At 39.6% G+C, this 72,089-nt stretch overlaps 4 protein-coding genes across 4 annotated transcripts; 3 read left to right on the top strand and 1 right to left on the bottom strand.

The window, feature by feature from the left end:
* Nucleotides 1-21,451: 21,451 nt before the first annotated feature.
* Nucleotides 21,452-35,655, bottom strand: LOC124128343 (DNA ligase 1-like). Its single transcript, XM_048382752.1, has 8 exons — nucleotides 35,509-35,655; nucleotides 32,278-32,502; nucleotides 31,839-32,123; nucleotides 24,899-24,964; nucleotides 22,567-22,770; nucleotides 21,992-22,114; nucleotides 21,721-21,868; nucleotides 21,452-21,593 (listed from the first exon to the last, which is right to left on the bottom strand). Exons 1-7 carry the CDS (start codon nucleotides 35,653-35,655, stop codon nucleotides 21,830-21,832), a joined length of 1,089 nt encoding a protein of 362 aa, XP_048238709.1. The 3' UTR covers nucleotides 21,452-21,593; nucleotides 21,721-21,829.
* LOC125372505 lies at nucleotides 35,191-42,190 on the top strand. The gene is made up of 5 exons (XM_048382751.1): nucleotides 35,191-35,724; nucleotides 36,872-37,069; nucleotides 37,453-37,655; nucleotides 37,785-41,376; nucleotides 42,156-42,190. The coding sequence occupies exons 2-5, from the start codon at nucleotides 36,874-36,876 to the stop codon at nucleotides 42,188-42,190; spliced, it is 4,026 nt and encodes a 1,341-aa protein (XP_048238708.1). The 5' UTR covers nucleotides 35,191-35,724; nucleotides 36,872-36,873.
* LOC125372504 lies at nucleotides 41,373-49,001 on the top strand. Its single transcript, XM_048382750.1, has 5 exons — nucleotides 41,373-42,871; nucleotides 44,019-44,216; nucleotides 44,600-44,802; nucleotides 44,932-48,202; nucleotides 48,967-49,001. The coding sequence occupies exons 2-5, from the start codon at nucleotides 44,021-44,023 to the stop codon at nucleotides 48,999-49,001; spliced, it is 3,705 nt and encodes a 1,234-aa protein (XP_048238707.1). The 5' UTR covers nucleotides 41,373-42,871; nucleotides 44,019-44,020.
* A 543-nt stretch (nucleotides 49,002-49,544) lies between these two features.
* Nucleotides 49,545-59,071, top strand: LOC124125303. The gene is made up of 8 exons (XM_048382802.1): nucleotides 49,545-49,682; nucleotides 50,830-51,027; nucleotides 51,411-51,613; nucleotides 51,743-55,250; nucleotides 55,487-55,629; nucleotides 57,212-57,275; nucleotides 57,481-57,578; nucleotides 57,918-59,071. Exons 2-8 carry the CDS (start codon nucleotides 50,832-50,834, stop codon nucleotides 58,008-58,010), a joined length of 4,305 nt encoding a protein of 1,434 aa, XP_048238759.1. The 5' UTR covers nucleotides 49,545-49,682; nucleotides 50,830-50,831; the 3' UTR covers nucleotides 58,011-59,071.
* The last annotated feature ends 13,018 nt before the right edge of the window (nucleotides 59,072-72,089 follow it).

The raw sequence follows: 72,089 nt of genomic DNA, 5'->3' as shown, positions 1-72,089 counted from the left end.
ATATTTCATTAATGCTTGATTTTATGTTAATTCTGACCTATTAATCTCTCAAAAGAAAAATATATACATATTCTCACCTTTTTCATTCAGAAATTCTGTAAAAACGTACACTGTTTTGTCCTGTCTTGAAATCACCTGTTTTGACTGGAAACATGTGGTAAACAAGGGGAACAACTGCTTAACTCAACTCTAAAAAATGGTGCTATTTTCGTGATATAAAGTGCTTATACATATTACAGGATGCCTGTCACCACTTTGGCTCACCAATGTGTGTATTCGTGATGTCTTATGAACGATTATTTTGTTTTTATATCTCAAAATGACAGTTTCTGTTTCAAACAGAAATAAAGTAATGTAGCTTACCTAAAAACTGGCGACACGTTTTTAACAAGCATAACTTTGTCATTAAATAAGATAGCTGTGCGAAATTTGGCATTCTATTAGATGATATATCAGAGGTACTGAAAACCAAGAATAACTTGCTTAAACATAAGGACATTTAACCAATCACAATCGTTTCATGATTGATATTAAAATCGACAATCACATTATACGAAAATGTTGCTATTATGACCGATGCTGCAAAAATATGGTTTGGAAAGCAACCAAAATGTCAGTGTAATATGTTTCCCAATACCATTCCCAACATTTACCTTCTCTGTCAAGTTAATTTAGTGCAAAATATACGGCCAGTGGCAAAGCGACAGGTTAACTTTGAATTTGTACATTCTTCGTGAGAATGGGTGTTTACACCCTTTTCTCCAGTGTTCAAATTCACCATCCCATTCGACTCATTTTGTGTGAGACTAATTCCATTAGGCTTAAAAATGTCATCATTGAGTGAGCATACACTGTAATACCCATCAGGTATAATAATGTATTTGTCAATAACATCCTTTTCACCTAATATATACATCTCATTATTTCTTTTTGCAGCATCTATATTGGTCCACCGCGGGTAATACGTTATATCGCCTAGGGCGACTTCAAGTTGACCATCCGATAGTATGAAGCAGTTCAATAGACTGACCATTTGTTATTCCCGGGGGTGTGACATACATATTATATATACAATGATACTATATCATAACTTAAATATGAAATCAACATATATTACGAATCAGTCGATTTTAGTAAGTACCTCTGGTATTATTTTTGTTGTTGAATTCCTTGATATCTTTGAAAAATAAAGGTTCACGGCAACTTGCGATAAAATGGTGCATGATTGGTTTCACAATCCAATGCACCTTTTGGCAGAATCAGTTAAACTTTACCATATGGTGTGCCACAACAGGATGTAATGTATCTCTTTATGCCCAAGGATTTGAACTAAATAAGTCTGTTTTATCATGTCACGTGTACTATCAGATTAGACGTATACTTAAAGAAATTAGTGCCCCATTACCGCAGGATCAAGCATGGAATGCATCAAATAATCCATACAATAGGTGGGCATTCGGACGTATTTGTCAGGAATTTAATGTTTCTATGAGTAAAGATTGGCGTCTGCGTGGAGTTAACCATGGTCTAGGTATTCCATACACTGGTACACACTTTGTTAAAGAAGTCAGCGATGATTTACTTAAAAGGGGTCGGATTCTTCCGAGCTTTGCTCCCTCAAGTAACGAGTGGAGAGATTGATTGTATGAACTTTAAGGGTGGTGTTGCTTTCACCGCACAAAAGGTTGAGCAACCACCTGGAAATGCTTGGAATGAATTTTTTAATGATAAAACAGAAAATAATTTTACTAACCCAGGCGTTGTAAGAATTAATGAATCAATAAGAATTTATGTATGGGCAATTCTTGGTGCACAATCGCAAACACGAACGTCCATTATTGGTTCTGGGATGGCACTCGATGCATAAAAACAGTTTGTTGCAAATGTTGATGATGCTATTAATTCACCAGTTGACATACCATCTTCTGTAAAACGTTATCAAGTAGACTACGTTTATGCGCCGGGACTATACATGTCTCCGAGTAAGATGGAACATGAGATCAGTCAAGTGATCGGTTATAATAATAAAATTGTTATTGCTACAGTTCAACAAAAAACAGGTATAAATTCAGATATTAACACCGAATTAATAACAAAACAAACACAGGCGAAACGGGAATAGTCAAGCCACAGTCACCACAACCATCTACTGATGCACAACCACAAGTACCACCACATATTGCAGATAAAAATCAACAACAGCGCTTATAGTAGGTGGAGTCGCGGCTGGTTTACTCATGATTTGGTTAAATAGTTCTTAAGGAACTGATTTGGTTACATAGTTCTTAGCATATACGTACAACAGCCCTGCAATTGCTACGATCAGTGCCCACAAGTTTTGACTAAGCCAAGTGGTGGTCTTAGCTAATAAATTCAAGAACCAGGAAACAATACTCCCTATTATACCGTGAAGTGCAGACGCAGCTTTCCAAGCGAACTTTCCCAGTGCTGAACCTAATGCTTTTAAATGCTTTTTTATCCACTACTTTTACACCATTTTTATCAGAAGGTGGTGTGCCACCTCCTGTAGCACTGGTTAACGCGAGAGTCAAAGTCGATATAATAAATCCCAACCCGGTTACAATACTGGCAATGTTTTTTCCCTGTTCTCTGAACAATGTTTTAATTTTATCGGCCAGTGTAGTATCATCGTTGAGGACTTGATCGATAGTTTCTCGAATTCGACTGATTTGTGAACGAAGTGCCTTTCTATTCCTCAAAGCAGCTTCGAGGCGGGCCGATCTTTCGTCTTTCAGGCCGAAATTACGCAATCTTTCTGCAACGCCATGTCTACTGAATTCATCACCGGCCTGTTCAAGTTTTGTTTTCTCATAAGCTATATGCGTGTTGAGTTCGGATAGCTTGGCTATATTATTGATGAGTTCTCCCCGCATTGATTACATTGCCTTGTCAAGGCCTTGTAATTCCCTAATACTGAACACCGAGGATGGTACAGCTGACCGTGGAATTATTGTAGTAGGTATCCAAGATTTCTCCGAGTCCGTCTGAGGTCAGCTTCGAGCTTGCTTCCAAATTATCTATGGTGCCCAGTTCATCACGCACAGTCCGAAGAACCTTAGTAGTCTTCGAGGAAAGTTTTTCTCATCGTGAGTAGTCTACAAAACCTAATTCATTACAAACAATGTTGATGCCGTGTTTAGCGGCTAACGTAGACAAAGCTAGGGGCTTACGAGTGTGAGAATTCATAAGGTCAATATCCGGAGAGCCATGCAGTCGCAATATTCCATTACTATCTATCGTAAACTTTGAATAGTCACGACCAATTGGGCTAACATCTTTAAAGGTATCATAATAATCGTTAACGGTTGATTGTAAAAGTTCATCGTTAAGATTCATGCCACCAAAGCTGGTTTCATCAGTACCCACTTCGATAGTACTAGGGTTATCAAAATCATCTAGATTAAAATCATCCATTGTTATATTAAACATGAGTTGTTTGATAGGCATTACTTAGAAGTTGACAGATGACAAGATAGACACAATTTTTATGGATAACAACTTCTTCAATACTGTGAAAAGCGACGTTTCGGTATAGATCCTTATACCGTTGTCAAGCAAGACTGAATGTGGGACATAGTGCAGAATATATATAGTAGGTGGAGGGTTAACAGTAGAGGATTAACAGTAACAACAATAGTATACATGAGTCGGATAACATTGGTAGGTGTGACAACAAAGGGATAGTGCTGTCACACGATGGACAGAAAAACACATAGCTGGAAGCCAATAGGGTCATCAAGCCAATAAACAGGATAAGTGATTATTGTTTGATGAGTTCATAGTAGGCAGGTGGGATGCCAACAACCTCCATGATTTAACTAAAATAAAACTAACAGAAGCAGTCCACATTCGCCACCACAAGCCATCAATCAACAGAGATCAAGGCTATTTCATCCCACCCGCCTACTATGAACTCATCAAACAATAATCACTTATCCTGTTTATTGGCTTCACAACCCTATTGGCTTCCAACTATGTGTTTTCTTTTACCTAAAGAACCGCACTGCACTATCATATGCGGGCAAACGGGTTGAGGAAAAACAGCTTTTATTCTAGATATTTTAGAAAGTCATTATCGGGACGTTTTGGATCATATTATTATTCTGTGCCCGACTATAAGCGTTAATAAATCATACCTATCGAGAGACTGGGTAATGAATGACGATGGGGTACACAGAGTTGATCCGGCGATCGTTTACAAGACTGCTTACAAGTACGTCACGAAAAATACAAAGGAGAATCACCCCTTTTCATAATGGACGATTGCAGTGCGAGTAAAGTACTAACAAAAAGAAAGATATGCTTTCATATGTAGCATTCTCCGGACAGCATACTCAACATAGCGTTTGGGTACTTACTCAAAAATACAACTCTGTCCTGAAAGATCTTAGAGAGCAGACCCAATGGGTTACCTTGTTTCACTGTAAAGACCGAGGTTCATTCAAGGAATGTCTACAGGAAAATGATGTTATTTATATTAAGTCCGAACGAGATCAAGTCAGAAAACGAAGCTTCAACGAAGCTTGTAAGCTGGTATTAAAAACCAATCAACCAGCTGTTTGTGCAATTGCTCAGCACAATTATAGCAAAATAGCAAAAATATGGCAAAATTATAAATTCATATTAAGTAAATTGAACATTAGCGGTTATTATGACATAATGTGGCTTGAAATCCTCATTTTTTCGCAACAGTTTATCATTACGGGCTGGATATGCAATATTTTATTATGTTAGACTTAAATATCTCCTGAGGTATTACATTATGGAATGTGACGAACTCATCGAACAAATGCTCAAAGATGAGCCAGAACCTATGACAGATAAATCTTTAGATAAACTCACTTCTTTGGCAGACGGTGGAAAATGTTCCGAATATTTCGGGGAAAATGATACCAACGAAAAAATTGATAACGTGACCGACGAAGAAATTAAAAAACTGTACGCACATTACGAGTGTAGACTGGGAGCTACCATGACTAAAACAATAGGTTTGGCTATGTTACAACTGTACACAGTCGTAGCTAGTACGTTTCTCCCTATCCCGGCAGAACATCGCCCATATTATTGCGTATCTCTCGAGAAAGGCACTTTCATCGAACATGCTATAAGCTCAGTAAGCTGTGAGTTTTATCATTTTATTATTGTCAATTTAAACATACGTGCCCACTTAATAATAATGGAGACAACAGATTGTGGAAACACAATCACAACAAGTGACACCACCGATTGTGAATGAGGAAATACCACAAGCCAGAGTGATGAAGAACAAACAAAAAAACGCCGCCGGTAGGAAGGGCAGACTGGCGAGGAAAGTAAAACTAATGCATAATTCAAATATTGAACATAGTCGTCCGATAAAAAACTTGGGCACTAGTAGGAGTTGTTGCTATAGCGGTGGTACGGTTGTTTTATAAGTCCGGAGAAGAGAAAACATCACTCCCGATGTCACAACAAGTTTAATTAGTTCAAGTTCATATAATGCTATAATAAGAAGCATGACTACTCCAGTTACAGACGGTAAAATGTTGGTAAACGCAACGTATCATTCAGCGGTGGTCAGTGGCTTGGCCATTGGCTATGCCCTTATAGCTAAAATGATTACTAAAGCAACGCCACCCAAGCTAGATTTTAATGGTTAGGATATCGATATGATGATTCTTGATATTGGATTGGCTATGGCAATAAAAGATGTGCTCATCAAACAAGGGCTTATCCCGGAAGACATAATGAAGTAATTAAACATTTGAATATATTATATTCATATAAATATGGCAACAATTGTGATGATGGTCGGTGGGGCTATTGTTAATGCTCTAGCTTTTTCGGGGAGTAATTATTTATTTTCTACTTTGAGGGAATCATACGCTAAAGAAGTTGAAGAGGAGCATAAACAACATAATAAAGCGTTAGAACAACTCGAAGCAGCCCAGTCACAATGGACCAGCAATAGGATATTAAGATTAGAATTTATTAATGAAGAAATGCGTAAGCAGGGACCTTCAATTCAAAAGTCTAAGGATGTTGAATCTGCCATGCACGAATACTTCCCCGTTTATGGAAAACAACTTGACCCAGTGCAAAAAATCAACAATAAGTCAGTTTTATACACCGTCAGAGGAACAAAAAAACCGCGATATAGCATTCCTAATGTTTGGGTTATCAGTCATCGCTATTTATAGCTACACAATAACTACGCATAAACCATGACCTAGTTAGGTAGGGCCAGTCTTATCAGCCATGTCACCCTGACTCACCAGTGGAGATGTGATTTGCATTTATACAAATGCTATGATAGATGCATAACCATGAATCTGTGCAGATTTACACTCATGGGGAAGCCGACTCAATGCAACCGACGTTCTGTTGGTATTTACTGTGGCATCCACTCTTCAGGCGGGGAAACATTAACTATGCATGTTCTGTATGTGGGATAGGGGTCAAAGGTCATTATTGTTTATGTAAGAAACACAGTGCTGATAGGGTCAGGAACCACATTATTTATGCTAGGAATAGAGATTACATCAATGAGAGGAATAGGTTTGGGAGAATACGTATTTAGATACATGAAAAACAACCAATTACCTATATATAGACATTTGACTCATTTTGCATATACCATTAAACCACAATGTTTTTTTGTGAGAGAGTTGAAGGCTTTAGCAAAACAATGTGGTCTACATGGATATTCTCGAATGAGAAAAACTGACTTGATCGATTTACTCGGTTTGGAATACAACAAACCCCAGACTGTTAGATGCTCAAGCAAAAAACAGTGGGCTGAGAGGTTATTCTCGAATGAGAAAAGCTGAATTGATTGCTTTACTAGATAATAATGATAAAAAACAACAAGATGATGTTGATAAAAAAACAAACAAGAATTAAAATTTATACCCACATCCACCGGCATTGATAAGTATCTAAGAGGTTGGAAGATGGATATTGATTCCAACCTGGATGTTAATGATGTTAAGCCCATCATATCGAGCAAAATTAACGAGGAATTAGATGATATACATAGTATAAAATACCAGCTGATGATTAAAATGTCATTGAGTACAAATGACACCAAATATACCGAACTATATTTCTGGAGCAATCAAGAAGTTATAACTGAATCTGATACTATAAACGCATCATTAGATATATCAATTCAGAGGATACAGGAAACTTTAGAACGCTGGACTAATAGAGGTTTGGGTTGGGGTGTGGATAAAAACGATAGTTTATATTTAGATATAGCAAATGATATGCCCTTCAAAGGTGGACCTTTTATAGATTTACCCCCATATTATAAAAAGAAAAAAGCCTTAATCAATGTAAAAAATAAAGGCGATGACTGTTTCAGAATGATGATAAGATCTGCATTGTTCCCAGTAGACAAACATACGGATAGACCTTCTAGCTATCCCCAAAACGATGGACTCAACTTGATGGTATAGACGAACCTACACCAATCTCACAAATTGATAAGGTGGAAAAGCAAAATGATTTAGCTATAAATGTTTTTGGACATTCTAAAGGAATTGTTGTACACAGGATAAGCTCCGCTCCGGAACATATTCCCAGAATCAATTAATTTCTGATAAAAAAGATGGTAAATATCATTATACATGGATAAAGAGTTTAAGCAGACTATTATGCAATCAAACAACCCATAAAGAAAAGAAATATTTCTGCGGAAGATGCCTACATGGGTACAGCAGACAAAATCTATTAGAAGCACATAAAGAAGACTGCAGAGGTGTGGGACAGACTGCTATCAAGATCGATATGCCTAAAGAGGGGGAAAATATATTAAAATTTTATTATAAAACATTATTGTAATCAAATGACAGTACCGTACGTAATTTCCGCTGACTTCGAAGCGCTTATCAAACCTATAGAAAATAATCAAGATAATCAAGATAGTTTTACGTACAAAACTCAAGAACATATTCCTTGTGGGTTTGGATATATAGTTGTAAGGTATGATGGGAAAACAAATCCGCCTGTGATTTACAGAGGTCCCGATGCAGGGGGAAAGTTCCTAGAATATCTACAAAATGAAGAGAGAAAAATCAGGGAAAATTTATCGCGTAAGAAACCCATGTGTATGACGAGGGATGATTGGAGGGCCTATCAGAAGTCAACGAGTTGTCATGTTTGTAATAAACCCCGAATGGGGATCATTGCCACGTCACGGGTAATTATCAGGGAGCCTCGCATAACAAGTGTAACTTGAAACTAAAAATGAATTCTCAAAAAATACCCATCCCTGTTGTGTTTCATAACCTTACAGGATACGATTCTCATCTCATTATGCAAGCTATCTCAAAGACCGACGGTGGCTTAACATGTATTGCTAATAATATGGAAAAATATATATTGTTCTCGTTGACTAAAACTATACATTATACGGACAAGGATGGGAAAGCCAGAATAAAGTAAAGTAATGGACTAAGGTTCATAGACTCAGTACAGTTTCTGTTATTTTCCCTGGACAATTCAGCTAATGCGAACAATCCAAATGACTTTGCAATAACAAATCAATATACCGATCGGTGCCGTCATTTGTTGCTGAGAAAAGGATGATTGGTCAAGATTCAAGGAAACTAAAATACCACCCCTTTAATCATTCTATAGTATTTTAACAGAATCTAAAAAGAACGATGCCGATTATGAACACGCTCTGACAGTGTGGGATAAATTAGGTTGTAAGAATTTTGGTGATTATCACGATCTGTTCTTAAAAACTGATGTACTGTTACTCACCGATATATTCGAGATATTTCGAAAGACATGTTTAAAATAATACGGCTGGGACCCGGCATGGTACCGGACTATCGTGGGATGCATTGTTGAAGAAGACCGATGTAGAACTAAAACTACTCACCAATTACGATATGCACTTGTTTATTGAGAAAGGATTAAGAGGTGGTATATCGATGTTAGCGAAAAGGTATTCTAAGACTAATAATAAATTAGTCTAAGGATATGATCCAGTAAACCCGACACTCACATATTATATCTCGATGCTAACAATTTGTATGGATGGGCTATGAGTCAACCTTTACCCATGGGTGGTTTTGAGTAGGTCGATGTGAATGATATCCATAATATCAATGCGAATAAAGGGTACATACTAGGAGTTGACTTGGAATATCCAAATTCGTTACATAAAGATCATAACAGTTATCCGCTAGCTCCTGAAAGATTAATGGTTAATAAAGATTGGATGTCGGAATATCAACACTCCTTGATGGGTAATACAAGGTTAGCTCACGCAGAAAAACTCGTACCAAATTTGATGGATAAGACAAAATATATAGTTCACTCAAGAAATCTTCAGTTATATCTATTGTTAGGTATAAAACTAAAGAATATACACAGAGTTCTAAAGTTTGATCAAAAGTTGAACACAGATTTAAGAAAGATAGCTACCAGCGATTTTGAAAAGAATCTATATAAGCTATTTGATAAAACTATGGAGAATCTAAGGAAGCGTGTTGATGTTAAATTATTCAGATCTAATGAGGAAGAAAGACTCAGGAAACTTATAGCCAGTCCGGCTTTTAACAGAAGCAAGATATTCGATAACGACTTAGCCGCGTTGCATATGCAGAAGAGATAAAATTCAACAGACCGCTATACGTTGGTATGAGTATTCTCGACTTGTCAAAACACTTAATGTATGACTTTTATTACAACGAACTTAAGGAGCAGTACGGTGATAGATGCGAGATGTTATATACCGACACAGATTCTTTTTTGATGGAAATACAAACCGAGGATGTGTATAAAGATATAGCAGAAAAAATAGAATTGCCTTGATACGAGCGATTACCCAAGAGATAATCCACTGCACAGCTTAGTAAATAAAAAGGTGTTAGGTAAGATGAAGGATGAATGTGCTGGGACCCCTATAGCGGAGTATATCGGATGTCGGATGTACATCTTTAGATACCTTAGCCGCTAGGCTATAGTTAATTTTAGTCATTATTAATTAATATTGATGATTCTTTTAATACGACTTATGACGCTCGTTAAATTGCATAATCATGGTGGTTGTATAGGTATATAAATCGTGGGGTCCAGTCGTTTGTCAGGCATTAACGGCATCAAAAGATTGTCTCCTTGGTGATTTCATAACATAACTTAGAGATCACATTGATGACTCCCTTGAATACAAAATACCACATGTGATACTGCGTTCTGACATTCCTCGTACAAATTATTTTTCCAAGAAGCTCCACCAATTGATTTTCACAGCAATAGACTGCCGAGCTATGGCATATTTGTGCTGGTTGAGTTTGAAATGCTCACAAACACGAGCACACAGTTAGGCAATTTCTCTAACGTGTCTGCTTGGAATTGTAACCAGTTATCTTCAGGAGAATTTCGGACATGTGGAAAACTAATTGAGGTGATCTTAAATTAAACATAGATTAATGATAAACATGCGTTTTTGCAAAGTGCAAAGTAGCCTTGAGATTGCCTAAACAAACATCATGATTTTCACCTGTACACTGGGGTTCTAATTCTCCTCTGACGCACCTATCAGGAACATGGATAATTGGACCATGATTTTGTGAGTTTCAAATACAGCAACACTGTTTAAAATATTTGAAAACATGTTAATTTATCTACACGCCAGTACTATTCCCAAGCTCAGGACATCTTTTTCGTATGGTGTTCGAAACCATACTGCAAATAAGCGATCTAACCCACTCAGCCACCGACGCATCCACAAAAACGTACGTCCGACAACTGGTCGTCTAGTTCACGTACTTAGATGTGTACTACTCTGACAAGTGTAAATTGTCATGGCTCCCATGGCCAAAAGCTATGAATTCACAATGCCATTTAGAAAGTGGTCAAATGTTTTTGGTGGGTTGAGTCCCGTCCGGGATTCGAACCCACACTGCCAGAGTGAGTCACCTTATTCCAGACGGGATTCAACCCTCCAAAAAAGTCCGAGGATCTGTACTTTACTAAGAAAGATCTGTTATAACAGCACATATAGCAAACATTTACTTGGCTTACAAACTCACGCATTAATGGAGATACGGGGGCTAAATTGCAGTTTGTTACTGATATGAATAATAATTTAAGCATGACTTGAAGTGTAAGTGTCGATGTTTACATGAGATGAATGGGCGCTGATTATTAAATCTGCAATGACACGAATTATATTCGGGAGCCATTGTTGGCATCCCGAACGTAAAACATCTGGGAAGTCATTAACATCGCCTTTGTCTCAATTCAGGTTGTGAAACAACCACTGCACATGTCAGTCACAGTCACTCGCATACACAAGGTACATTCATATGAAGCATAAGTGAATGCAGGCTGAAGGTTATGTTTTAGTTTTGTGCTACCAGTTACTCAAGATAAAGGAAAACACATGACTAATACAGTGGCGCTTCTGAATAAACAGCATGGGCTAGGGATATTCCCGTTAAACGGCACACACAGCTAATTACACATACTGGCTAGTGGACGGACGTGCATACGTCCTTGTGAATCTTTGAAGGTCTTCCATTGGCGATACCTTTTTTAATAACGAAATACAGGTCGAGTGACAATGGTCTTGTATGTTGATAACAATTATCTTGTTGAGTCATATCACATGTCCACCACAATCTTTAAATGTTGTGCAGGTGGTTGGCAGGTGCAGGTGTTATATCAACAATGTTCTGTTCACTAGTGTCTTCAATATCAACAGGTGTGCAAGTTCTATTTATAGTTGTTTACATCATGGCCTTGTCATTTCAAAACAAAACAACAACAACAAAAATAATAATGCGATCATTGCTAGCAATTGATTTATAAGGACTGATTTAAAAGGGATATTGTTTGAGAAGAATTTGGATGTTCCTTGTCAAATATTGACATGTGTATCAAAGTTGACATTTGCACTACGAGGACGTGAGAAGCACCTGGTTGAATCCACAAACTTGAGTGTCCCTCTGTGTGTAGAAACAATATAATATGCCATAAGCAGACCCTTGAAATACGCTATAAATACACGTTACTCTTTCAATGAATTTAATGAATATTCACTGGTCCTTAACAAAAGGGACATCCATTTTCCACAGCTGTGCATTGAACTTTTCTCTTCGATCATAAAAGAATAAGTAGATGTGTCTGGTGTAGTTGTTAGGCTTTCAGGAATATTGTTTTCATTGATAGTCTGCTATTCAAAAATGAGAAAGGTGTGTGTTTCACATGAGTGATAAACATTAAGACCTGCATTATTTTGGGCTTTATTCACACATCGAGCTTCCTTGCAGTGATATATCTGAACTGGGCCAGACACTGGAAGATTAGAGAACAAGACCCACTCATGTCACTGGCAGAGTGATTTGGACCATGCCTTGAAGTATAAACAAATGATTCACAAATTGTTGTGGCAAGACCCTTCATTCGTCTCAAGCGTTCATTTTACTTACACACAGCCTTCTCGCCTACTGTTATTGTTTGCACCCCTACAATACACCACCAAACGGCTCTGTTGATCGTCATGTAAAACCAAGCCCTTTCTTGTTCTTCTCAAAATACAGTAAACTACGTTTATAACGAACACGCTTATAACGAACTGACCGATATAACGAACTTATTTTTTAGTCCCGACCATTTGTTGTATTAATGCTGACATATGCTCATAACGAACCAAGGTTATTACGAACTAAAATTAGTGGTCACTCCAAGTTCGTTTTAACCGTAGTTTGCATACTACCTTTCAGTCATATGTGGAAAAGTCAAACAAGCAATGCACACAAGATGATAAAGGCAACTCAACGTGTGGTGATGTAAAGAGACAAGAGGACAAAGGCAACTCTACTCTGTATACTCTGTAGTTTACTGTATTACTATCATTCAGTACATCTGTGTATGTCTGTAACCATCTGTTATTTTCAAATATCGCCTCCCTTTTTACAGTATATGAGGCATAATGTGGCCTGAAAATCTGTGTCAATGGAAAGCATCTGGTTGAGGAAACATTTGTTTGATCAAGGTTATAATAACCAAGGCCAATGTAAAGCCTTCCAAAAAAACGTCCGCTTTTTATCTCCAAGAAACATATCTTAAAAACACAGATCTGTTTGATATCCGTCAGTACAGTTCTTACCACTCGTTTTCCACTCCGGGTGATAAAGCTACAGGAAATTCTTCTGTCTTAGTGAGGCAGGGCATTATTCATAGCCCTGTTCCACTCAATACTAATCTAAAAGCTGTTGCTGTCCGAGTCATTTGAACATGGTGTATCATCATGGGGGATTTAAACGGTCATAATCCCCTATCAGGGAGTACTGATACAAATAATAAGGGAAAAGTCCTTGAAGGTATTATCTCGAACAATGATTTATGCATCTTTAGTGATGGTGCTAAAACCTATCTTCATCCTGCATCTGGCACATACTCTGCCCTATTTCTTTCACTGACAGATTCAAATATTACAAATGAATTCGAATGGTCGGTCCATGATGAACTTTGTGGAAGTGACCATTTTCCAACAATACTTACAAAAATCTGACGAAACACCTTCAACAGGTGAATCTTAACAAAGGCCAATTGGTCTTTGTTCCAAACACTGTGTTCTGAAAAACTAAAACCCGACAGTTTCAGGAATGTTCCTGATCCAATACAACGTGTTTCATATATATTTAATGCTAATGGAGACTGAAGTATTCCTAAGTCCTCTGCAAACTCTCATATGCGTAAACCATGGTTTGATAATAATTGTAAACAAGCTCGATAAAATAGGAAGGAAGCTGAGAAATATTTCCGCTGACGTCCAACTGTCCACAACTTGAATAACGTTAAAATCACTGGAGCTAAAACAAGACGTACCTTTAAACAGAATATACGTCAACCCTGGAGGTACTATATATGAAAAATTGATTCCAGCACCACCATGTCCAAAGTTCACCATCTCAAAGAGGACCGCCTCCATAGTCTAGTGGTAGAGCTGAAGGGCCAGGGGTCCTATATATGGGGTCGATCCAAAGGTCGCGTCATACCAAAAAGATGTTAAAAAATGGTACTTGTTGTTATCCTGTCTGGCGTGCGGCATTAAGGGGCTAAACAAGGACTGGTCGGGTCGGAGTCAGTATTCTGTGTTTGAGTGTGGTATTAAATTAAACTGCGGCATGGTATCTCAGTGAGCTAGCACTATAAATCAGCATCAGTCCGGACTGGTACAAGCAGCCACACACACACGGGCATGCACGTCACTATATAAGTGCAATAATCTTGGATGTTAAACCCCATTTCACCTCACCTCACCTCACCATCTCACAGATGGTAATACACTTTTAACTACTAAATCCGAAATTGCCAAAATACTTGGTGACACTTTGGCAAACCATTCGTCATCATCAAACTATTATCCTCAATTTCCGTTTTCGAAAAAAAAGGAAAAGAAAAAAATGTTAATTATAACTCTGATAATGGTGAGAAGCCAAATGAAACATTTTCTCTCCATGAATTATCTACTGCCCAAGGACAATCTCATGACACTGCAGCAGGAACCGACAACATCCAGTATATGCTCCTGAAACACTTGCCCGATTCACGTTTGGAAACGTTATTTGATATATTTCATGTGATATGGACAACCAGAAATTTCCCTCCTTCGTGGCACAATGCTATTATTATTCTTATTCCTAAGCCTGGACGGGCTCATACAGATCCATCCAATTACTATTCAATATGATTATCTAGCTGTGTTTGTAAAAACCTGGAGCGCATGGTCAACAATTGATTAGTCTGGTATTCGGAGACCAATAACCTACTCAGTGACATCCAGTGTGGTTTCCGAAAAAAACCTAGAAGTACCATTGACCATTTGGTGCGTTTAGAATCATTTATTTAAAATTCCATTGTCAACAAATACATACTGTATCAATCTTTTTATATCTAGAGAATTCATGTGATACAACGTGGAAACGTGGTATTTGAACAGATTTGTATGAATTTGGATTGAGGGGCAGATTACCTCAGTTCATATCTCAATTTCTAAACAACAGACAATTACAAGTACGAGTGGGCTCAACCCTGTCTGATCATTTTGATCAGGGCGTGCCTCAAGGCAGTATACTACCAGTCAAACTTTTCAGCCTAGCAATCAATAGTCTTAAGTATTAAACAATAGCGTTGATGGTTCACTTTTTGAGGATGATTTCAGTATTTCAACAGCTACAGCTCTGTCTTAACAACATTCAAAAATTGGCGAACGAAAACGGCTTCAAATTTGTTTAAATCTAAGCACAAACTGTACTCTTGTCGTAAATATACTCTTCCAAAAAATGAAACTTGACATAGATGTAAAACCACTTTTTGCCAAATATCTTAAATAATGACATAAAATGAGAAGCAAATAAGTCAAACAGAAAGATGATGTGTCTATAATTCGCGAAAATACATGCAAAACACATAAACGTAGCGTTTGGGGATCAATTTTACAGCTTCATCCAAACGCAACCGCCTGTAAAAAACGTGCAGCACAGGATCCTGCATTTCGGCATGCAGGCCCCCCTGCTGAATGGGTATAAAAATCCACGTCAACGGCTGTTCATACAGTGTTTATAACGGCAGTAGAGCCGGTGACAGAATGCCAAGACTGAATGCAGCTCAACGGAACAACGCCACAACCGATACTGACATTTTCTGTAACCCTGTGACATTAACTGTATCGTGTACGTGTGTCTGTCTAGGTGACACGATTAAAGTTTGAACATTGGGTACATTGATCTTCAAACAGTGTTTCAGTTATGGTTTCTGTGTCCTATTTTTAAACAATCGTATTATATTACATTTTGAAAGTCAGTGTCAAGTTTCTTTTTTTTGAAGAGTATAATAACCTCACAGGATCAAGATTTATATTTAGATGGTACTCCTATCAAAGAAGTAGAAGAGGCCAAATTCCTAGGCCTCATATTTGACCGTCATCTGACATTCCTACCACATATCAAATATCTCAAGGCAAAGTGACTAAAGGCTCTCGACTTGCTAAAAGTCGTTTCAAATTCCGAGTGGTGAGGGGATCAGACCACCCTCCTTCCCTTGTACAGATCGCTTATACGCTCCAAACAGACTATGGTTCCATTGTCTATGGTGGAGCCTGCAAAAGCAATTTAGAAAAATTGGACACTAAAAGAGTATATCCATAACACACTTATTTCAGTTGACACAACCTTGGAACAAATGTCAATCGATCCATATCACAATTCCATTCCCCTTAGGAAAGTTGCGTGTGACATGGATACAAATATTACGAAGCAAATGTATCATTCCCAGGGTTCGTTTGTATCCCATCAACAAGTGTTAATCAAGGGCAATGTTGTTTTACTCCGGGTTTGTCCAAGCGGATTATTAAAGATGCATCAAGATAAGGAAGCATAAATATTCATATTCATTTGTTCAAGCACAGAACCATGAAGAATAGCCTTGCCGTTGCCCCCGAAGCCATTGTCGGCGATGAGGCGTTCATAGCGCAATAAGCTAAATCACTTACCATTTGTCCCTGTCTATAAACAGTAACCTGAGATCTGGGTCTGTATTCCCTTCATCGAGCACAGCTTGAGATGATCACAACTGGCCACTATCCAATTTCAGGAGAGCCCCATATGAAAATGAGGAAAGATATGCAATACATATAAATCCCCGACTTTCTACGTGTTTTGTGGACTTATGATAACAGATTTGTGTCAGATGTTTTATGTGACTGGTACTGAGCTCATATTTTTCCTTTGAATCATCAACATGCCTGGAACGCAACATAGCTACATCATTCTTTTAAGCCATGAGTAAATATATTTCTTGTTTACGTGTCACGTTTCATTTTTCTGTAGACGTATAATTTATTATAAAAAAACTAACCCTACTAACTTTGGAAACAAGAGCATCGCAGTCATTAACATGACAGAAAATAAAATGATTCGTTTTGAATTTTGTATTCCGACCCTGATGTTGGGTTTGACTATCAACATCCATAGGCACGTTTTTGTCTTGTATTTATTAGAAACAACAGTATGAATCCATTGATTGTCAAGGCGTTTGACAAATGACACATTTCTAAAAACAGTTCAAACGGATTACTTCGGATTAGATTTAAGAACAACTGTATACATTTATGGACATAAATGAGAAATGTATCCCAATCGCCAATATAACAAGAGCTGTACTAGCTGGTAACCAACAGACAATAATATAATGTATCAATACCTTTTGATATCCCATTGAAATAATTCAAACTCTTCTATTCACCATTCATAAACTTAATAGGTGAATTATGTTCAAGGGGGAATAAGACTGAGATAATGGTTAAACGTGAGTTAATTTTTGAAACATCATTTTGGAAAGGGTGTTTTTATGGGCATAGAGGCTGGGGTGGAAATATTTGTCTGCCTTCTCCCGAGCTTCACTAGCCTGTTTGGGTGAGTTCCTTTTCGTTGAATAACAATGTGGGAAACATGCTATTTCTGCAATTGCGTTTGTTGTTCGCCATTTGATACTTACTTGTATTTTGTTGTGAGGCAGTAAAATATTCAGTTATCAGTATATAAAATGAAGCCTGGCACTTACTTTGTGAGGTCATCGTGATCATCACTTGCTAACATGTTCCACATTTACAGTGACCATAGTTTTCGACTTATCATGGAGTGTGAAGATGAATTGGTGATTGAAGAAGTACAAGTGAAAACCTATTTTGAATCTGTGACCGATAGTGATAACCGGGATGGACGCATGAAGCAAAAGTGGATGCAAAACACAGATTGGTTAGTTTGCTTCGTTTATTTTCACCAAATCAATAAATAATGTCACAATCCTGAAATAGTACAACAAAAATGAACGGTTTGTCAAAGACTCGGTGAACTCGTGTCACTTGATAAACGTGTTACATTACACTATACACATCAAAGAGTGATTAAAAGCTCATGGACTGACTGCTGGCATATAATGTTTGTCTATATAACGGCACATATTAAGGGGTTGAAGGGGAGGAGCCCAAACTTCTAAAGTTATATAATTGTTGCTAATTTGACACGCCCCACTGGTCATACTCGTGACATAGATGGAATCAATACTGGTATTTTATACTCTGCAAAAACGAAACGCTAAAGTGATTTTAAATGTATATTTGCTATATCATATAACTAATCAACAGATGTTAATCGATTCTTCAAAATTAGTAAACATGATTTTCATTGACCCATGTTCCATGTGGCCCACAGTCCAAAACTGACGGGCATTGTCGTCCAATGGATACAATCAGATCCCGAACTCTGGCCTGGGGAATGTTCACCCACACTCACTGCAGTGCTTGTGCCAACTGTTGGAGGTTCTGTAGACGTGCTGGAGGGGCATAGTAGGACCTCGATGTTGGGATTTCTGAAACGGGCTGTTGCCAGTCTTTGTGAAGTCGGGCGTTGTCTTGTTGGTAAATGGCATTCGCTTGTTGCGTAATGAGAAGCACGTGTGGCCAAGGATCTCATCCATGTAATGTTGTTACGTTAAATTACCCAGAACTTACACTAAGAAGGTTCTCCCAGTGTAGGGGATGACTGCCCACATCATCGCACTACCACGATCAAATCTGTCAACCTCCTGTGTTGTTTCGTGTATAACGTTCCCCGTGACGCCTGTGCACGACATATACTTTCATCATGGTGCAGCATAAAACGTGACTCGTCATTAAACCAATCTTGTCTCCATCTCATTTGTGGACATACTCTTTAACCTTGACACTATTGACGTCGCAGCCGAAGATGCAGGTTCGTCAAAATGATACCTCAAACTGGTTCCTCACTGTCTGCGCTGATATCCTACCCGATCCTGGTATTGCCGTAGTCGTAGAGGTGGCCGTGGTGGTTCTTACACATAGGTGACGTAGTCTTATGAATCTGTCCTGTGCTCTATTAATGATACAAAGTCGACCGGATCTAGGACATCTGATAACGGTTCCACAGTCTTGTAATGACAGGCTCTCACGTGTGTATGTTTTTGCGATTCACAACATTACTGCATTACCTCATTCTTTCCACACTTATCAATCCAAATCCATGCAGAAATCCATATTAATATTGGTATTAATTTTGTGTGGATGTCGGCAACACTTTGATGTTTATTTACAATTTCACTATTTGTTTCGTTTCCTTTAAGCAGAGTACATACAACATGGGTCTCCCCAAAGCTCATGAAACGATCCCGTATATTCCGTACCTGGCGGGTGGTAATACCTAATCAGCTATTAGGCCCAGCCGTCTGTGCTAATTAAGTCATGCCCCTCTGTTAGAACTTGTAAGATTAAGCGCAATGATGCTACAATTACATTTTCACACTGTCTTTCTCGGCCATCGTATTTATATATAACAATCTAGCACTATTTTTCATTATATTTGCACTTTAAACAGACTCATCTGTTTCGTATTAAGACATGCGAATGACTTCAACTTCAAGCTTCCGAAACGTTGGACATTTCACAATGTCTCACGTTAGTGACTTTGTGTGATAGGCATTCTTTAATGAAAGTTTTTTTTTAATAAAGTAATTTCTATCTATTGTGTCTGAACAAATTTGAGGATAAGTAAGGGAGCCAAGTTAGTTATGTGTTATGTGATATTCCAGATAGGTAAATAAAACATGTTTAACACTTGACACGAAATAGATATATAATAATCAAATATTCTATCAAACCTGTTATTCTAAATTTACGGATGAAATAAGCCCTGCAAATGTGTCTACAGCGTGCGTCTAGCACTTCCTGCCAGAACAAGAGTACAGAGTCGTTAGTAGCCACAATAATAAAGTTCAAATAGCATAAACAATGTATAATATTTATCTTATGCATCTTTTCACAATATCAGAAATATCATGGCGGGTGACACAAAAAATGGTCTTCACACATTTTACTCATTTTGGTCTTCAGCGTGTGGAGCTAACGCTTAAACCCCACCACCCCATTTTTGTTATTAGCATTTGCTTTCCTCTTTGAAGAAAAATAAGGCTACTTCTGAAATGCACGTAAGCATGTCAGCATTTCAAGGTCCATGCGGAGACGTTGTGTGGCAGTTGTCAACGCACATGGTGGCCATACACGCTACTGAACTTGTGTGCCATCAGATTCTCGTGCTTGGGACTTATGATTTAAACTGTTGATGTTATTACCGAATACCGTAGGTACTTGGAACAAATTATGGTTACCACCGTTAATTAAAATCCTTCTTTGGACATTATTGATTAAAAATTACCTTCTCTAATACATTTGTCCGTTGTATATCATATAAGGGATTACTTTTAAAAATGTGAAGTTTTTAAATTGTCTCAGTATAATAAGGAATATCTGCTAAAAGTATAGTCGATTGTACGGGTCCGCCTATATCATATGTTAACGAATTCACTATGAAACAGAGATGATACCACGTGTTCGTGAAAAGGTGAGCGTGTCATATCACACCGGTGGCACCAGAAGTATTATTTGAAATACACACTTTTGGTTAAATTTGTAATGGTCAAATGCTGCTCTGATGAATATGCTAAGCATCACAGACTAAACGTACCAATATCCTCACTTAAAAGATGTGAATTGAACATATATGTAGTGTTTATAGGTCCACATGATTACATAATGATATAAAAATGAATGGTTTATTCCAGTGTTTAAGGAATGAAATGAAATTGTTGATATATTTTGCCTCTGCTATTATCCTTCATACATCTATTATTTATTTAATTTCAGAATGCACATGAATAGTTTTGAGTCAATGGTGAATAACATTGCATAATGAAATTTACTGAGGATAGGAGGGCTATTATAGCGTTACAATCGCTGGGTACACATCTATATCACAGCGCACAAACCTATACAAGAGGATATTAACACTGTGATTATCCAGTTGACTGATGCAACTTGTATGGGCTCGGCATCATATTTCAAGTTTACATTCTCTAACTGAAAAAGCTGAGCACCCATCGAGTTTTTCTTTCACAAATGTTTCCCATGATTAAAAATATCAATATGTTCTGTTAAACTAATTCATATATTTGTAAATTAATAATACCCATTGGTTATTAGTTTTGAGTACATGGTGAAGGACATTAACTTACAAATTATTGAGGACATTTTGCCTACATACTCAGAGAAAGGTTTTACATTCACTGGATAAACATATATACCATAGCCACGAAAAGTATCCCAACAGCAAATAGTGACATTGGGATGGTCCAGACGGTTGATGTAAGCTTTTTCTCTTCAGATACAGCCTGTGTCTCCTCAGTATCAGGGGCATCCCCATACATGTTCTTCTGAAGTTTGTTATCAATCATCTTCTCCACTTGGTCAGCTGTAGAGGTGAGGATTCTGTCAAGAGCTCTCAGGTGAAGCAGCTGGGTGTTGGTGTCTGTTTCTGTTTCCGTCACATAATTCTTCACGTAACTGATGGCGTACCCTGGAATGCCAGTTTGTTCTGACATGTTCTTCACAGCTTCCTGTACTAGAGGGGATGTGTACAGGTTGGGGATGTTATCCGGGTCCTTGAACTGCGGGTCACACTCATCCAGGTGAGTCAGCACCAGGTGGTAGGACAGAGCTGAAACACGATACATTTGATCACCACAGGCATGTAATCAGTACAAAGCTCTTTTGTATATCGCAATAAACACCCTGAAGTTGCGTGACCTTGTCAATAGGAAGTTCTATCATAAGTCTAAACTTACCACCACGTCCGCCTAATTGTATGATAACATCTAGCTGGCGCTTCAGTTCTTCACCCAGAGTGATGCCATGATGGAGAACCAGAACAACACATGACACATCCCTTTGTGCCTATTGTTTGTTGCCTTTCACATCAAGGGTTTCTGTTATCTTGAAGCAAACAAATGGATATATATCTCAATAGATTGTGCATGCTGATTATGTTACCTGCGTCAAGATATATTTGGGCCATATCTAATATATATTTATATGGTGGTACTATGCAGTGCTTACCTCGGCATCAACGCGAACCCTGCCAGATGCAATGGCTTCAATATTCTCCGTTTTCAAAAGACTGGATTCAAATATTCCTGGCATGTCAATAATCCAGTGATGTCCATATCGTACAGCCTGAAACTGGAAAATGAAGCTTTGTGCTGTAGGATTAAGCTCAGCTCAGAGGTTATGTTTAGAAATGTAGTGGACTCAACTGACACGCAGTCAATTTTACACATACAACTCAAATATCTCATGATAACAATGGTCACGGAGCTATGTAAGAATCATCAATGTAATCTCAGGTGGGGTGTATGGATTCTAGTTCAGGACACGTTTTAAGAAAAGTTCTTATTGAGGTAAAGACTTCTCAACGATGTAACAGGCTACCAGAATGTATTGATGACCTAATCTTATGATATCTGGTGAGTATAAAGCTATCAGAGGTAACGAAACTACTTGAATCATAAGAGACCATTATAACGATGACGACACGGTAGTTTTTCTTTAATTAGGAAATAGCATAATAAATGGAAAACTATCTAATAAACAGTGAGGAGAATTATTCAAGATTTGTTCCAGAGAGAACATACATTTTTTGTTAGTGTCCCATCGCGCAAACCGACAGCATAGTAGTTGGCAGGTGTGTCATAATCCATCAGTGCTGATCTCAAGCCATTGCAGAAGGAGGACTTTCCAGCACCACTTGGACCAAATATCAGGATCTTCCCACATAAAACCTTCCCTTCCTTGTCTTTGTTGAGTTTATAAAATTTCTCGCAGAGTCGTTTTACCTCCTGCAGAATAGTAAACAAATGAAAGCAATAAAGATACATCTATTCAATATGAAATACTTTTGCTAATGACACAGTTTTGGTGATATGATAATAAATAAAGATATTTATCATATAATGGGTAGGTTTATCGGCAAGATAAAGCCAATAGATAAAAACGATATCTGTTGGGGTCATATGCGGATAGAGATGCAAATATCAAAGGTCACTGTTTATAAACAAACATGGCATCGCCCTGGTCATTTGCCAATCGAGTCAGAACTAACCACCGGGAATCTGGATAAACTACAGGGATAATTGCTTTCATTATCAAAAGTCTAATATACTGAAAATCAGTGTCTAACTGTGACGTAGCTAAGGCATTTTATAAGTTTGGGCCACTTTAGAGATATAAATTTCAAAACAATTTTGCGAGGGCTCGAGGCCTAGCCAAGCGGGATCAGTAGTCATATCTGTGCTTGTAGACCTCTGCGGCTTGAAACCTTCTCCCCAAATTAAAACAGTTGGATTTGGCGAAATATATTTGAATTGTTACCTTGTTTCGTTTTGTCGCTGTGTGTACATCTGACTACACTTCTTAACGTTATGACAGGACAGACCGACTGTCAACAACATCTGATCGTGGCCGTGACGTCTCAGACTAGGGTTAGAGTAGCTTCCCTTTGACAAAGGGAAGTTACTCTAGCAGAAGGACCGATGGATTGCAGCGAAAGGCAAATAAAAACAATTCTTGTTTTGCGTATATGTTGCTTCGTCACTGTATAAGAAACAGATTTCAGTTGGATTTATATTGGCTACTGTCACTGTCCGACTGACATCACTTACCCTGTGACGTCATAAATATTAATGCGCGCATTCCAGGAAAACTCACTATGTTTCGGTTATGTATGTGAGAGAGGTAAAGCGATTTTGAAGCACAGAATTAAAGAATCACATAATACGATAAAGAGGTTATCACGTTTGTGTTTTGGGGGATGGTAAATATCCTGTATTAGGAATAAACACAATGCATTCAGCTCACCAAGGTTCGCTAAACACAATGTTTATTCCTCAATCACGTGATAACCTCTATATACCAGTACACAATTCATGCGTGACCCCTAAAGGACCTCAATTTCAGGATGAACGGATGGAGGCATGCAGTCATGTGCACGATGTGAATCAGGTTCATGAAAATCAGAATCGTTATCAGAGGGCACAATAACTGAGGATTGCAAAAACTGAAAGACACATGCCAAATTGTGATCAGCTGGGCATGGTCTTGATGCCAGAAGTGACATGCAGGTGGTCGACCACGTTCCGAAACTCAGTGGGAAGGCAGGTTTTTTTCTGATTAGAGCATGACTTAATCGTTTATTGACTCCCACCACATCTGCGGAATACCATTGACATTAATGTTTCTTCCCGGACAGTGTGTAATCCCCTCAATCACAGATCGTTGTGTTCGAAGGTGCCATCGACAAGGGAAAATATATCTCCATGTCCTACAACTAGGTACGATTTTAGGTGTGCACAACAGGGTTCAAATTCTGGGTGTGTACGTGAAACCGTATGATGGTGCAACCGAACTGGACTTAATCCTCATAGACGATAATGCACGAACTCATAGAGCCAGCGTCTTTGATGCCTACTTAGAGCACAAAGATCATTATCCGGATGGAGTGGCCAGCCCAATCACCATGCCCTAACTGTGTCAAAGACATGTGGAATGAGTTACTGATCTTCCTACCATGAAGTCCTTTTGTTCTCTACAAAACCTTGGCAAGGTTCTAAATGAAGGGAGGTACAATCTTCCCTTGGCAACTATTCAGAACCATATTGTGACAGTACTAGGTTGTGATTGATTTACATGGATCACATAGCGCTACTGACAATTCTTTTGTTTTGGACAATGAATCTCTTTTCATGATTTTTTTATGTTTTAGTTTTCGTCAGATACTATCATTTATCAAATGTGTGGCAAATGACAACAGACTTTTGTTTATTAACATGTCTTCATGCAATATTGTCTCTGGCTATTTCAACAAAGTTGTGATCCTTAGCAACTGTTGAGTAGAATGTATGTCAGCTACAGCTGTTCAGCTCTCTGCGAGAGTTTTATTTCTATCTTTTGTTGCTTAGAAGAACACACCATTGATGCATGATCTACTCCTTTTGATGTCCCTCTATTTTTCTTCTTTGGTCCCCATGCAAACTTCTGAAAATTAAGAATCAAGATTAAATATCGTGCACATATATAAACATGATCACACTTCAAAAAGTGAATGGGAATACATTTGGCAAGGCGCCAGAAAGGTGTCTCCTTTCCACTCCGATGTGATACATGTCACAAGTTTGGCCATTGTTCTAAACCCTGTCATAGCTGTCACAATTAGGACGCTCTCACAATTCACGCAAGAATCCCTCATAACTCAATCGGTTAATTTGATTGCAGAGGACTTAGAAGGACGCTTGATGAAAGGCAATTATCAGTTCAAGAGTTTAAACCATAAGACTTTGTCTTCAAAAAACGTATCTTTAACACACAGATACATATGACCTGAGGCGTTACAATTGTCATCATTCATGTTCTTTTCCGGGTAATAAAGCGACTGGAGGATCTACTCTTTTAGTCAGGATTAATACTAACATTTAAGCTGTTGCAACCTGCCTTACCTTGCACATGGCATTTACTTTGTACTCTTTATATACTTAAAGGGCAAGTTCACACGGAAATGAACCTAATTTTCTTGTGCTTTTTCCACAATAAAAGTGTTAACCTAGAAGTGTCATAGACAAAAATATAAAAATATCACAATTAATCAACATATGTTTTGCATTAAAACGATTTATATTTTTCACATTTACCAAGTGTTCTAGTTCCATAACAAAAACACCATGGCTTATGCCCCTTGCAATATGACGTCATTGGTGCCAATTGATAAACATTATGACGTCATCATGCTTTGTTAGAGCCGCTTCACGTGGTGTAGGTACAGGTGTGTGATTCTAGCGTCTCAGATGCCAGCCAGCATAGTGTTATACTGAGTCACCACTGCGCCGGAGTGTGTCGTAGGCCATGTTGTTTTACCTAAAACTTGTACTTGATATCTTTTGCATTCAGAATAGACAGGGACCCAGTTGAATTGGCACCAATTACGTCATTATCTAAGGGAGATAACTCAGGCCTGTTTAGCTCGAAAAACGAAGGCCTCATAACGGCATATCATTTTCACACTATTGTGAGCTTCCTACTTTCACTGTGAAAAAAATGAGTGTATATTTTCAAACACAGATAATAACTAATTCTAAAATAGCGTTTTGTTTAGAAAAAGAAAGAAAGTAATTTTTGCGTGTACACTTTCCCTTTAACAGAATTAATAACTTCACAATCCTAAAGTTTTAACATTTTTACCAGTTATCATTGTGGGCACTTTTTGGGTATTTGAACAGTAATGGCCACGTGTTGTCTTCGGATAACACTCGTTTGTGTGCAGGTGAGTCGATCAAAATCATGTGTACAGTACTATAGTGGCCAAAGTGGTTTTTCACGTGGAACTGGTCAGGTGACCATAATACCGCACGTGTTTTCAGCCATACTTGTTAGCATTCATTAACAAAAAAAGAAAAACACAAGAAAACAAAAGTCTTTACAGCCATTTATCATGCCACGCCTTTCAAATGTGCTAATGAACGGCCAGGTCGACCACGTGTGACGTCACATGCAGAGAATCGTCAGATTGTCCTACGTCACCTCTGTAACCGATTTTTGACGGCTACATCAACCTGAAATGAACTGTTTAGGGGTAGACTGAGTGCGCAAACTGTTCGAAACCGTCTGGGAACTTCTCACCTTCAAGCACGATGGCCATACTGCGGGCCGATTCTGACACAGACGTCAACGTCAGTTGTGGGCACAGCGACACTTACGATGGACTCAGAGGAATTGGAATCAAGTCATCTTCTGTGATGAATCCCGATTTAATCTTAGATTTGCTGATGGTAGGGCGAGGGTGCGGAGGCGCCGTCATGAACGTTACGCCCAATGTTTTTTACAGGAAGTTGACAGATTTCGAGGCGGAAGTATCATGGTGTGGGGTGCTTTCTGTGGCAATGCACGTTCCAGGCTTCTTGTCATCCATGGCAACCTGAACGCTGCTGCTTACCGCGACCAGGTACTTGCTCCAGAACTTCTGCCTTTTATGGCAGCACATGGACCCGGTTTGAACTTCCAACACGACAATGCCAGACCCCACACAGCAATTTTGACAAGGAATTTCCTTCAGAATGCGGAAGTCAACGTCATGGACTGGCCGTCAAGGTCTCCCGACCTCAATCCCATCGAACACATTTGGGATGCTGTTGGCAATAGTCTGCGCACTCTTCAGAACCAGAATGTTTTATTTTTGCTTTGTTTTATGGGCCAACTAACTGTTAACAAGATACATATGGCAAATAGTCTGACACTGTCTCTCTCTGTAGGTTTGTACTGCACAAAACAAACTAAACGGCAGACATGGTAATGAACACTATGTCTACAGCGTTCAGGCATGTAACCGTTCAAGAAAGAAAGTTCAAGACACAATTCTGATAAGATTTAAATATGTTAGTTAGAAACCTTATACACTTTAATCAACGCTTTAATCAAAATTATTGATTGTGTGAATCTTCTTTCTCTGGTTTTGCCAATATTCAATTTCCTTAAATAAAACAAAATTGAATACACCTGGAGCAGGTATTTAAAATATATACTTCTGACCCCAAACCAACCACAGCATTATGTCGCCAGTTGCCACAAACGCATCTTCCCGAGGCAAAAGAATTAACTGACTATAAAAGTCCAGTTTCCACCCTTGCCGAAATAGGCTGGTATTATGGAGTTACGTTTTGTCTGGACTAACGAGTCTATGCATAGTCCAATCGAAATCGCGCATCCGGTTGGTAAACTGTCGTGCATCGCCAATTCGTTGTCAGCAGATATTTTCCAAATCCTTTCATGTTTTTAATCAAGGTGCTCACGTGATTTGATGCATTTCGAGATGTCAAATCCGTGTTGTCACAATATAGATCTTATTTATCGATCAGATCGTCCTGACTCGACGCCACCTTTGTGTGTGAGGCAAACGCAAGTGATACGAGAGGAGGAATCCGATTGGTCCAAGTGATCGACAGCGCACGTTCGCATCATATCTGTGACGCGATTTCTTGTTTACCGGTTGCCCTACATGCTGGCCCGTTTAGACAAAAAACTGCTACTTTGTTCATATGAAATGACCAAGAGTCAGTCATGTGAGATTGCTCAAACTACCTGGCCGTGGGAATGACTTGACCTAGCTGCTTCACGTTTTAACGAAAAAGTGTAGACAAAACATCTAACGTGAGTCGACGCCATATTGTTAAAAAATATTGTGTCAAGGCCGGTTTCACATGTGGTAGTTTGATTGTATCCCATGTCGTGGCTTGTGAAACTAAACTAGAAATCATGCTGATATTTGCAAATGTGTGCCTTGGAAAACTTGCATTGTGAGCTTATGTTGAACTATGATATATGTGTTTTCGTGGAACAAGGAGTGGAGTGAACAATCAAACATGGAAATCAGGCTGACTATATAAGTATACAATTTGCTGGAGCCCTTTGATGGTGATATTATTTGTACATGGTAGCCCAAGCCTAATTCTCCCATAGTAAACTTAGCTATATTGGTGATCTATCATTCATTGTTAATAAATATCTGTCTTAATTGTTGTGCGATCCTTTAATTGTGCGAATGGATTTTGAGTGTATCCCTTCGTTCCACTTCCACTCGTAACAAATAAAACTACTGAAAACATCAACATAGCTTCTACAATGATGACAGCAATAGCTTTATGCGTTTTGGTTACCCGCTTATGGATACGATGTGCTGTAAAGTTCGATTTCGATTTGTTTTCCTTTCATTGAAACTGTGATTATGGCGCTATGATTGGTTTGCTGAAATAGTATTTTTCTGTGAGTCTAATGTACATGGTACATGCTGTGATTGTACAAGATAATTGATAACCAATTGTGTATGCATATATATCATCAAATACACATTACTAATCTCCACAGAAAATTGAATATATATTATCAAAACCTGACAGCTCGTATTTCCAACATTCTGCATGGATCTAATTAATATTAGATTTACAAATTATTGATGAACGTATAATAATATATTGCAAGTCTTCAACTCCTATTTGATAAGTTATCTGAACTGTAAGCCAAGAGTTTGTTTTTTTCGTTACAATCTGCTATTTTATTCGAATAGGCTTACAGACAGTCACATGATCTAATGTTGTTGCAGTATAATGGATACAGTTGGTTTAATTTTTCAAATAACAATATTCTCCTTGATGGAACTAGAAAGTATATCTAGTACATCACGATTGGAAAATGTCTACGGCGACAGACGAGTAAATGAGACCGCCTATCATTTGACTAACACTATTACAATATTTGGCGCAGTTTTCCAATTTTGGTATGTTGACATGGATCATATATTAAACAACCTACACTTTTAATATGGTTGCTTCATATCTATTAGAATCTCGAATGGTTCAATTCATAACATCAACAGTACAAGTAATTAGATCTACACACAATATATAGATAATCGATTTCGGGAAGACAAACTGTTTTCAGTGTAAATGTGATTTCGTTTTGATGTTTTATGTAGTTTTATTTATGTTTTTTTTTCATTTTGCTTTATCTAAATTATCAAATACTTCACTCAGTGACATAGTAGTAATTACTTTGTTTTGTATCCTTAGTATGAAATAGATATATCAAAAAATGAATATTTGTCTAACAGCAAAATCAAAGCATTCTTGTGGTTCTTTTTTCACCATTTTTACTTGTAAATTTTCCCTCCCAAGCTGTAGTTTAGCTATTGCAAAATAGGAAAGGCATTATAACTGAAAAAACATATATATTTAACATTTTGCTGGTTAAACTTTCGAAGTTCAATACCAAGATTTTTTTTTCTTTTATGACGACCCGTGAAGATCCGGGGTAGAAAGGGTCTTCAGCAACCCATGCTTGCGGTTAAAGGGCGACTATGCTTGTCGTGATAGGCATCCAATTGCGTGGGTCGATGCACATGATGTCAGTCACTGGGTTGTCTGGTCAAGACTCGATTATTTACAGACCACCGTCATATATCTGGACTATTGCTAAGTGTTGCGTTAAACAACAAACCAACTAACCAACCTAATATGACAAATAATTCCATTACTTCCATTACTGACCTCCAATCAGTATCTATTTCAAACTTTTCCTTTAGTAAAATGGGATGGCATTTGAAACTACTGGAAATAAACTATCACGTATGTCCTTAAATATACATGTATACATACCTAGTTGTAAATACAAGTCCAGTTTTTAATGGACTGGCCATACTAATATATATTTTGATCAATGGTCTAAGAGTATGGCAGCCAAGTTTGAAATACCAGCTGAGACGAGGATGTAAGTTTTCTCGTGGTCATAGTGAAACAAATTTGTTCAGAATTTTGCCAGAAGGCGGTGGCTCATGGGCCAATCTGGTGATACAGACCCCTGAATTCTGTGTTTTTATAAGAAAATGCCATGTGCCGAACCAGCCTGACATTTCTCCTTCTAATAACATCAGCTAATCATGTCTCTATTTCTGGAGTATAACATCCCTGTAACCTTGATGTCGGGTGGGGAGCAAGGGTGGGAATTCCCCACATTATTCTAAACAGTGAAGTGTATCTGTGAGCGTATTGTATTTTGAAGTTTATTCGTGAGGGTGGAAATGGAGGAACATGTATAATCTGGCATCCAAGAGGTTAACGCTCTCTCACACCTAAGCAAAACATGTTTGGACTGTAGTTGCTTTATCACTATCTGTAAACAGCTACTGGAAAAAGCATGTACAGGTTGGCTTACACATGTCAGCTTTATTTCCATTTGACATTTATTCTAGCGAGTAAAGATTATCTTTGTAAATATATATTAAAAAAACACAATCTAGATGATACACAGCAGCATAGTACTTAAGTTACTTTCTGGTGATTTTAGTTTATTTAGGAATGACTAAAGTAATACTGAATATAGTGTTGCCTTAATTTCCTGACGGAATGTCAATTCTATTCCTACGACTATCTGAAAGCAAACTGTATGACTAAAAACGTTGTGTGATGTTTCTGCTGGTTCTGTTTCACACCCTATTTCTATCGGTTGGCATATTTGCTTGTGTCAACAATGTCTTAAATACATGATGATAACATTAATGTAATATCTTGTAGCCATCTTTAAAACGTTAATCTTGGCAGTAAAAAAACATTAATAAAACCTTATGAAAATGGATGAGCTAAGATTACGATATTTTTAGATCAAGCCAGCTGTTTCTGTACTTTATTTTTCTCATAATAATTTAATCCCTATATTTGCTTATAGTTTAAAATATGATATATGATTTCATAGGTTGAGTCGTTTTATTTTCCCAAAAATACGACAATATATTTTATGGAGACAAAAACGTAGAAAAGCAATGTACAATGCCCGCATAGCATAAAAGGGTTTACACGATCTGAACAATGACTATGAGACTTACATTTATATCTCCATGAACCAAAAAACAGGTTTGAAATCAATTCTTACAGATAAACAAGATAACAATATTAACTTCACAGACAATTAACACAAGCAAATTTAAATCAGTGATCTCAGAACCTTATATGATTATGAAAAGCGGTTTATAATTTGTATTCATCGCAAATAATTAAGGGGCTAAAACATGGGCTGGTTTGCTTGTGTCTGAAAGGAGTAATCATATCAAACTGTGGCATGGTATCACATTTGGACAGCACCATATAATCGGCACTAGTTAGGATTAGTACAAGCAGCTACACACACACGTGCATGCACGTCGCTATATATGTGAAATAATCTTGGACACTATGTTAAACATCTAAAAAATCCCGCACCTAGGGCATCTTTTTAAAAACTGCTCTTTTTGTGACCTGCGAGAGGTTTCTTGTGCGTTGACCTGTCGGATATCTGTTCAGGTATTTGAAGATACAAATAGTTATTATTTCACACTTACCATGAAACTTTCATCCCTCCTCTGCTTTTCATCTTTCTCATCCAGAAGGCGTTGCTTTTCTTGCTCAGCAGATTCCTTCTTTTGTCTCATCTCCTCTGATTTCTTGGCTTCATCTTCTGCATGTGCTCTTGCCTCTTCTGCTCTCTCTCTCCTCCTTTGCAATTTCATGTGCCTCAAGTGCTCTTCGTTTTTCTGTTTGAGCTTGTTCTTTAGCTTGTTCAGCTCTTCTTGCGTTTGTAACTGCTTCTTCCTTTGCTTGAGCAGCAGCCTTCCTTTCTTGTTCAGCTCTTATTGTGCTTGCAGCTGCTTCTTCCTTTGCTTGAGCAGCAGCCTTCCTTTCTTGTTCAGCTCTTATTGTGCTTGCAGCTGCTTCTTCCTTTGCTTTAGCAGCAGCCTTCCTTTCTTGTTCAGCTCTTATTGCGCTTGTAGCTGCTTCTACCTTTGCTTTAGCAGCAGCCTTCCTTTCCCTTTCTGCCTGTTCCTTCTCTTCATTTGCTCTTTGGCTCTCCTTTAGGGCTCGTTCTTCGGCATCTTTAGCTTTTGATGCACTTATATATGCTTTTTCCTTTGCTTGATTAGCATCTTTCCTTTCTCTTTCTGCACGTTCCCTTTCATCGTCCGCTCGCCTGCTTTCGGCTCTCAGTGCCTCATCTTTCTGCGCTCTCTGTTTTAATGTTATACACCAGAGTAACCATTATTCTAGCTAGCATGGTGGCATATGATTAATCTAATATTGAAAGTTCAATTACATCACTCGTTGCCTAAGGGATGTTCTATGCCATTCAATCATGCCCTGATTTTGACCTATTATAACCCCAGTACTCTTCATTTTACTGAACAGTGTGTTGTTGAATTAACAATTTTGCTCAAATCATAATTCTTCATAAATTTTGATCAACTTTACTTTTGGCTCAAAATTCATGACCAAACTGATACATGTTACTTGAATCACGTGGAATGCATGATCAGCAGTTTAGTTTGCACAGATATATGCTGCATATGCCTATTCTACCCCGGAATCGTCACGTATTGTATTGTTGTTTTCCTTAATTATCATCATTCATTGTTATATACTGAACCGCAAAAGAAACGTCACCACACGTAACATTGCATGAAATGATGTCATTTAAATATCTCGGAAATTTTTTACCAAGTTTCTAAAATTTAACATTACCTTGTCCGAAAAAATGAAATTTGATGATAAAAAAACAAAGCAGGTGATAATAAAACCGATCGCATCACGGCAACGGCCATGGTAACCTGATGCACGTGAGTTCCATGCAAATTTAAATGCACATGCATTGCCCCATTTCGTGCCCTATAAAAAAACACCCAGATCGGATAACATTCATTCGTTATTGAATTCTGCTAAAATATGCCAAGAATGATAAGAAATCAGCGACACCAAGCCTTTGAATTACTGCAAGCTGGACAAACCGCCCTGCAAGTGGCAAATGCATTTCAAGTCGTCGTAAGGACCACATACAAACTCCAGCAACGGTACCAGACCACAAACACTACAGATGACCGAAGGGTCATCATCTGACGTCAGGATCGTGAGATCTTCAAGATCACTTAGTTACTGGCGCGGAATCTGCTCCACAGACCATGAGGACACACCAGCGACACATAGGTGCGGACACCGTGCGTCAACGATTGACGAACAGACACCTCCACTGTCACAGGCCACAACAGTGGAGAAGAATCTTCAGACGACAACCGTTACGGTATCTCAACAGCAGATGGCAGAGTCTGTCGACGCAGTGGGGAACGTTAATCGGATGCGTGTGTTGTTGAGAGAGACTCATGGGGTGGTCCGAGCATCATGGTGTAGGGTGGAATTGGTCTTGCAAGGCAATGGTGTCACAGCAGCTCGGTACATTGATCAAGTCTTGAGACCACACGCCATACTTCTTTGGCACGTCGCCACAACCACGAGTTTCAGCCTGATAACGCCCATGCCCATAGTGCGAGAGCAACAAGAGATTTCCTCCAGCAGAACTGCATCAGAACCACGCAGTGGCCTGCCCAGAGTCCCGATTTAAATCCCATACAGCATCTGTGGGACGAGATTCAAAGGCAGCTGAATGACGTCCGACCAAGGCCGACAACTGCAGATGTACTGCGACAGGCGTTCCTCAGAGCGTTGGTTCAAGTGCCTATGGCCTTCATCAACCGCCTCATCCATTCCATGTATCGATGTTGCACGGCAGTCCTCAGTGCACATGGCGGACACACGAGATACGGACTTGTGATGCCATTTTCTCAGAGACTAGTGTTGTGTTTCACTTTAAGAACATTTGACACTTTAATTTCTACCTTGATGATCAGTTTCATCTTTTTAATATGTCTCAAAGTATGTTAACAGGGTTTGGACAAACAAGGTTTCTCGTATATCTATCCATGGTGACGTTTCTTTTGCGGTTCAATATATTTTGCGAGGTTCTTGCTTATGGCTTAATGTTATGTATTCTGGGTTTTTTTAATTATGTGTAAAACAATGGCGACTGCAGCATGAAATAACTGCAAACATTTGTCACAATGCACATATACAATAACAAGTTTAAGAATTAAATTAATCTGAGGGGTGTGATTCTTTTCTTTTGGTTTATATTAATCAAACGTCCTATAAACATAAACATGCAGTGTCCATATTCAAAAACTGATTCGATCCTTAGAATTAATCCTCAAAAGTGAAGGAATTAACAACAGGCCGAGTGTTCTTAAAACTGAAATTGATGGTTTGTGTGTAAAGAGAAATACATTAAAACAAATTGTGCAACCACTTCCCTTTCACTGCATTCGCTGTGTATACGTTGTGCCTACTAAAAATACTGGTTTTTACAAAAGATTCTGACTGCAAGAACATTGGCGTGAAGAGAAATGTCATTATTCCTTACCTCTTTTCCACCGATATCTGTAAGGTAAAAGTGCGCAAGTGGCAGTTAGATGAAGTGAACACATGTTGGTTTTAAAATATTACCAAATGCTAGTAGTAACAGTGTTTGTAAACTTGATGCGTATAAACTGTATACGTCTCAATCAACTTAATTAACCAGTCTTAATTATCATGATATATTTTTAAATGTTTCAAAATCACATTACTGTCACATGACTACAGCTAACACACACCCTGTAAGATGATGTCAACTCGTGGGGTTATATTTCAGATGTAAACGGCAAGACAACTGATGAATTAGAATGAATCCCGATATTAGTTGTACTGAATGGTACAGTTGATGTAGGTGTATAAAATCAGCCAGGGATAGGATGATTTCATGTAAAAACAAATGTATACTTACCCCAGGAAAACATGCTTTATTGATGCACTGAAAAAGGCAAAACACAGAAACATGACATATACTGAAATGTTGGTATATACTTGGTCTAAAGAATATATACAGCTTAAATGTTCACAATGGTTTCAACATATATCACTTAACCTCATAACCATATGAAATCAATATTTGTTTCGCCTCATAATCAAAATAACATTTTCTTATTCGTTGTCCAATCCATAATTGACATTTTTCTCCAAATAAAAACTGCGATTGAGCTTCAGTCCTAGATACAAACGAAAACAAAAAGACGAGCAACAGCTAAAGTCTGCAAACATATACTCGTATCAGGGTAGTCTCACATCTATCAACTTCATGTGATGTCAACTTACGTTGCGTTGCGGGCTGTGAGGAATAAGACGTCCCAACAGCTTGGTGTGCACACATTCACTGAACCAGGATGTCCGGGGCGGCGGTATAAACAAGACGAGTCCTTCCAGCTGGGTGGTGTGCAAAGCCTGACAGGCTGACAACCACATAGCCCTGTGACAGGCCCAAGCGAACGTACAAGGTTATTTTAAGAAGCCTGGCTCCCGTAATAGGTACAGGTGAGTGTACGTTTGCTTACACGATGTTCTCAACTAAGCAACGTGACATCTATCGCTTTTCATGTAAAGCTTTGATGTCATTACTTACTTCAAATACAAAGTTGATGCCTGATTACTGCTTTTTCAACAAGATTGAAAGTAATGGTTGTGTTCTTTATTACATTTCATCTATCACCTAAACAAAATAAACTCTCATCGTAGTTGAAGCAGATGAACGAACATTTTACGTTCGCTTTTCTTTCATAAGAAATTTTGAATGACGTTTTAGTTCTCCTCAAACATTGTTTAGAATTATAACATGCTTTTTTTAATGAAATGATGAGATTTACTTCGTGTTCAAGGTACTTTAGGAAAATGCCTATCTGGTGACAACAGGTCACAAAGTAAATAAGTATTGTCAGGTTTGACATCGCAGGAAAACTGTCGTCTAAACCTATTATAATCAACACTCATCATGGTAATGTTCTAATCATTCCTCAAGCAAATGAACAAAACTTTTACAATTTGTAAAAATGAAACATCCGTTCTGTTCAGAATTTATTTATACTAATATAAATATATTTATTGGGTTCGTAAATTGTTTTTCATAAAAATACTTTTTGCTGGTATGAGATCAAAAGTAATTATGTTTTCGTCAGATGTTTGCCTAATTAAAATCAAGGAAACACACTTTCGTTTAACTAAGGATCCCTGGTATGGTGCTGACATTTCAATCAGGCACATCTGAATTCGAAATCCCAGTCATGAGTTCTTTTTTAAAACGCCATTTCACCACACCTCATCGCATCGTGTTTATGTTCTTATCAAACGTCAACCAAATGAACGAACCTTGTACGTTCGCTTCTCTCTATTATCAATTGAGTAGTTGTTTTTGACTGCTCAAAGTACTCTTTATATACAAAGCAGGCTGTTTTTATTGAAATGAAAGGATTTCTTAGTTTCGCTAGTTTACAAACTTAGGATAGAACCCAGGATCATCTGAATGGTGCTGACACTTCAATTACAATAATCAAACCTAATCAAATGCATTTTTTGGTAAGATTCTCATGATCAAATCAGAGAAGAGAGATGCCATTTATATACCTAAATATGGACGTATGTTTTCTTGTAAGTTTATCAGGGGCTTTCTTGTTATGATTTGTTTCAGATATGCCACTGCCTCTTCATGTTCTGCCTTGCTCACCTTATGATGACAAACTCAAGAAGTCTTTCATATACCAACTGTCACTTCATGTTGACATAAACAGAGAGCTGTCGCCAACTGTTTCACCACCGATCATTGTGATATTCCGGCCTCAAGGCAGTCCGAACGATGAATTTGATGGCGTGGTTCAACCTTTCCTTGGCAAGTATAAGATGTGTTGTGAATGAAGACTGCTATGTTGAAGAGTGCATATTGATATATACGTTGATTAATTGTTTTCTTTTCGACTTACCACCTGTAGTTACATCTACAAAATGTTGATGAATTTGATGGAGTTGTAAAGATACATGATGTTGTTTAGTCAAATGAATGTAAAATTATACACAAATGAATTATTAATTGTTTCATTTTGTCAGAAAAAAAAGTTTTGTTGTCCTTCGTTAAAATGAAGAGGGGTTTATGTCTATTGTTTTGTACATAAGATATTTTCATCAATTGTAGGAAAACATATCAATCTGAACATAATTATAATTAAGCATTTATTAAATTGTAAGATATAATAAGCATTAATCTTTTCATTTCAGGTAATTCTAACTGTAGGAACATTATTCTCTTCACTGCCTTTGCCACGTCACAGCGGTATGGCCGGGGTTTCACTCCAGATTGTGTATCAAGCTTTAAGTACACGGACAAACTCTTTATAACGTCCGGACATCTTGATACACAAGTCAACAAGTCCACATTTGAAAGACTTGGAGATTTCCTTGTGAACGAATATGAATTTAAGGTAAACTGGGACATAATTAAAAGAGATGACACTGTGGTTATATATATTGAAACTAGTTGCCACGTTGTAAGATAAATGTATAGCAGGAATTTAACGATTTTATTACGATTATTTTGTTTAATATATTAGCAGGTTACTGATGATCAATCACAACTAGGCCTTTCCCCTGGAAGTGATGCTAACAGCAAAGTTGACAAATGCAAATCTGATGGAAGTGATGTCACCAGCAAAGTTGACAGAGACCGCTCTACTGGAAGAGATGTCGACAGCCATGTTGACAGATGCCGCTCTACTGGAAGAGATGCTGACATTCATGTTGACAAATACCACTCGACTGGAAGAGATGCTGGCAGCCATGTTGACAGAGACCACTCTACTGGAAGAGATGCTGACATTCATGTTGACAGATACCACTCTTCTGGAAGAGATGCTGACAGCCATGTTGACAGAGACCACTCTACTGGAAGAGATGCTGACATTCATGTTGACATATACCACTCTTCTAGAAGTGATGTCACCAGCAAAGTTGACAGAGACAACTCTACAGGAAGAGATGTCGACAGCCATGTTGACAGATGCCGCTCTACTGGAAGAAATGCTGACAGCCATGCTGACAGATACCACTCTTCTGGAAGAGATGCTGACATTCATGTTGACAAATACCACTCGACTGGAAGAGATGCTGGCAGCCATGTTGACAGAGACCACTCTACTGGAAGAGATGCTGACATTCATGTTGACAGATACCACTCTTCTGGAAGAGATGCTGACAGCCATGTTGACAGAGACCACTCTACTGGAAGAGATGCTGACATTCATGTTGACATATACCACTCTTCTAGAAGTGATGTCACCAGCAAAGTTGACAGAGACAACTCTACAGGAAGAGATGTCGACAGCCATGTTGACAGATGCCGCTCTACTGGAAGAAATGCTGACAGCCATGCTGACAGATACCACTCTTCTGGAAGAGATGCTGACATTCATGTTGACAGATACCACTCAACTGGAAGAGATGCTGACATTCATGTTGACAGATACCACTCTACTGGAAGAGATGCTGACATTCATGTAGACAGATACCACTCTTCTGGAAGAGATGCCGGCATTCATGTTGACAGATACCACTCTTCTGGAAGAAATGCTGACAGCCATGTTGACAGACACCACTCTACTGGAAGAGATACCGGCATTCATGTTGACAGATACCACTCTTCTGGAAGAGATGCTGACATTCATGTTGACAGATACCACTCTACAGGAAGAGATGCTGACATTCATGTTGACAGATACCACTCTACAGGAAGAGATGCCGGCATTCATGTTGACAGATACCACTCTACTGGAAGAGATGATGACAGCCATGTTGACAGATACCACTCTTCAGGAAGAGATGCTGATAGCCATGTTGACAGAGACCACTCTACTGGAAGAGATGTCGACAGCCATGTTGACAGATGCCGCTCTACTGGAAGAAATCCTGACAGCCATGTTGACAAAGGCAAATCTGCTGGACGAGATGCTGGCAGCCATGTTGACAGAGACCACTTCACTGGAAGAGATGCTGACAGACATGTTGAAAGATACCACTCTTCTCGAAGAGATGCTGATATCCATGTAGACAGATACCATTCTTCTGGAAGAGATGCTGACAGTCATGTTGACAAATACCACTCTTCTGGAAGAGATGCTGGTAGCCATGTTGACAAATACCACTCTTCTGGAAGAGATGCTGGCATTCATGTTGACAAATACCACTCTTCTGGAAGAGATGCTGGCATTCATGTTGACAAATACCACTCTTCTGGAAGAGATGCTGACAGTCATGTTGACAAATACCACTCTTCTGGAAGAGATGATGACAGCCATGTTGACAAATACCACTCTTCTGGAAGAGATGCTGACATTCATGTTGACAGATACCACTCTTCTGGAAGAGATGCTGACATCCATGTTGACAGAGACCACTTCACTGGAAGAGATGCTGACATTCATGTTGACAAAAACAACCTTTATGGAAGAGATGCTGACATCCATGTTGAGAGAGACCACTCTTCTGGAAGAGATGCTGACATTCATGTTGACAGATACCGCTCTACAGGAAGAGATGCTGACATTCATGTTGACAGATACCACTCTACAGGAAGAGATGCAGGCATTCATGTTGACAGATACCACTCTTCTGGAATAGATGATGACAGCCATGTTGACAGACACCAGTCTCCTGGAAGAGATGCCGGCATTCGTGTTGACAGATACCACTCTTCTGGAAGAGATGCTGACATTCATGTTGACAGATACCACTCTACTGGAAGAGATGCAGGCATTCATGTTGACAGATACCACTCTTCCGGAAGAGATGCTGACAGCCATGTTGACAGATACCACTCTACTGGAAGAGATGCTGACATTCATGTTGACAGATACCACTCTTCTGGAAGAGATGCTGACAGCCATGTTAACAGAGACCACTCTACTGGAAGAGATGTCGACAGCCATGTTGACAGAGACCACTCCACTGGAAGAGAAGCTGACAGCCATGTTGACAGATACCACTCTACTGGAAGAGATGCTGACATTCATGTCGATAGATACCACTCTTCTGGAAGAGATGCTGACAGCCATGTTAACAGAGACCACTCTACTGGAAGAGATGTCGACAGCCATGTTGACAGAGACCACTCCACTGGAAGAGATGCTGACAGCCATGTTGACAAAGGCAAATCTGCTGGACGAGATGCTGGCAGCCATGTTGACAGAGACCATTTCACTGGAAGAGATGCTGACAGACATGTTGAAAGATACCACTCTTCTCGAAGAGATGCTGATATCCATGTAGACAGATACCATTCTTCTGGAAGAGATGCTGACAGCCATGTTGACAAATACCACTCTCCTGGAAGTGATGATGACAGCCATGTTGACAAATACGACTCTGCTGGAAGAGATGATGACAGCCATGTTGACAAAGGCAAATCTGCTGGACTAGATGCTGGCAGCCATGTTGACAGAGACCACTTCACTGGAAGAGATGCTGACAGACATGTTGAAAGATACCACTCTTCTCGAAGAGATGCTGCTATCCATGTAGACAGATACCATTCTTCTGGAAGAGATGCTGACAGCCATGTTGACAAATACCACTCTTCTGGAAGAGATGATGACAGCCATGTTGAAAGATACCACTCTTCTCGAAGAGATGCTGATATCCATGTAGACAGATACCATTCTTCTGGAAGAGATTATGACAGCCATGTTGACAAATACGACTCTGCTGGAAGAGATGATGACAGCCATGTTGACAAATACGACTCTGCTGGAAGAGATGATGACAGCCATGTTGACAAAGGCAAATCTGCTGGACGAGATGCTGGCAGCCATGTTGACAGATATCACTCTACTGGAAGAGATGCTGACATTCATGTTGACAGATACCACTCTTCTGGAAGTGATGTCAGCAGCAAAGTTGACAGAGACCACTCTTCTGGAAGAGATGTTGACATTCATGTTGACAGATACCACTCTTCTGGAAGTGATGTCACCAGCAAAGTTGACAGATACCACTCTTCTGGAAGAGATGTTGACAGCCAGGTGGACAAAGGCAAATCTGCTGGAAGAGATGCTGACAGCCATGTTGACAGAGACCACTTCACTGGAAGAGATGCTGACATCAAAGTGGACAATGGGACATTTACTGAAAGGGATACTAACAAGGTTTCTCGTATATCTATACATGGTGACGTTTCTTTTGCGGTTCAATATATTTTGCGAGGTTCTTGCTTATGGCTTAATGTTATGTATTCTGGGTTTTTTTAATTATGTGTAAAACAATGGCGACTGCAGCATGAAATAACTGCAAACATTTGTCACAATGCACATATACAATAACAAGTTTAAGAATTAAATTAATCTGAGGGGTGTGATTCTTTTCTTTTGGTTTATATTAATCAAACGTCCTATAAACATAAACATGCAGTGTCCATATTCAAAAACTGATTCGATCCTTAGAATTAATCCTCAAAAGTGAAGGAATTAACAACAGGCCGAGTGTTCTTAAAACTGAAATTGATGGTTTGTGTGTAAAGAGAAATACATTAAAACAAATTGTGCAACCACTTCCCTTTCACTGCATTCGCTGTGTATACGTTGTGCCTACTAAAAATACTGGTTTTTACAAAAGATTCTGACTGCAAGAACATTGGCGTGAAGAGAAATGTCATTATTCCTTACCTCTTTTCCACCGATATCTGTAAGGTAAAAGTGCGCAAGTGGCAGTTAGATGAAGTGAACACATGTTGGTTTTAAAATATTACCAAATGCTAGTAGTAACAGTGTTTGTAAACTTGATGCGTATAAACTGTATACGTCTCAATCAACTTAATTAACCAGTCTTAATTATCATGATATATTTTTAAATGTTTCAAAATCACATTACTGTCACATGACTACAGCTAACACACACCCTGTAAGATGATGTCAACTCGTGGGGTTATATTTCAGATGTAAACGGCAAGACAACTGATGAATTAGAATGAATCCCGATATTAGTTGTACTGAATGGTACAGTTGATGTAGGTGTATAAAATCAGCCAGGGATAGGATGATTTCATGTAAAAACAAATGTATACTTACCCCAGGAAAACATGCTTTATTGATGCACTGAAAAAGGCAAAACACAGAAACATGACATATACTGAAATGTTGGTATATACTTGGTCTAAAGAATATATACAGCTTAAATGTTCACAATGGTTTCAACATATATCACTTAACCTCATAACCATATGAAATCAATATTTGTTTCGCCTCATAATCAAAATAACATTTTCTTATTCGTTGTCCAATCCATAATTGACATTTTTCTCCAAATAAAAACTGCGATTGAGCTTCAGTCCTAGATACAAACGAAAACAAAAAGACGAGCAACAGCTAAAGTCTGCAAACATATACTCGTATCAGGGTAGTCTCACATCTATCAACTTCATGTGATGTCAACTTACGTTGCGTTGCGGGCTGTGAGGAATAAGACGTCCCAACAGCTTGGTGTGCACACATTCACTGAACCAGGATGTCCGGGGCGGCGGTATAAACAAGACGAGTCCTTCCAGCTGGGTGGTGTGCAAAGCCTGACAGGCTGACAACCACATAGCCCTGTGACAGGCCCAAGCGAACGTACAAGGTTATTTTAAGAAGCCTGGCTCCCGTAATAGGTACAGGTGAGTGTACGTTTGCTTACACGATGTTCTCAACTAAGCAACGTGACATCTATCGCTTTTCATGTAAAGCTTTGATGTCATTACTTACTTCAAATACAAAGTTGATGCCTGATTACTGCTTTTTCAACAAGATTGAAAGTAATGGTTGTGTTCTTTATTACATTTCATCTATCACCTAAACAAAATAAACTCTCATCGTAGTTGAAGCAGATGAACGAACATTTTACGTTCGCTTTTCTTTCATAAGAAATTTTGAATGACGTTTTAGTTCTCCTCAAACATTGTTTAGAATTATAACATGCTTTTTTTAATGAAATGATGAGATTTACTTCGTGTTCAAGGTACTTTAGGAAAATGCCTATCTGGTGACAACAGGTCACAAAGTAAATAAGTATTGTCAGGTTTGACATCGCAGGAAAACTGTCGTCTAAACCTATTATAATCAACACTCATCATGGTAATGTTCTAATCATTCCTCAAGCAAATGAACAAAACTTTTACAATTTGTAAAAATGAAACATCCGTTCTGTTCAGAATTTATTTATACTAATATAAATATATTTATTGGGTTCGTAAATTGTTTTTCATAAAAATACTTTTTGCTGGTATGAGATCAAAAGTAATTATGTTTTCGTCAGATGTTTGCCTAATTAAAATCAAGGAAACACACTTTCGTTTAACTAAGGATCCCTGGTATGGTGCTGACATTTCAATCAGGCACATCTGAATTCGAAATCCCAGTCATGAGTTCTTTTTTAAAACGCCATTTCACCACACCTCATCGCATCGTGTTTATGTTCTTATCAAACGTCAACCAAATGAACGAACCTTGTACGTTCGCTTCTCTCTATTATCAATTGAGTAGTTGTTTTTGACTGCTCAAAGTACTCTTTATATACAAAGCAGGCTGTTTTTATTGAAATGAAAGGATTTCTTAGTTTCGCTAGTTTACAAACTTAGGATAGAACCCAGGATCATCTGAATGGTGCTGACACTTCAATTACAATAATCAAACCTAATCAAATGCATTTTTTGGTAAGATTCTCATGATCAAATCAGAGAAGAGAGATGCCATTTATATACCTAAATATGGACGTATGTTTTCTTGTAAGTTTATCAGGGGCTTTCTTGTTATGATTTGTTTCAGATATGCCACTGCCTCTTCATGTTCTGCCTTGCTCACCTTATGATGACAAACTCAAGAAGTCTTTCATATACCAACTGTCACTTCATGTTGACATAAACAGAGAGCTGTCGCCAACTGTTTCACCACCGATCATTGTGATATTCCGGCCTCAAGGCAGTCCGAACGATGAATTTGATGGCGTGGTTCAACCTTTCCTTGGCAAGTATAAGATGTGTTGTGAATGAAGACTGCTATGTTGAAGAGTGCATATTGATATATACGTTGATTAATTGTTTTCTTTTCGACTTACCACCTGTAGTTACATCTACAAAATGTTGATGAATTTGATGGAGTTGTAAAGATACATGATGTTGTTTAGTCAAATGAATGTAAAATTATACACAAATGAATTATTAATTGTTTCATTTTGTCAGAAAAAAAAGTTTTGTTGTCCTTCGTTAAAATGAAGAGGGGTTTATGTCTATTGTTTTGTACATAAGATATTTTCATCAATTGTAGGAAAACATATCAATCTGAACATAATTATAATTAAGCATTTATTAAATTGTAAGATATAATAAGCATTAATCTTTTCATTTCAGGTAATTCTAACTGTAGGAACATTATTCTCTTCACTGCCTTTGCCACGTCACAGCGGTATGGCCGGGGTTTCACTCCAGATTGTGTATCAAGCTTTAAGTACACGGACAAACTCTTTATAACGTCCGGACATCTTGATACACAAGTCAACAAGTCCACATTTGAAAGACTTGGAGATTTCCTTGTGAACGAATATGAATTTAAGGTAAACTGGGACATAATTAAAAGAGATGACACTGTGGTTATATATATTGAAACTAGTTGCCACGTTGTAAGATAAATGTATAGCAGGAATTTAACGATTTTATTACGATTATTTTGTTTAATATATTAGCAGGTTACTGATGATCAATCACAACTAGGCCTTTCCCCTGGAAGTGATGCTAACAGCAAAGTTGACAAATGCAAATCTGATGGAAGTGATGTCACCAGCAAAGTTGACAGAGACCGCTCTACTGGAAGAGATGTCGACAGCCATGTTGACAGATGCCGCTCTACTGGAAGAGATGCTGACATTCATGTTGACAAATACCACTCGACTGGAAGAGATGCTGGCAGCCATGTTGACAGAGACCACTCTACTGGAAGAGATGCTGACATTCATGTTGACAGATACCACTCTTCTGGAAGAGATGCTGACAGCCATGTTGACAGAGACCACTCTACTGGAAGAGATGCTGACATTCATGTTGACATATACCACTCTTCTAGAAGTGATGTCACCAGCAAAGTTGACAGAGACAACTCTACAGGAAGAGATGTCGACAGCCATGTTGACAGATGCCGCTCTACTGGAAGAAATGCTGACAGCCATGCTGACAGATACCACTCTTCTGGAAGAGATGCTGACATTCATGTTGACAGATACCACTCAACTGGAAGAGATGCTGACATTCATGTTGACAGATACCACTCTACTGGAAGAGATGCTGACATTCATGTAGACAGATACCACTCTTCTGGAAGAGATGCCGGCATTCATGTTGACAGATACCACTCTTCTGGAAGAAATGCTGACAGCCATGTTGACAGACACCACTCTACTGGAAGAGATACCGGCATTCATGTTGACAGATACCACTCTTCTGGAAGAGATGCTGACATTCATGTTGACAGATACCACTCTACAGGAAGAGATGCTGACATTCATGTTGACAGATACCACTCTACAGGAAAAGATGCCGGCATTCATGTTGACAGATACCACTCTACTGGAAGAGATGATGACAGCCATGTTGACAGATACCACTCTTCAGGAAGAGATGCTGATAGCCATGTTGACAGAGACCACTCTACTGGAAGAGATGTCGACAGCCATGTTGACAGATGCCGCTCTACTGGAAGAAATCCTGACAGCCATGTTGACAAAGGCAAATCTGCTGGACGAGATGCTGGCAGCCATGTTGACAGAGACCACTTCACTGGAAGAGATGCTGACAGACATGTTGAAAGATACCACTCTTCTCGAAGAGATGCTGATATCCATGTAGACAGATACCATTCTTCTGGAAGAGATGCTGACAGTCATGTTGACAAATACCACTCTTCTGGAAGAGATGCTGGTAGCCATGTTGACAAATACCACTCTTCTGGAAGAGATGCTGGCATTCATGTTGACAAATACCACTCTTCTGGAAGAGATGCTGGCATTCATGTTGACAAATACCACTCTTCTGGAAGAGATGCTGACAGTCATGTTGACAAATACCACTCTTCTGGAAGAGATGATGACAGCCATGTTGACAAATACCACTCTTCTGGAAGAGATGCTGACATTCATGTTGACAGATACCACTCTTCTGGAAGAGATGCTGACATCCATGTTGACAGAGACCACTTCACTGGAAGAGATGCTGACATTCATGTTGACAAAAACAACCTTTATGGAAGAGATGCTGACATCCATGTTGAGAGAGACCACTCTTCTGGAAGAGATGCTGACATTCATGTTGACAGATACCGCTCTACAGGAAGAGATGCTGACATTCATGTTGACAGATACCACTCTACAGGAAGAGATGCAGGCATTCATGTTGACAGATACCACTCTTCTGGAATAGATGATGACAGCCATGTTGACAGACACCAGTCTCCTGGAAGAGATGCCGGCATTCGTGTTGACAGATACCACTCTTCTGGAAGAGATGCTGACATTCATGTTGACAGATACCACTCTACTGGAAGAGATGCAGGCATTCATGTTGACAGATACCACTCTTCCGGAAGAGATGCTGACAGCCATGTTGACAGATACCACTCTACTGGAAGAGATGCTGACATTCATGTTGACAGATACCACTCTTCTGGAAGAGATGCTGACAGCCATGTTAACAGAGACCACTCTACTGGAAGAGATGTCGACAGCCATGTTGACAGAGACCACTCCACTGGAAGAGAAGCTGACAGCCATGTTGACAGATACCACTCTACTGGAAGAGATGCTGACATTCATGTCGATAGATACCACTCTTCTGGAAGAGATGCTGACAGCCATGTTAACAGAGACCACTCTACTGGAAGAGATGTCGACAGCCATGTTGACAGAGACCACTCCACTGGAAGAGATGCTGACAGCCATGTTGACAAAGGCAAATCTGCTGGACGAGATGCTGGCAGCCATGTTGACAGAGACCATTTCACTGGAAGAGATGCTGACAGACATGTTGAAAGATACCACTCTTCTCGAAGAGATGCTGATATCCATGTAGACAGATACCATTCTTCTGGAAGAGATGCTGACAGCCATGTTGACAAATACCATCCTCCTGGAAGTGATGATGACAGCCATGTTGACAAATACGACTCTGCTGGAAGAGATGATGACAGCCATGTTGACAAAGGCAAATCTGCTGGACTAGATGCTGGCAGCCATGTTGACAGAGACCACTTCACTGGAAGAGATGCTGACAGACATGTTGAAAGATACCACTCTTCTCGAAGAGATGCTGCTATCCATGTAGACAGATACCATTCTTCTGGAAGAGATGCTGACAGCCATGTTGACAAATACCACTCTTCTGGAAGAGATGATGACAGCCATGTTGAAAGATACCACTCTTCTCGAAGAGATGCTGATATCCATGTAGACAGATACCATTCTTCTGGAAGAGATTATGACAGCCATGTTGACAAATACGACTCTGCTGGAAGAGATGATGACAGCCATGTTGACAAATACGACTCTGCTGGAAGAGATGATGACAGCCATGTTGACAAAGGCAAATCTGCTGGACGAGATGCTGGCAGCCATGTTGACAGATATCACTCTACTGGAAGAGATGCTGACATTCATGTTGACAGATACCACTCTTCTGGAAGTGATGTCAGCAGCAAAGTTGACAGAGACCACTCTTCTGGAAGAGATGTTGACATTCATGTTGACAGATACCACTCTTCTGGAAGTGATGTCACCAGCAAAGTTGACAGATACCACTCTTCTGGAAGAGATGTTGACAGCCAGGTGGACAAAGGCAAATCTGCTGGAAGAGATGCTGACAGCCATGTTGACAGAGACCACTTCACTGGAAGAGATGCTGACATCAAAGTGGACAATGGGACATTTACTGAAAGGGATACTAACAAGGTTTCTCGTATATCTATCCATGGTGACGTTTCTTTTGCGGTTCAATATATTTTGCGAGGTTCTTGCTTATGGCTTAATGTTATGTATTCTGGGTTTTTTTAATTATGTGTAAAACAATGGCGACTGCAGCATGAAATAACTGCAAACATTTGTCACAATGCACATATACAATAACAAGTTTAAGAATTAAATTAATCTGAGGGGTGTGATTCTTTTCTTTTGGTTTATATTAATCAAACGTCCTATAAACATAAACATGCAGTGTCCATATTCAAAAACTGATTCGATCCTTAGAATTAATCCTCAAAAGTGAAGGAATTAACAACAGGCCGAGTGTTCTTAAAACTGAAATTGATGGTTTGTGTGTAAAGAGAAATACATTAAAACAAATTGTGCAACCACTTCCCTTTCACTGCATTCGCTGTGTATACGTTGTGCCTACTAAAAATACTGGTTTTTACAAAAGATTCTGACTGCAAGAACATTGGCGTGAAGAGAAATGTCATTATTCCTTACCTCTTTTCCACCGATATCTGTAAGGTAAAAGTGCGCAAGTGGCAGTTAGATGAAGTGAACACATGTTGGTTTTAAAATATTACCAAATGCTAGTAGTAACAGTGTTTGTAAACTTGATGCGTATAAACTGTATACGTCTCAATCAACTTAATTAACCAGTCTTAATTATCATGATATATTTTTAAATGTTTCAAAATCACATTACTGTCACATGACTACAGCTAACACACACCCTGTAAGATGATGTCAACTCGTGGGGTTATATTTCAGATGTAAACGGCAAGACAACTGATGAATTAGAATGAATCCCGATATTAGTTGTACTGAATGGTACAGTTGATGTAGGTGTATAAAATCAGCCAGGGATAGGATGATTTCATGTAAAAACAAATGTATACTTACCCCAGGAAAACATGCTTTATTGATGCACTGAAAAAGGCAAAACACAGAAACATGACATATACTGAAATGTTGGTATATACTTGGTCTAAAGAATATATACAGCTTAAATGTTCACAATGGTTTCAACATATATCACTTAACCTCATAACCATATGAAATCAATATTTGTTTCGCCTCATAATCAAAATAACATTTTCTTATTCGTTGTCCAATCCATAATTGACATTTTTCTCCAAATAAAAACTGCGATTGAGCTTCAGTCCTAGATACAAACGAAAACAAAAAGACGAGCAACAGCTAAAGTCTGCAAACATATACTCGTATCAGGGTAGTCTCACATCTATCAACTTCATGTGATGTCAACTTACGTTGCGTTGCGGGCTGTGAGGAATAAGACGTCCCAACAGCTTGGTGTGCACACATTCACTGAACCAGGATGTCCGGGGCGGCGGTATAAACAAGACGAGTCCTTCCAGCTGGGTGGTGTGCAAAGCCTGACAGGCTGACAACCACATAGCCCTGTGACAGGCCCAAGCGAACGTACAAGGTTATTTTAAGAAGCCTGGCTCCCGTAATAGGTACAGGTGAGTGTACGTTTGCTTACACGATGTTCTCAACTAAGCAACGTGACATCTATCGCTTTTCATGTAAAGCTTTGATGTCATTACTTACTTCAAATACAAAGTTGATGCCTGATTACTGCTTTTTCAACAAGATTGAAAGTAATGGTTGTGTTCTTTATTACATTTCATCTATCACCTAAACAAAATAAACTCTCATCGTAGTTGAAGCAGATGAACGAACATTTTACGTTCGCTTTTCTTTCATAAGAAATTTTGAATGACGTTTTAGTTCTCCTCAAACATTGTTTAGAATTATAACATGCTTTTTTTAATGAAATGATGAGATTTACTTCGTGTTCAAGGTACTTTAGGAAAATGCCTATCTGGTGACAACAGGTCACAAAGTAAATAAGTATTGTCAGGTTTGACATCGCAGGAAAACTGTCGTCTAAACCTATTATAATCAACACTCATCATGGTAATGTTCTAATCATTCCTCAAGCAAATGAACAAAACTTTTACAATTTGTAAAAATGAAACATCCGTTCTGTTCAGAATTTATTTATACTAATATAAATATATTTATTGGGTTCGTAAATTGTTTTTCATAAAAATACTTTTTGCTGGTATGAGATCAAAAGTAATTATGTTTTCGTCAGATGTTTGCCTAATTAAAATCAAGGAAACACACTTTCGTTTAACTAAGGATCCCTGGTATGGTGCTGACATTTCAATCAGGCACATCTGAATTCGAAATCCCAGTCATGAGTTCTTTTTTAAAACGCCATTTCACCACACCTCATCGCATCGTGTTTATGTTCTTATCAAACGTCAACCAAATGAACGAACCTTGTACGTTCGCTTCTCTCTATTATCAATTGAGTAGTTGTTTTTGACTGCTCAAAGTACTCTTTATATACAAAGCAGGCTGTTTTTATTGAAATGAAAGGATTTCTTAGTTTCGCTAGTTTACAAACTTAGGATAGAACCCAGGATCATCTGAATGGTGCTGACACTTCAATTACAATAATCAAACCTAATCAAATGCATTTTTTGGTAAGATTCTCATGATCAAATCAGAGAAGAGAGATGCCATTTATATACCTAAATATGGACGTATGTTTTCTTGTAAGTTTATCAGGGGCTTTCTTGTTATGATCTGTTTCAGATATGCCACTGCCTCTTCATGTTCTGCCTTGCTCACCTTATGATGACAAACTCAAGAAGTCTTTCATATACCAACTGTCACTTCATGTTGACATAAACAGAGAGCTGTCGCCAACTGTTTCACCACCGATCATTGTGATATTCCGGCCTCAAGGCAGTCCGAACGATGAATTTGATGGCGTGGTTCAACCTTTCCTTGGCAAGTATAAGATGTGTTGTGAATGAAGACTGCTATGTTGAAGAGTGCATATTGATATATACGTTGATTAATTGTTTTCTTTTCGACTTACCACCTGTAGTTACATCTACAAAATGTTGATGAATTTGATGGAGTTGTAAAGATACATGATGTTGTTTAGTCAAATGAATGTAAAATTATACACAAATGAATTATTAATTGTTTCATTTTGTCAGAAAAAAAAGTTTTGTTGTCCTTCGTTAAAATGAAGAGGGGTTTATGTCTATTGTTTTGTACATAAGATATTTTCATCAATTGTAGGAAAACATATCAATCTGAACATAATTATAATTAAGCATTTATTAAATTGTAAGATATAATAAGCATTAATCTTTTCATTTCAGGTAATTCTAACTGTAGGAACATTATTCTCTTCACTGCCTTTGCCACGTCACAGCGGTATGGCCGGGGTTTCACTCCAGATTGTGTATCACGCTTTAAGTACACGGACAAACTCTTTATAACGTCCGGACATCTTGATACACAAGTCAACAAGTCCACATTTGAAAGACTTGGAGATTTCCTTGTGAACGAATATGAATTTAAGGTAAACTGGGACATAATTAAAAGAGATGACACTGTGGTTATATATATTGAAACTAGTTGCCACGTTGTAAGATAAATGTATAGCAGGAATTTAACGATTTTATTACGATTATTTTGTTTAATATATTAGCAGGTTACTGATGATCAATCACAACTAGGCCTTTCCCCTGGAAGTGATGCTAACAGCAAAGTTGACAAATGCAAATCTGATGGAAGTGATGTCACCAGCAAAGTTGACAGAGACCGCTCTACTGGAAGAGATGTCGACAGCCATGTTGACAGATGCCGCTCTACTGGAAGAGATGCTGACATTCATGTTGACAAATACCACTCGACTGGAAGAGATGCTGGCAGCCATGTTGACAGAGACCACTCTACTGGAAGAGATGCTGACATTCATGTTGACAGATACCACTCTTCTGGAAGAGATGCTGACAGCCATGTTGACAGAGACCACTCTACTGGAAGAGATGCTGACATTCATGTTGACATATACCACTCTTCTAGAAGTGATGTCACCAGCAAAGTTGACAGAGACAACTCTACAGGAAGAGATGTCGACAGCCATGTTGACAGATGCCGCTCTACTGGAAGAAATGCTGACAGCCATGCTGACAGATACCACTCTTCTGGAAGAGATGCTGACATTCATGTTGACAGATACCACTCAACTGGAAGAGATGCTGACATTCATGTTGACAGATACCACTCTACTGGAAGAGATGCTGACATTCATGTAGACAGATACCACTCTTCTGGAAGAGATGCCGGCATTCATGTTGACAGATACCACTCTTCTGGAAGAAATGCTGACAGCCATGTTGACAGACACCACTCTACTGGAAGAGATACCGGCATTCATGTTGACAGATACCACTCTTCTGGAAGAGATGCTGACATTCATGTTGACAGATACCACTCTACAGGAAGAGATGCTGACATTCATGTTGACAGATACCACTCTACTGGAAGAGATGCCGGCATTCATGTTGACAGATACCACTCTACTGGAAGAGATGATGACAGCCATGTTGACAGATACCACTCTTCAGGAAGAGATGCTGACAGCCATGTTGACAGAGACCACTCTACTGGAAGAGATGTCGACAGCCATGTTGACAGATGCCGCTCTACTGGAAGAAATCCTGACAGCCATGTTGACAAAGGCAAATCTGCTGGACGAGATGCTGGCAGCCATGTTGACAGAGACCACTTCACTGGAAGAGATGCTGACAGACATATTGAAAGATACCACTCTTCTCGAAGAGATGCTGATATCCATGTAGACAGATACCATTCTTCTGGAAGAGATGCTGACAGTCATGTTGACAAATACCACTCTTCTGGAAGAGATGCTGGCAGCCATGTTGACAAATGCCACTCTTCTGGAAGAGATGCTGGCATTCATGTTGACAAATACCACTCTTCTGGAAGAGATGCTGGCATTCATGTTACTGGAAGAGATGCTGACAGTCATGTTGACAAATACCACTCTTCTGGAAGAGATGATGACAGCCATGTTGACAAATACCACTCTTCTGGAAGAGATGCTGACATTCATGTTGACAGATACCACTCTTCTGGAAGAGATGCTGACATCCATGTTGACAGAGACCACTTCACTGGAAGAGATGCTGACATTCATGTTGACAAAAACAACCTTTATGGAAGAGATGCTGACATCCATGTTGAGAGAGACCACTCTTCTGGAAGAGATGCTGACATTCATGTTGACAGATACCGCTCTACAGGAAGAGATGCTGACATTCATGTTGACAGATACCACTCTACAGGAAGAGATGCAGGCATTCATGTTGACAGATACCACTCTTCTGGAATAGATGATGACAGCCATGTTGACAGACACCAGTCTCCTGGAAGAGATGCCGGCATTCGTGTTGACAGATACCACTCTTCTGGAAGAGATGCTGACATTCATGTTGACAGATACCACTCTACTGGAAGAGATGCAGGCATTCATGTTGACAGATACCACTCTTCCGGAAGAGATGCTGACAGCCATGTTGACAGATACCACTCTACTGGAAGAGATGCTGACATTCATGTTGACAGATACCCCTCTTCTGGAAGAGATGCTGACAGCCATGTTAACAGAGACCACTCTACTGGAAGAGATGTCGACAGCCATGTTGACAGAGACCACTCCACTGGAAGAGAAGCTGACAGCCATGTTGACAGATACCACTCTACTGGAAGAGATGCTGACATTCATGTCGATAGATACCACTCTTCTGGAAGAGATGCTGACAGCCATGTTAACAGAGACCACTCTACTGGAAGAGATGTCGACAGCCATGTTGACAGAGACCACTCCACTGGAAGAGATGCTGACAGCCATGTTGACAAAGGCAAATCTGCTGGACGAGATGCTGGCAGCCATGTTGACAGAGACCATTTCACTGGAAGAGATGCTGACAGACATGTTGAAAGATACCACTCTTCTCGAAGAGATGCTGATATCCATGTAGACAGATACCATTCTTCTGGAAGAGATGCTGACAGCCATGTTGACAAATACCACTCTCCTGGAAGAGATGATGACAGCCATGTTGACAAATACGACTCTGCTGGAAGAGATGATGACAGCCATGTTGACAAAGGCAAATCTGCTGGACTAGATGCTGGCAGCCATGTTGACAGATATCACTCTACTGGAAGAAATGCTGACAGCCATGTTGACAAAGGCAAATCTGCTGGACGAGATGCTGGCAGCCATGTTGACAGAGACCACTTCACTGGAAGAGATGCTGACAGACATGTTGAAAGATACCACTCTTCTCGAAGAGATGCTGCTATCCATGTAGACAGATACCATTCTTCTGGAAGAGATGCTGACAGCCATGTTGACAAATACCACTCTTCTGGAAGAGATGATGACAGACATGTTGAAAGATACCACTCTTCTCGAAGAGATGCTGATATCCATGTAGACAGATACCATTCTTCTGGAAGAGATTATGACAGCCATGTTGACAAATACGACTCTGCTGGAAGAGATGATGACAGCCATGTTGACAAATACGACTCTGCTGGAAGAGATGATGACAGCCATGTTGACAAAGGCAAATCTGCTGGACGAGATGCTGGCAGCCATGTTGACAGATATCACTCTACTGGAAGAGATGCTGACATTCATGTTGACAGATACCACTCTTCTGGAAGTGATGTCAGCAGCAAAGTTGACAGAGACCACTCTTCTGGAAGAGATGTTGACATTCATGTTGACAGATACCACTCTTCTGGAAGTGATGTCACCAGCAAAGTTGACAGAGACCACTCTTCTGGAAGAGATGCTGACATTCATGTTGACAGATACCACTCTTCTGGAAGTGATGTCACCAGCAAAGTTGACAGATACCACTCTTCTGGAAGAGATGTTGACAGCCAGGTGGACAAAGGCAAATCTGCTGGAAGAGATGCTGACAGCCATGTTGACAGAGACCACTTCACTGGAAGAGATGCTGACATCAAAGTGGACAATGGGACATTTACTGAAAGGGATACTAACAGCCAAAGTAACAGAGGCCACTTTATTGGAAGTTATATCGATGGCAACAGCCAAATGGACAACAGCAGCTGTGATCTAAGTCCCGAAACTGGAATCATGTGCAATCTCGGTGAGTATTTATGAACAACATGTGTGTACCCTTGTTTAGCTTATATACAATCAGTAAAACGTCATTTATCCTGACAGTGAGGATCTCTGATATTGTCTGGAGTAAAATATTTCCAGATGAAAGAAACATGGGTACAAAGAGCATAAGGTTGTATGCATACAGGTGTTGTCAGTTGTAATTATGCTCAAGTTTCTGAGTCTATATGTGTCACTAAATCAATCCTTTCTGTATTTCAGACAGATTACGGACGATACGGCAAGAAATTAAGAGAGACACAACTGATTTGCAAAGGAAGGTGGAGAAAAGGTTCGCGTTACAACCAGGGAAACTACTGAGAATACTTGAAGCCGTGATGGAACATCTGGACCACAGGCAGGAGGTAACACAAATCACGTGATGTAGGATATTGTTCTTTTACATCTACGATGTCTTTTAGATAAAGCATGTCGGCTTTACATATTTCTTCCTCTGAAATACTGCGGGTTTAACACTGCACATAATTATGCATCCCTTTGGACATTCTGGGTCATGCCACATGCATATCCCCCAAACTGTTTTAAATAGGGATTTGATGGTCAGGCTCTATGAATTCGACTGTGTGTAATCATGCCGGTATGCTTACAGTTACTGGTTTATCTGGATCAGATTCGTATATTTACAGGACACTGTGAAATAAATTGAACAGTTGTTACTTTTGCGATCACCAGCCTTCTCAATGCTTCATTCCACAGACGTTCTTGTTTACTCAATCATGAAACAACTAGAGCGGTTCAGTATTTCAATATCTATGCACCATTTCAATGTTAACGTGACAATTAAAACGGTATTATTGATTCCAAAGAGATTTGAAATGTTTGTATAATCAATATCAGGCAGATTCCATGTATGTATAGCAGGCTAGATAGGGCTTAATGTTTATTTTATGTTTATGTCAAAGCAAGTTACAGAGCATATACAAGTATTAGTCATACTTTAGAACAGAAGTAAAACGTTAAGTTAGAAGAAGAAGACCAAGTTAAAGTTACCAGCAGGAATACTACCTAGAATACTTGATAAGGTCCTCATACATCTTGAACAGGAACGAGAGGTAACAGAAATCTCATAATCTTGGGTATAATATTGTTTGTCATCAATCATATGTTTCAGATTGTGCTTCTTCCACTGAAACGAAGGTTTAACACTTGCTTATCAATTCTATATCACTGTAGACATCCCAGGTCAGAAAACCTCATCTATGTCACCCTAAATGTTTAAAGTGGGGATGTCACTGACTGTATGTCACTATGCCATGAAATCATATAATATTGCTCATGCTTTCAGTTACCGGATTTTTGTCATAATATCAGGACACTGTGATATAAATGGAAAAGTTCTCACTTGGCGATCACAGGCATTCCCACTGCTTCATTCCACAGATTATATTATTTACTTAGTCATTAGTACAGTTTTTCTTATTTACGTGGTTAACTGCTTCAATGTGCACGTACCATTGCAATATTAACAACAACAGTCTTATTGATTTCAAATTTTAAAACGACTGGTTTTTTTAATTAAAATTAGGCCGATTCAATGCATGTTCAGTCAGCTATATATGCTTTATATTTATGTTTACGATTATTTTTTGTCAAAGCAAGGAAGATTGTGTATGGTTTAGATAAGTCTATCATGTATAACAGTGGATATACAATTATTAGCTAAACTTTGGGAAGGGAAACCAGGACTGTGTGTTGGACAGAGAAATGGAATTCTATTACAATACAAAAATACTACTACCCTCCATGTGAGTGAGTGAGTGAGTATGGTTTAACACCGCTTTTAGCAATATTCCAGCAATATCATAGCGGGGGACACCAGAACTGGGCTTCACACACGTCGGGAATCGAATCCGGGTCGTCGGCGTGACGACGACCCTGCATGTATTTCAAGAGACGTTTTGCAAGATACATTTTCATGTTTTTCAGGTTGCAGCAACTGCAGAGTTAAGGGAAAGATGTAACTCCCAAAAGGAAGTTCCTGATCAGAAAAGTAAAAACAGTAACGTAATTCTAGCGTAAGCATATGGTGGGGGCTTCAACGAAACCTTTATTGAGACTGTAAGTTTCTCACACCTTTAAATGTATTATCAGTGGATTAAAAACGCTTTTTTATGATGCTCAAATATGGACTATGAGCATCGTGAATGACTGTTTTGATTCTTTATTTTGATTTCAATGATTTAAATTCTCAACAGCTCCACTTCGGCTTGAAGACGATGTGGCCAACAAGATAGAGGAGCGACTGGAACTGGATAAAGGATCAGTTAATAAGACCATATCATTTCTGCTAGAGGTACTATTCATGTCAGAGCAGTAATATACAACGATGTATGATAATTCTTGGTATCCCTCTCTTACAACAATAAATTATTGCAATGTTTGTTTCCCCATGGCACTGAGTCATGCCAAGTGTAAATGTATCCAAATTGTGTTTCCAAGAAACAAGGCAATCAAGAACAAAATCAATGATGTAACAGGTCAACTGATCTTAATTGATGATAGTAGCAGTTTGTCTGCTTTCAAGGAATGTTTGTGGCTTAGCAATGGTGACCATGTGGGAGAAAGTCTACAGTATAACACACTTCAAATACTAGACGTCGTCATGTGTGAACTGTTTTGTTGATCCTTTCAGGTGAGCCAAGACGCGGGCTTGTTTAGGAAAGTCAAGGACACTCTGAAGATACCTGGAAAGTGGGTGATGAATAGATTCTTCAGGAAGAGCTAGCTGAGGAAGTGGGGGATCTGAGGGAAGTGGTACTGGAGAAGTGTCATATGACGCCTCTACATGAACAAACAGGTGTCAGCAGAGGAGCTCCATGAACATTAGTTGAGACTTTGAGACAATAGGCATAAACTACTTAACTGTCTTAATCAGCAACTTTCCGGGACAGTTGCAGCAGGTAAGGCGAATAAAATGCACCCATGCAGAATATCTATTGACACGTGAAAAAAAATCGGCAATGGTCAATTTCAGTCAGTCTGGACAAGGCATAGCAGTATGATCTATGTACCATTTTAGACTGTGAATAATTTAGGCTGCGCCAGGCAGCAAACGAATCTATCTACCATGCCTGACTGTAAATGGTGCTAAATGTTGAAATGCGAGTTTGTAGTATTTACGTAATACTAACTTGTGTTGTATGTGCAAGCTTTCAATGTTTAGAGAACATAGTGCTATATTCTATTGTTATGTGTATGGGTGTATGGTTTTATATGTTTGTTAGTATATCAGACGCATTTAGACTTGAACTGAAACAAGAAGGCTTGGGTTGCGTAATTTTGCTCGAATAGTACACCTGGGGAGCTAGCTGCCTGAGCGGGTTAAGTAATTATGTCACAAGTGAAGCTTGTAGCTAATCAGCATTATAGTATAAGGTTGGGGTGATTAAAAAATAGTTAGCTTTTTCTGTTTCTAGGGTGTTGGCCAGACCTGTATTTTAACCTCCTCATTTTTAACGTTAAAGTTCAGAACACTGTGTGAGAGATTGTATCCCATGTCGGGGCTTGTGAAACTGAACTAGAAATCATGCTGATATTTGCAAATGTGTGCCTTGGAAAACTTGCATTGTGAGCTTATGTCGAACTATGGATATATGTGTTTTCGTGGACCAAGGAGTGGAGTGAACAATCAAACATGGAAATCAGGGTGACTATATAAGTATACAATTTGCTGTAGCCCTTAGATGGTGATATTATTTGTACATGGTAGCCCAAGCCTAATTCTCCCATAGTAAACTTAGCTGTATTGGTAATCTATCATGCATCGTTAATAAATATCTGTCTTAATTGTTGTGCGATCCCTTAATTGTGCGAATGGATTTTGAGTGTATCCCTTCATTCCACTTCCACTCATAACACTATGTATATATATGTATGTACGTAAGTTATCAGGCTTGCTAAATATGTATCCTGTATCTGAGAAAATAAATTAATAGAAAAAATAGAAAAAATGCTTAACCAAACTGGGCTCTATAATCTAACATAAGGCGTAATAGATGTTGAGGATGACAAGTGATGCTAACAATCGCATTGGGTGAAGAAGCACCTTTATACTTGGTTTATTACACTTTATTCTGATTATCATTCAACTAGACTTGTGTTATAACCCCAAAGCAGGATGTCGAAATGACAACCAATGGATAATAATCCACTATCCGCGAATCCGTGTACAACGGATTCTAGCACAACTAAAACTTAAGTATCAATGTGTTTACAAATAAGAAAAATATTACTGTTTTATACAGTACACTGTCTACGATTTTGTGCAAAGTGTGAATCCTGTATTCTGGACGAGAGTGAACTAGAATTTTTTTCCCCACATCTAGATGGCTGCACATTGTACCACAATGTTCCCATTAAAGACACAATGTGTAAATATATTGCAAAAGTAACTGTTACTAATGCCCATTTAATTTATGCGGGAAGTAAAGTGTTGGAACGTTGTTTGTTTGTTGTTTACCGCCCCACTCAGCAATATTCCAGCTATATGACGGTGGTCTGTATATAATTAAGTCTGGACCAGACAATCCATTGATTGACATCATTAGCATCGATCCATTTATTTGGAATACGATGACATGCATCAACCAAGTCAGTGAGCCTGACCACTAATTGACAGCTCACGTCCATGATAACATACTATAGTACGGCACCAGTGTAAGTAACTAATGTTGTGGCCAGTTACTGAATGTATGCCTTTGGACAGTAAACAATCTCGATAGGAAGCGTGCTCTTGTGATGACAACTTCTTATCTCAAACCAGAAATTACACATAAATATAAATACTTATATCACATAGAAATGAACGTATGAAAGGCTGCACTTTTGTATTGATTATGCCATGTGTCGTAACTGCTTTCGGGCGTCCAGTGCGACCCTGCTACAGTTACTAAATGTATTGCCGTTCCTGGTCCTTGTGGTCAATTAAGCCAGGACATTGCCCTCGCCTTGTCCACCACGGCTCGGCTCCGTGAAGGAGAGATTGGTCTAACGACCCTTACGCCAAGTTGTCTCTATCAGCATTCACACACGCATAATAAAGAAACGCAACACCAGTTTATACTCACATAGTTTTACTTACTCTCAGCCCATCTATCACTACAGAACAGGATCAGACTGGCCAGGCTCGTCACTAGCTGGTGGAAACTTAGAACGATCGGGATTCGACTCGATCGACTGCAAACCGCGCTCTCCTCTCCTAATGTTGAGGGTATCAGTTTATAGTGTTCGAGCCTGACCTGTCCTTGTCACATGTCTCAATACCTCCATTTTATTCGTTACAAGTTTAGATCTGACCATGAACTCATGTGTGTCGCCATCGGAAAAATACTAAAGCCTACGTGCCAGCTTGCTCATATCTCTATTGATTTTGTGACTCGCTCCGAAGCTCCAAATGGATTATGCCTTGTAACTCCCCATTTGTTTCATTAAACTCATGGATGATAGCCAGATACCAATCCAATGATAAATGTGAAATGTCCAGAATACACTTGTGATAAATGTGAAATGTCTTTTATCTATTGATTCCTTTCCAACTACAAGTTCTGTCACAAACTATATCTAATGCAACTCCTCATTGCAGCTATAATGGTTCTATTTGTTAGCTGCCCACAGCTCGGAAGATCTAAGCATGAGTTCCGGTCTGAGATATAAAATACAATCACAATAAACATAATGGAAGTAAAACAGGATCGGTCATTCCATATATTAAATTGTAATCAATTTTCAAATGTTATAACGATTTCGAAAACAACGAATACTTTTACAGTTAAAACATGTATTTACCTGGTAAAGAATAAGTTAATGATCCTGTGTTATTTCGTATAACCACAAAGCATAAACACCATGAAATATTATTCAAATACCATGTAGAATTAATTAATAGTGATGCATAAAAGTCAAATGTCACTGCACATGGCCACAATATGGCACCACTATTCACAAAAGTTCATTTGTCGCTGGTCCCAATCGAATTCACTGGCTCCTTTCTTGTTTCGAAAAAGTCAACTGGCGGAACGCTGTCCAACGTTCTTGAATCCTTGAAAACACGCGGTCTATGCACACAGTCAGGTCCTCGGCTGGGGTGGCAAAGCGAGAGGTCGACTTTTCTTGACACTGCTTGAGTGTTGACTGGTCGCTCTCTTAAGATGTTGGATGCCGATAGAGTTACAGTGTGCATGCGGCCGTCGTGAGCACCTGTAGATGTAGACGTCGGGGTGCTGACAGATATAGATAACTCTCTGTGGCTAGCGGTCTGTGTTTAGCGGCAGAGGTGATAGGACAGTGTGCATCCTCGACAGCAAGCGTGTAGCCAGAAGCCAGATTAATTATTTGGCGTGGACCAGACGACAGCGGGGGAAGTGCTTGACTCTCCGCCCTATAGAATGGGGTACGGCCATCATCTACAACACTTAAAAATACTGGTAATTCACGAACAACAAGTGAATATTACCATATAAACTATAGAAATATCAATACATAGAAAGTCGTGACACCTGCAGCTCAGACTGCTGCCTGTAAAAATAAGACTATATACACAATAATAGTCTTCTGGCAAATGCATATCTGCATATAAGGATGATAACGGCAGGAATCGAATATTTGGATTAATTGTTACAGGTCCAATTGCGTAGCCACATATTATCATAAAAAGACATTAATAAGCACGAAAAAATCGCAAAAACCCATGGACTGCTTGAACAGTACAGTCGGACTAACTATCATAAAATTCTAACCAACAACATTCAGCAAATGCTTTGTAGTTATCAACACCAAAACGAACAACATATAAAATTATCAAGGGATGGACTGAGAGCACACATTGAAACACCGATAGTAATTGTACCTAGAAAGTAATATAGAAGATACACAATAGTAGAATAATGTAACGTATTGTCACCAAGTGACCATCATATGACCATCATATGAGAGAAACCAATTTCCAAATACAGGTCTTGTCTCTACAGAAAAGTAATTCATTCAATATTGTCACAATAAAGAGATGCAATAAGTAGAAATAAACTTTTCTTCTTGTAAATCAGTATCTGTAAAGGGGGATAACTAATATGATCAAATATTTCAAAATCGTAACCATTTTATATTCTGATATTCTCACTGTACCCTACTGACAAGCGTGTATAACACTCACAAATAACTGGTCCGTAGAATGGTTAAAACAAAGCCATTACAATATGAAATATGATGGGCAAGAATAACGTGTCTAGATAAAGGAAATTCAATTTTTATCTTCTCATGGCAGATGGCAGTAATTTTATGAATTATGTAAGAGGTAACAGACAGGCGACTGCACAATGTTGAAGTACCATAAAAATACATGTCGAGGAAGGAAGGAATCGTTTTAAACGAAACGCCATTAGCCAACTTACATAAATATTTCCCGAAATATATATAGATTGTGTCGGGGTTTGAATTTGCAAATTGTGACAATCAAACAGTAAATAATAAGTGAGGAATACCCGCTGAATATGAAAATTAGTTAAAGGATTTCCAGCCGTTAACGTGAGGTCTCGGGGACAAAGATAAAATTGTGAGACCATAATTTCATGACCAGCAAAGGAATATGTCAAATGTAAAACCAGTGACGTAACCGGTCGATTGACTTTTTTTATTCTTCGAAAAAGCAAAATGAATACCAGAAATACTGTCGATATGATCAGAAAAACATCCATGGAAATAGTGGATTTAATCAACGACATAAATGAAGGAGGGGGATAATTTGGATAGGGTGTAGTTAGATGTGTTTTCCAAATTGGCAAACCGTCAGTTGGGGAGCCTGCTGTAAGTAAGGTCAATGCAAAAAATAAGCGTCGAACTTTAAGCCATAAGAAAAGAACGATTATTAAGAGACCCGCGGCTATGCTTGCCGTTAAGTGATATGGGTTGGTTAAATCCCCATCTAAAGCGTAAGGTGGGAGGGAATCCATCCAATTACCATCAATTAAATTATCCGAAATGACCTGTGCCTTTTTCATACGTTGAGAAATAAGGCGTAAATCAACTTGAAATTCTGTGTCCTTTCTACGAATATCATCGAAAACTTGATCATCAATTAATAAATCTGGGATCTTAAAAGCGGAATCTTTCAGAAGGGGCTGTAAACTATCAATGTTTTGTAAGATGGATGCATTAAAAATTCCGATAAAAGTAAAAGATTAGGTGGGTATAATTTTGAAGCAGTTGACTTTTTCTCACATTTATGAATTCTCATGTCTATGTCGAATTCATCCAGTTTCAACGCACAGTAACAAGGGGCGGTCGGGTAGCCTAGTGGTTAAAGCGTTCGCTCGTCACGCCGAAGACCCAGGTTCGATTCCCGACATGGGTACAATGTGTGAAGCCCATTTCTGGTGTCCCCCGCCGTGATATTGCTGGAATATTGCTAAAAGCGGCGTAAATTCATACTCACTCACTCACTCACAGTAACAAGGAATTTTAAAAATACAAATCTGACAAGCTGGACGCTTCTCAATGCGACCCTTGCACGTTAGTATTATGGTTTTTATGCCAGTTAAAAGAATTGTGCCTGGTTCAATTTCGAGAGCCATTGAACGTAACCCATTTAATCGGAATTTTGTATCACACAAGGATTTAATTTCTTGTGTGTCTTTAGTAAACAAAGCAAGTGCGCATGTGAGCAATGTTTGTGGTCTCGGACTGTGAAAAATTGGACAGTGTTTTTCGTGTTCACCATAACATGTTTGAAATCCCTAGCCTTGCCCTACTTGTATTAGTGGGGAGCCTCTTTGGAGTGGGCTGCTTACTTGAATCCGTGGGGAGCCTCTTTGGAGTGGGCTGCTTACTTGTATTAGTGGGTAGCCTCTTTGGAGTGGGCTGCTTACTTGTATTAGTGGGTAGCCTCTTTGGAGTGGGCTGCTTACTTGTATTAGTGGGGAGCCTCTTTGGAGGGGGCTGCTTACTTGTATTAGTGGGTAGCCTCTTTGGAGTGGGCTGCTTACTTATATTAGTGGGTAGCCTCTTTGGAGTGGGCTGCTTACTTGTATTAGTGGGGAGCCTCTTTGGAGTGGGCTGCTTACTTGAATCCGTGGGGAGCCTCTTTGGAGTGGGCTGCTTACTTGTATTAGTGGGGAGCCTCTTTGGAGTGGGCTGTTTACTTGTATTAGTGGGGAGCCTCTTTGGAGGGGGCTGTTTACTTGTATTAGTGGGGAGCCTCTTTGGAGTGGGCTGCTTACTTGTATTAGTGGGTAGCCTCTTTGGAGTGGGCTGTTTACTTGTATTAGTGGGGAGCCTCTTTGGAGTGGGCTGTTTACTTGTATTAGTGGGTAGCCTCTTTGGAGTGGGCTGTTTACTTGTATTAGTGGGGAGCCTCTTTGGAGTGGGCTGTTTACTTGTATTAGTGGGGAGCCTCTTTGGAGTGGGCTGTTTACTTGTATTAGTGGGGAGCCTCTTTGGAATGGGCTGCTTACTTGTAATAGTGGGGAGCCTCTTTGGAGTGGGCTGTTTACTTGTATTAGTGGGGAGCCTCTTTGGAGTGGGCTGTTTACTTGTATTAGTGGGTAGCCTCTTTGGAGTGGGCTGTTTACTTGTATTAGTGGGGAGCCTCTTTGGAGTGGGCTGTTTACTTGTATTAGTGGGGAGCCTCTTTGGAGTGGGCTGTTTACTTGTATTAGTGGGGAGCCTCTTTGGAATGGGCTGCTTACTTGTAATAGTGGGGAGCCTCTTTGGAGTGGGTTGCTAACTTGTATTAGTGGGGAGCCTCTTTGGAGTGGGCTGCTTACTTGTATTAGTGGGGAGCCTCTTTGGAGTGGGTTGCTAACTTGTATTAGTGGGGAGCCTCTTTGGAGTGGGCTGCTTACTTGTATTAGTGGGGAGCCTCTTTGGAATGGGCTGCTTACTTGTATTAGTGGGGAGCCTCTTTGGAATGGGCTGCTTACTTGTAATAGTGGGGAGCCTCTTTGGAGTGGGTTGCTAACTTGTATTAGTGGGAAGCCTCTTTGGAGTGGGCTGCTTACTTGTATTAGTGGGGAACCCCTTTGGAGTGTGTTGCTTACTTGTATTAGTGGGTAGCCTCTTTGGAGTGGGCTCCTTACTTGTATTAGTGGATAGCCCCTTTGGAATGGGCTGCTTACTTGTATTAGTGGGAAGCCTCTTTGGAGGGGGCTGCTTACTTGTATTAGTGGATAGCCCCTTTGGAATGGGCTGCTTACTTGTATTAGTGGGTAGCCTCTTTGGAGTGGGCTCCTTACTTGTATTAGTGGATAGCCCCTTTGGAGTGGGCTGCTTACTTGTATTAGTGGGGAGCCTCTTTGGAGTGGGCTGCTTACTTGTATTAGTGGGGAGCCTCTTTGGAGTGGGCTGTTTACTTGTATTAGTGGGGAGCCTCTTTGGAGTGGGCTGTTTACTTGTAATAGTGGGGAGCCTCTTTGGAGTGGGCTGCTTACTTGTAATAGTGGGGAGCCTCTTTGGAGTGGGCTGCTTACTTGTATTAGTGGGGAGCCTCTTTGGAGTGGGCTGCTTACTTGTATTAGTGGGGAGCCTCTTTGGAATGGGCTGCTTACTTGTATTAGTGGGGAGCCTCTTTGGAATGGGCTGCTTACTTGTAATAGTGGGGAGCCTCTTTGGAGTGGGTTGCTAACTTGTATTAGTGGGAAGCCTCTTTGGAGTGGGCTGCTTACTTGTATTAGTGGGGAACCCCTTTGGAGTGTGTTGCTTACTTGTATTAGTGGGTAGCCTCTTTGGAGTGGGCTCCTTACTTGTATTAGTGGATAGCCCCTTTGGAATGGGCTGCTTACTTGTATTAGTGGGAAGCCTCTTTGGAGTGGGCTGCTTACTTGTATTAGTGGGAAGCCTCTTTGGAGGGGGCTGCTTACTTGTATTAGTGGGGAGCCCCTTTGGAATGGGCTGCTTACTTGTATTAGTGGGAAGCCTCTTTGGAGGGGGCTGCTTACTTGTATTAGTGGGTAGTCTCTTTGGAGTGGGCTGCTTACTTGTATTAGTGGGTAGCCTCTTTGGAGTGGGCTCCTTACTTGTATTAGTGGATAGCCCCTTTGGAATGGGCTGCTTACTTGTATTAGTGGGAAGCCTCTTTGGAGTGGACTCCTTACTTGTATTAGTGGATAGCCCCTTTGGAATGGGCTGCTTACTTGTATTAGTGGGAAGCCTCTTTGGAGGGGGCTGCTTACTTGTATTAGTGGGTAGCCTCTTTGGAGTGGGCTGCTTACTTGTATTAGTGGGGAGCCTCTTTGGAGTGGGCTGCTTACTTGTATTAGTGGGAAGCCTCTTTGGAATGGGCTGCTTACTTGTATTAGTGGGGAGCCTCTTTGGAGTGGGCTGCTTACTTGTATTAGTGGGGAGCCTCTTTGGAGTGGGCTGCTTACTTGTAATAGTGGGTAGCCTCTTTGGAGTGGGCTCCTTACTTGTATTAGTGGATAGCCCCTTTGGAATGGGCTGCTTACTTGTATTAGTGGGGAGCTTCTTTGGAGTGGGCTGTTTACTTGTATTAGTGGGGAGCCTCTTTGGAGTCGGCTGCTTACTTGTATTAGTAGGGAGCCTCTTTGGAGTGGGCTGCTTACTTGTATTAGTGGGTAGTCTCTTTGGAGTGGGCTACTTACTTGTATTAGTGGGGAGCCTCTTTGGAGTGGGTTGCTTACTTGTATTTGTGGGAAGCCTCTTTGGAGTGGGCTACTTACTTGTATTAGTGGGGAGCCTCTTTGGAGTGGGTTGCTTACTTGTATTTGTGGGAAGCCTCTTTGGAGTGGGCTGCTTACTTGTATTAGTGGGGAGCCTCTTAGGAAGCGGGCTGCTTACTGGTATTAGTTGGGAGGCTCTTTGGAGTGGGCTGGTTACTTGTATTAGTGGGGAGCCTCTTTGGTGTCGGCTGTTAACTTGTATTAGTGGGGAGCCTCTTAGGAAGCGGGCTGCTTACTTGTATTAGTGGGGAGCCTCTTTGGTGTGGGCTGTTAACTTGTATTAGTGGGGAGCCTCTTTGGTGTGGGCTGTTAACTTGTATTAGTGGGAGCTTATTATGACTGATTAGGTCCTTGTATTCACCCTGTTTAGGGTGTGTTGTGCTGTTGAACAAAACTGTCTTTATCACCTTTAAACAGAGATAGATCAGGATACATATTGTGCCTGCTTCGTTTTGGATCCGATATTAGAACCTCTCGCAGTGAACGAGCTAATGCTTGCTCCTTTTATGCACAACCACATAGTTCACTCTCATGGCATAGATCAACTTAATATATATCGAAATAAGCTGATGATGAAATTTGTTAATTATTACGTTAAATGTGTCTATGAATGCAGGTTTTGCTTTGTTGTTTTATGATGAACGCAAAAGTATTTGTGTTTTTCATGTTTCCAAAATCTAGCTATTAAAACCATGCCATGTTGTGATATTTGTGATGCACTGATGTTTGTGTTGATGACACGAACCTGTAAACGTATTGAGCATTTGTGTCGGCCCTTAGTCTCGCAACAGGTTAGTTACTTGATGAGTTTAATGTATGATGCATCATCTAACAAACAACTGTGCAGTCAGTGTGTTGATGCTGAACTTCCACAGTTGTGCATTCAACGTGATGATGCTGAACTTTGGTGGTTTAGCGAGGTCATAAAATACCCTGTCACTTAAACGGTGCTCTTGCGAATGGATATCTCTGTCTTAGACAAAACTGAAGTATGTGTTCTCAATATGGTTGAATACTCTCCACAATGTAGCGTTCAGAATTAATAATAACAAAAATGTTTGATACCAACCATCCTACAACTGTATTCTGAGTGAGTGAGTTGGGTTAAATGCTTTAAACAGTATTCCAGTTATATCTTGGCGTGTCAGCTTAATGAGGGAGGAACGCCCAAAGGGATGAAGGTCTCAGACGTACACTATTTCGGTGAAACCCGTGAGCACAGGTATGGTGCTGACAAACCTAGAAACATAATCGTGGCGAACTGGGATTCGAACCAACAATCATTGGATTTTGGCGTGCCCAAGGGACACAACTCTGCACAGCGAATCGCGTCGCCTGAGACGACTGGGCCCCCAATTGTGTTCTGAATTGAACATTATATATATTCAGTACAAAAATACATCTCCCAAACGGCCTTCTGAATTATCCACACACACCTGGCCTTGTAAATGCGTTGCATCATATTGTAAAATGAGGGTGTGCATTGCAATGAGAATCTTCGACGAGCAAGAGGAAATTAGAGGTACATTTTGGTATTTGCAATTTAAACCTCCAGCTTTCAAAATGTTATGAATCCTTCGTCCTTCCCCTGTTTTATCCCTGCGGATCATAAGAAAAGAAGAGGTTTTCCAGAACTGATTTCTTACTTTAATGAAATTGTAAACGAAAAGTAAGCATTCATTATGATTATGTATTACACATTATCTGGGATGGGAATTGAGAGGTTAATCCACATACTAATTGTGGGCTACACGATTCCTCTTGAAGAGAACGGACAGTTTCAGATTTAAGCACAGACGGCGTCAGCGTAAGGTTTTAGATCATGAACAGCTCAAGGGAAATAACTCTTGGCAACCTCCCGGGTGGGAGTTCAACAAGCATCAGTGCAGTACAGGGAACATGAAACCTGTCAGTGTGTCAAATATTTAGGGATAACAAATACAACTTGTTAACTGTCCTCCGCTCGTCTAGATCTCTTGCAAACAAATACCCTTAATGATATGTATCAAATGTTCTTGCCAAAAAGACTTCTGGATTATTTTGTGTCACTCTTAATTCATGGATCTAAAGTCAAAATGTTAAGGCGCTCTCACTGGTTTCTGATATATCTGTTATGATAAATCAGTGGAAAGGAATTGGCTATTTGACTGTTATGGAACACCATCAGATCACCAACATACATTTTTATGAGGCTATGTAAGTTATGTTTAAACAGTGTTGTTGCTGTATAATATTGTTGAGATTCCATGGAAGGTCGTAGCATTATTTTTCTACACTTCTTAGTATAGAGGCAACTTATGGGATCGGGTGGTAAGGCTCACTGACGTCGTTGATGCATGCAAAGTTCTTTGGTAAAACAATTATTCAGTCATGCTTACAAAATCAGGTTATGTTAACAAAGGTTTTTGGTTCAAATAAGATATGATGTACCTGTAATTCTAAAATCAAGTGTTTACACAAACATATAAAAAAAAATTGAATGACTTTAGTCCAGTATACAATATAATGTATCTGCTACATTCCTATTCACTGGGAATATTGCAATAAGCAACAAACAAACAAAAGTTACACTTGTGAAAGTAGCTGTGCATGTCACCATATCGCCCAAAGAAGTGTGACTGAAGGAGTAGTCTCCCTTGCACTGTACGTGTCCTGACAGTGAGCCGCTTCCACCTCACTGCTACGATGATGTTAGTGAAACTGAAGGAGTAGTCTCCCTTGCACTGTGTGTGTCCTGACAGTGAGCCTTTTCCACCTCACTGCTGTGATGATGTTAGTGAGACTGAAGGAGTAGTCTCCCTTCCACTGTGCGTGTCCTGACAGTGAGCCTCTTCCACCTCACTGCTGTGATGATGTTAGTGTGACTGAAGGAGTAGTCTCCCTTGCACTGTGTGTGTCCTGACAGTGAGCCGCTTCCACCTCACTGCTGTGATGATGTTAGTGAGACTGAAGGAGTAGTCTCCCTTCCACTGTGTGTGTCCTAACAGTGAGCCTCTTCCACCTCACTGCTGTTATGATGTTGGTGTGATTGAAGGAGTAGTCTCCCTTGCACTGTGCGTGTCCTGACAGTGAGCCTCTTCCACCTCACTGCTGTGGTGATGTTGGTGTGACTGAAGGAGTAGTCTCCCTTGCACTGTGCGTGTCCTGACAGTGAGCCTCTTCCACCTCACTGCTATGATGATGTTAGTGAGACTGAAGGAGTAGTCTCTCTTCCACTGTGTGTATCCTGACAGTGAGCCTCTTCCACCTCACTGCTGTGATGATGTTGGTGTGACTGAAGGAGTAGTCTCCCTTGTACTACGCGTGTCCTGAAAGAAGCCTCTTCCCCCTCACTGCTGTGATGATGTTGGTGTGACTGAAGGAGTAGTCTCCCTTGCACTGTGCGTGTCCTGACAGTAGCCTCTTCCACCTCACTGCTGTGATGATGTTGGTGTGACTGCAGGAGTAGTCTCCCTTGCACTGTGCGTGTCCTGACAGTGAGCCTCTTCCACCTCACTTCTGTGATGATGTTGGTGTGACTGAAGGAGTAGTCTCCCTTGCACTGTGCGTGTCCTGACAGTGAGCCTCTTCCACCTCACTTCTGTGATGATGTTGGTGTGACTGAAGGAGTAGTCTCCCTTGCACTGGGTGTGTCCTGACAGTGAGCCTCTTCCACCTCATTCCTGTGATGATGTTGGTGTGACTGAAGGAGTAGTTTCCCTTGCACTGTGCGTGTCCTGACAGTGAGCCTCTTCCACCTCATTCCTGTGATGATGTTGGTGTGACTGAAGGAGTAGTCTCCCTTGCACTGTGCGTGTCCTAACAGTGAGCCTCTTCCACCTCACTGCTGTGATGATGTTGGTGTGACTGAAGGAGTAGTTTCCCTTGCACTGTGTGTGTCCTGACAGTGAGCCTCTTCCACCTCATTCCTGTGATGATGTTGGTGTGACTGAAGGAGTAGCCTCCCTTGCACTGTGCGTGACCTGACAGTGGGAGAGCAATTGCCCCTGGGGTACAGTTTGCATGTCTCGTTAAAGGTTTTCAGGTACCAATCCGAAATATGTGTAATGTGTTCATGTTTCCTTGATAAATTTAAATTAGTTCTGATTTGGCTTATGTAGGAAAACATTTTAAAATTATTCTCATACCTTGAAGGCTTCTCAGTCCCAATTTTGTGTTTTTCTTTGTTGATTCAGACTGATGTAATGACTCACACTGCATCAATTTGTCCTCAGTAGCAACATTTAAACGCTTCAGAACGTTGTTTGACTGTTACTGGTAAATCTTTGAAGTCAGAAACTGCTAATTCATCTTCAATTTCTCGTTTGGATATTTCTTATGATGCCGAGATAGTTTCGTTAAAAGTGTGTTGTAACACCAGGAACGCCCATATCAAATTCGCAAAAATACATCCATTCATCGAAATCATCGTCCTGACCAGTGTTCGCCATGGTCCTGGTGTCAGTCATGTCATTGGCCAGTGGGGCTCATTCAACGCACGCGACGCGTTCGATACTAGCAAAATTATGTTTGTGACAACAAGTATATCATAAAAAGATTAACATTCATTCTTTATTTGAAGACTAAGATTATGGCAATAGTTTTGGTGTAAGGGGCAGAATCTAAAAGAAATTGTCTTATGATGATTCCGTCCCAAATGACATTAGTTTTTGACATTGAAGAATCCACTAAAGTAGTTCTGTACTTGTCCGCTCGATTGACAACATCATCACAAAACATACTGACGTTCATCGAGAAATGAATGACAGTCAGCTTGGTCGTGTTCATCTAGGCGAGGTCACCCGCTTCTGTCAATTTTAACTCATGGTGCATTAAGGTCCTGGTGCTTGTGTAGAAAGGAACATGTAAACGTATTGGGCATTTGTGTATGTCCTTAGTCTCATAACATGTCAGGTATTTGGTGCATATCACATTGACTCTATAAGCGCATGCACGGTCAAACATACGAAACGGGAGAATTCAATTTGCCGCCTCTCCTTCTCGTTTCATAACATGTCTAACATTGTTGTGAAGGAACCAGGGTGGTGTTAGGGAGATCGAGGTAAGTTGGAATAATGCCGACATCAAAGTGATGATTCTAAACTTCCTTGTTGCATGATATAACAACCAGCGGTGCTCAGAACGTGTTTTACTAGCAA

The sequence above is a fragment of the Haliotis rufescens genome, unplaced genomic scaffold (assembly GCF_023055435.1).
Source record: "Haliotis rufescens isolate VD_foot unplaced genomic scaffold, xgHalRufe1.0.p SCAF_41, whole genome shotgun sequence".
NCBI lineage: Eukaryota > Metazoa > Mollusca > Gastropoda > Lepetellida > Haliotidae > Haliotis > Haliotis rufescens.
The sequence above is the reverse complement of the archived record's forward strand: the minus strand, read 5'-3'. Positions and strand labels throughout refer to the sequence as shown.

Excerpts from the sequence above, each read along its gene's own strand:
- LOC125372504 (XM_048382750.1), top strand. The coding sequence starts at position 44,021 with ATGCCACTGCCTCTTCATGTTCTGCCTTGCTCACCTTATGATGACAAA. Across the intron at positions 44,217-44,599 it reads CGTGGTTCAACCTTTCCTTG|GTAATTCTAACTGTAGGAAC; the intron begins GCAAGTATAAGA and ends TTTTCATTTCAG. Across the intron at positions 48,203-48,966 it reads TTCTCGTATATCTATCCATG|ATGTAAACGGCAAGACAACT; the intron begins GTGACGTTTCTT and ends GTTATATTTCAG.
- LOC124125303 (XM_048382802.1), top strand. The coding sequence starts at position 50,832 with ATGCCACTGCCTCTTCATGTTCTGCCTTGCTCACCTTATGATGACAAA. Across the intron at positions 55,630-57,211 it reads ATCTGGACCACAGGCAGGAG|GTTGCAGCAACTGCAGAGTT; the intron begins GTAACACAAATC and ends CATGTTTTTCAG. Across the intron at positions 57,579-57,917 it reads CCATATCATTTCTGCTAGAG|GTGAGCCAAGACGCGGGCTT; the intron begins GTACTATTCATG and ends TGATCCTTTCAG.
- LOC125372505 (XM_048382751.1), top strand. The coding sequence starts at position 36,874 with ATGCCACTGCCTCTTCATGTTCTGCCTTGCTCACCTTATGATGACAAA. Across the intron at positions 37,656-37,784 it reads TGAACGAATATGAATTTAAG|CAGGTTACTGATGATCAATC; the intron begins GTAAACTGGGAC and ends TTAATATATTAG. Across the intron at positions 41,377-42,155 it reads GGATACTAACAAGGTTTCTC|ATGTAAACGGCAAGACAACT; the intron begins GTATATCTATAC and ends GTTATATTTCAG.
- LOC124128343 (XM_048382752.1), bottom strand. The coding sequence starts at position 35,655 with ATGTGGTTGTCAGCCTGTCAGGCTTTGCACACCACCCAGCTGGAAGGA. Across the intron at positions 32,503-35,508 it reads CTCACAGCCCGCAACGCAAC|AGAGCGCAGAAAGATGAGGC; the intron begins GTAAGTTGACAT and ends ACATTAAAACAG. Across the intron at positions 22,771-24,898 it reads GAGTAGATCATGCATCAATG|GAGGTAAAACGACTCTGCGA; the intron begins GTGTGTTCTTCT and ends ACTATTCTGCAG.